Genomic DNA, 56,664 nt, shown 5'->3' on the forward strand with positions numbered 1-56,664 from the left:
AGCACTGGGTGTTGTATGGAAACCAATTTGACAATAAATTTCATATAATAAAAAAAATAAAATAAACTCTTTGAAACGACAACAACACAGCACACTTTTAGAAATGAAAACTATGTAGTGTGCGATGAAAACCACACTGAAAGATTCTAATGACAGAAACTCAGCAGAAGAGATTAGTGGACTTGAAGATACGACAATAGAAACTATCAAACATGAAACATGAAGAGGAAATAACTTTATTTTTTTAAATTTATTTAAAATTATTTAAAAAAAATTTAAATTTATTTAAAAAAAAAGGTGAAGCAGAAAAAATATTTGAAGAAATAATAGCTAGGTAGCTTAAATTTTGCCAAGCTTGGTCAAAAAGCAGAAAGAATTCCTGACAGGCAGACCTTCTCCATAGGAAATGATAAAGGAAATTCTTGAGCACAAATTAAAATATCACATGATGATAATGTGAATCTAGAAAAAAAGAAAGAGCATCAGAAATAGGAAGTATATGGGTAAGTATGCAGATTTTTAAGTATTTAAATGACTTGAAAAGATAATTTACTCTTTAAGCAAAAAGAATAACTATGTGGGGCACCTGGGTGGCTCTGCTGGTTAAGCATCTGACTCTTGATTTTGGCTCAGGTCATGATCTCCCAGTGTTCGTGAGATCGAGCCCCACATCGGACTCGTGCTGGTAGTGTGGAGCCTGCTTGGGATTCTCTCCTTCTTGTCTCTCTGCCCCTCCCCTCACTAACACTCTCTCTCTCTCTCTCAAAATAAATAAATAAACTTAAAAAAATAACTATGTATTTTGGTGTTTACAATATATATGTGTAAATAAAATGTATGGTAACATTAGCATGATGTCTGGGAGAAGAGAAATGAAAGTATATAGCAGTAACTTTCTTTTCCTTTACATGAAATTGTATAATATCACTTCAAGGTGATTTTTTTTTTTTTTTGCTTTTAGAAGTGTTTATTTCTTTTTTAAGTGAGCAAAAAAAAAAAACAAAAAAAACAAAAAACAAAAACAAAAACAAAAAAAACCACCAATGGCAAAGGGGCAAAAGCAGACATGTTTTTTCAAACTAGCTGTGTCAGCAGATTGCAGTCGTTTTTATTTGTAGTTCCCGATCAACTTAAAAAAAGTTTTTCAAATTTGCATCTGGGTCATCCAAGATGATAACAACTTGATCTAGTTTAGGAACATGAAAAGGAAGAGTATCATTGACTAAGTATGGTTCACTAAAACAGTTCCTTTTTGAGTAGGTGGGCCAGCTTGAAAGCAGCTCTTATAATGCTCTTCCCCCACTCGCTGGCCTCCCCCAATGTCTTGTATAGATCCGTAAAAAGCAAAGTTGCCAAAACAACTGAAAGGAAAATAATTCTGAACCCTTAGTAGCGTGAATTCCCTAAAGGGAAATGAAGACGACCCATGGGAAAGGCATAAGTTATGATGTGTATTATAAATCCTGCAAGAACTATAAAAGTAACAAAATCAAGAGAAATAGCTGATAAGCCAACAGGGAAGATAAAATGAGATAGTTAATTAACACAAAAGGAGGCAGGAAAAGAAAAAAAGGAACAAAGGTATTGCGACAAATCGAAAACAAATATCAAAAATATTTATATCTAATTATATCAAAATCACATTAAATGTAAACGGTTTAAATGCCCAAAAGACCGAAATTGTCAAATCATATAAAATAGCAAGACTCAACTATATGTTACATAAAAGAAACACATTCTAAGTATAAAAATATATATGCTAAATGTGAAAGGATTGAAAAGGATATATGTTAACATTACTCAGAGACAACCAGGAGTGACTATATGGTTATATTAATTTCAGACAAATGGATACATAGCAAACATTATTAACAGAGATTAAAAAAGTGCATTTCATACTAATGTAGGGTTAATTTTTCAAGAGGGAATAACAATCCACAATTTTTGTTTTAATTTTTTTTTAAACGTTTATTTACTTCTGAGACAGAGAGAGACAGAGCATGAACAGGGGAGGGGCAGAGAGAGAGAGGGACACAGAATCTGAAACAGGCTCCAGGCTCTGAGGTGTCAGCACAGAGCCCGACGCGGGGCTCGAACTCACGGACCGCGAGATCATGACCTGAGCCGAAGTCGGACGCTTAACCGACCGAGCCACCCAGGCGCCCCAACAATCCACAATTTTTATGCCTCTATTATATGAAGCAGAAACTGATGGAACTATAAGAGAAGCAGACAAAACTATAATTACCATCAGAATTTTAGATATTTCTCTTTCAATAATTGATAGCCTAATAGACTCCCCCAAAATCATCAAGGATATAGTAGGCTTGAACCAACTTATCGATCACTTTCATCTGATGTACATTTTTGGAACCTTCCATTTAACAACAGCAGAATACCGATTCTCCATGGGGGTGCCTGGCTGGCTCAGTTAGAGGAGCATGTGACTTATGCTCTTGGGGTCGTGAGTTCAAGCCCCACTTTGGGTGTAGAGATTACTTAAATAAAATTTTAAAAAATATGCATTCTCCTTAAGTATTCGTGAAAAATTTAAGTCTCAATAAAATCAAAACAGCAAGTGACAAAAAGTCTTTTCTCTGCTCACAGTGGAATTAAATTGAAAACCTATAGCCCAATGATCTCTGCAAAATCCCCAAATATTCAGTTTCAGTAGCAAACTGAATAACACGCTTCTACATCACCAATAGATCAAGGAAGAAGTTGTTGGGCAAGGTTACTGAAAAAAAAGGAACTGCCAATTGGCCTGTGAGCTAACCCCTGGGAGGCTCCTCACCCCTTCCTCTGTTTTCAGAATGTGGGTTCCTCCTGCCTTTCCCACTCCCAAAGGTTGCTCCAAGGACAAAGTCTTGAGATAGTGATGTGGTGTTGAGAACACCTGCATAGCGTAGGTGACTGAACCTGGTGAAAGCGTCTACGTACATTTCCAAATAGGTGGGTGTGGGAATTCACTGTCTTTGGGCCACCCAAGTCACATTTCGCATCTAAGTTCCCTTTGCTTCTTAAACCTGCCACCTACCGATCTGGAAAGGCCTGCCTCTTTCCTTCATCCATATCTGCCCTCCCCTGTGAGTGTGGGGCTGGTTACACCCAGGAAACTGCCGGGAGGTTTGTGAACCAACCTCTGGCAAGCCAGCCAAGAGACTGAAGAAACTAGCCATGGGAAAGAGGGATCCTCAGGAGAAATCCCACCTTGGCCGTTGACTTCTATGTGGGGAGGGGTGGTCCACATAAGCCTCTTAAGTTAGGAAAAGCGGATCCTTGAGGGAAATCCTGAGTTGGTTATTAACCTCTCTGTGGGGAGGAGTGGCCCACGTGTTAGATGCTTGTGGACCACCGCATGACTCCAGGGACACCCCAAAAACACAGGTTGCTATAATGCACTTGGTGAAGCCGCACAGGGCACACTGTGAGGGAGGAGGGAAGCACGTCGTTGCCGCGGTGGGCTGGCCTCTACTGTGGGCAACTCACTGGCTCCCAGGCCCGACCAGAGGCCGAAGCTCGGCTTAGAAGGTGAGAAGAGCTGAGGTTAGAGAGGGATGTGGGGGTGTCCACTAGTCTGTTACTTTCAGGGCTGGCAGACAGGGGTGGGAGAGCAGGATAGTCAGTTGGAGACCCTAGGGTGCTGGGTGCAAAGCTAGGAGGGTGCAAGCTGCCACTGATTAAGATCCAGGCATTTGTGGCAATGCCTGATTAAGAGGTGGAATCCCTGGAGGGCACCTTGGTGGCTCAGTCCTTTAAGCCTCTGACTCTTGATTTCGGCTCAGGTCATGATCTCATGGTCCTGAGATAGAGGCCCTCATAAGCATAAGGCCCATGCAGCCTGCTTGGGATTCTCTCTCTCCCTCTCTCTCTCTCTCTCTCTCTGCCCCTTCCTGACTTGCACATGCTCTCTCTGTCTCTGTCTCTCTCAAAATAAATAAACTTAAAAAAAAAAAAATACACAATGGGGCGCCTGAGTGGCTCAGTCGGTTAAGCGTCTATCTTTGGCTCAGGTCATGATCTCACAGTCTGTGAATTCAAGCCCAGCCGTTGGATTCTGACCTGACGGCTCAGAGCCTGAAGCCTGCTTCTGATTCTGCGTCTCTCTCTCTGTGCCCGTCCCCTGCTCACACCTTGTCTCTCTCTCAAAAAAGAAATAAACATTAAATAAATTAATAAGTTAAGTAATTAATTTAAAAAATTAAAAAATTTAGAAAATAATACACCATGCTGTAGACATGACCTTGCCCCAAATCTAGTCTACGATCTCCAAAAGATCCCAAGTATCAGTGAAAACTTTAGCCATGGCAGTGGGTACCTGATTCATGGCTGGAGTTTTGGAATGAAACCTGAATGGTTATAGAAAGTTCCAAAGGTTTGTGGAAGAGGAATGTTGAGAAAAGAATTTTACTTATAGTCAAGCTAAGATTGGAAAGGATTTATGTGAGGGTTTTTTTTTTTTTTAAAGGAGAGTTTTGATATCAAAAGTACACTGTAATAAAATGAAAATTTAGTTTTCTCTCCATTATGAGGACAAAGTTTCCTTAGATTATTAGCTTTATCTTAATAATAAATTGTAAACAAAGGTTTTCCTTTATGTTTATTGTAATTTGCCTAGAAAATAAAGATTCTGTGTTTTGTCTTTACTAGGTTTTTTATTACTTAAGAAACTGAGTCTTCTCTATTAAAAGAGACAAGTTTTGTTTTTGTTTTTTTTTTTTTACAACTATATGACTTTTTGTCTATGTTAAATTTCATGAGAAACACCATCAAATAAGAAGCTATGCTAAACTTTCTTTAGGATATATTTACATAACATTCCTAATATCTGATAATGTCCGGGCATAATGTTACCAATCACAGTTGTAAAATGTATGTCATAGAAATAACCAAATTGCCTTGTCAATTTCACTATGATATACTCCCATCAAATCTTGAGCCATGGCCATTTTTAAGTCTTTTGTCATTTGCAGATAGTTATTAGTTGTTGCTTATTGTTTTACTCTGATGCTTTGGCCAAAAAAAAAAAAAAATCCCTTAAAAATGTTTTATCCTCAAGGAGATTTATGGAAAAGTCTTTGACGAGCACAGGTATCTGATAACTAAGGTAAATGTGCCTACGTGTAAGAGGGACAGTGATGACCCTTTCAAGTACTTCCCCAAGGTCACTGACATAGCCCCACCATATGTCATGGGATGGTAGCTGCGACCTGTCCCTGTTCTCCTTCCCCACATCAGTATAATGGGCCCATTACATGGATGATGTAATGTTAACATGGGGAGACTTGTCTCTGCCCCAGGGTGCCCTGCTGGCTTTGCTGGAACATCTGTAATGGAGAAGAAGATGGGTAATGGATCTACAGAAAATCCAAGGCCTAGGCCCTACTGTAAGGTTTTGGGTGTTGCCTGGTTGGGTGAAACCCATGTTATCCCAAAAGCTGTGCTTTTTAGGGTACAAGCCTTTCTATGGATTATGGGATTCTGGGGGACTTTTGTTCTCCACCTGATACCGTGCCGCCATTCCTTATACTGCCTGGTACAGAAAGAGTGTGTATGGGACTGGGGATCAGAGCAGCATGAAAGGCAAAATTTCTAGTTGAACAAATGAAAGCTTTGGGCAGCTCTCAAGCAGGGCTACCATTCGAGTTTCATGTGTGCATGACTCCAGAAGGGACGGATTGAGCACTGTGGAAGAGACACGACAGAAGGGAAGAGGCCTCTAGGATCTTGGTCCCAGCTCTGGAGCCTCTCACACAGCAGCCAGTATAGCAGCCAGTGGGCTAAGTTCAAAGCAGTCTGTCTTAGTGATCACTCATGAGTCCTGGGCATTAACCCTTTGCTCTGACAGTTGGGCTGTTCTAGAGGGATTAACCCCTATGTCTTGGACAACGGGAAGCCAAGGGGCGGCTGGTCATAAATAAGCCCTTGCAAGGAGAGGATATGCAGAGAGACATCTGGGTCCTTCTGCAAGAGCCTGAAGCAGTCCTCACTGCCTTCTACACACTGTCTCCTACGACCCAGCTCATAATGCCTAACCCTCCCTGGCAGTCAGAAAGCTGAAGCTCTAGCCTAGTTACAAGCCCTATCTACTGACCTTTCAATAGATGACAGCTGATTGGGTGGGTAGAAACAGGGAGCACCATAGTGCCTGGGGGGATAGCATATCTCCAAGGACGCTGGACTGCCCTTGAAGTACAGTGACTTGGTTAAATGCTGTAATAGTATGTCCTGTGTGTTCTAAGCAATGCCCAAGACAACTGCCAAAAGAATCTGGGACCATCCACTGAAGTTCCCAACCAGTAATGGATTGGCAAATTGATTATATTGGCTCCTTTTCTCTGAATGAGGGTTCTAAATATGCCATGGTTTGTGTGGACCCTGCGTCTGACCTAACCCAAACTTTCCCGTGTCACTGTGCAAACCAGGCTGCCACCATTAAGGTTTGAGAGAAGCTGAGCACCATAGACAGTGGTGAGGGGTCACAAGTCAAAGGTCATGATGTATAAGACTGGGCAAAAGAACTGACATTGGGTGTCCCATCGCCTCTATAAACGGATAAGCAGCAAATTAAATTATTAAGAGGTAAAACCACCTTGACTGGGTCGACTAAAGTACTATCCCAGGCTTTGATACATTTGAATGATCAACCTCAAGGGCCCATTGCTCACATGCCAGACTGAGGACCCCTGCTGAGGCACAAATCCTCCCTGCTGGAGGTCTTGGGAAGCAGCCATGACCTGACTCTCACTGAGGATCAATGTTCCATGCTGCTGAGAGCACAAAGCTCCTGATCGTTACTGGGGGAAAAAAAATGATCTACTGGAATTTGCAATGGGACATTCCCCCAAGATGGATGGGTTAGTTTGCACTGTCTGGGTGAGGGGAAACTATTCAATCTCCACTGAAATTCTGTTGTCTTGCTGCAAGATGGACCTGTTGAAATGCACTATACATGGAATGGAATGTGCACCATCGGAAGAGAGAAGATATGGGTTCTGTCCCCAGTCCTTCTCCTCAGGTCTGACAGCACTGCCTTCCCCAGTGAACATACATGATATGTACAACCAGGTCAAGTTCCTAAAACCGCCAACCTCCCTCTCCTCAAGGCCAGGTGGGCACATTCTGTTTTCCATTGGTTCAACGTTTGGCTGCTGTCTTTGTTCCCCCATTGTTTTAGAGGATGTTATAGCGAATATAGAACCCCTTGCTAAACTCACCCAACAAGACTCTAATGAGAAGAGCTATCTTCCAAAATAGAATGGCCTTAGACATTATTACTGCCTCTCACGGAGGCACCTACACCATTATCCAAACAGAATGCTATGTGTCCATACCTAATAAATCTGCTAATGTATCATCTTTATTAAGTCACAAAACAACACAAGTAAATAACCTGAGTGATCTCTCCCCCCAGCTCAGGGGACTTAATAAATCAATGGTTTGGATCGTGAGCCTCTTGGTAGAAAAATGTGTCACTGGTTTTTGAAAGCATTGTTTTGTTTTTAAGATTTTTTAAATGTTTTTATTTATTTTGAGATAGAGAGCGAGCGTGAGTGGGGCAGGGGAAGAGAGGGAAAGAGAGAATCCCAAGCAGGCTCCACGCTGTCGGTGCAGACCCTGATGAGGGGCTCGATCTCACAAACCATGGGATCATGACCTGAGCTGAAATCAAGAATCGGGTGCCTAACCGACTGAGCCACCCAAGCACCCTGGAATCATTGTCTTAATCTATGTTTTCTCTTACACATACCTGGATTATTGCTATAGCATCTGCCTCCAATGCAGCCAGCTGGCCACCAAAGGAGCTGCCTCTATACTGGTGAAACTCTTTGTTGACTGCTCAGGGCACATTGTGGAAGAGAGGGGCACATGAGATTGTAAGAGCCAGTCATGAAGGGTGGAGTTTTGGGGAATGTCATCAAAAAGACATGACCTCCAATTGGCCCTGTGAGCTGGATTGGCAATCAGAGTTTCCTCATTCCTTCCCCAGTCCTTCAAATGTACGTTCTGCTTGGCTTTCCTGCTCCCAAGAGCTGCCCCAAGGACATAGCCTTGAGATAGTGATGTGGTGATGAAAACACCTACACTATGTACATGATTGAGCCTATTTAAGTCCCCTGCATAAATTTTTAACGTTGGGAGGGTGGGTGGGGAATTAACCAGTCTTGCTGCCACCCGAGACAAGCCTTGTATATAAGTTTCCTTTGCTTATCGAACCTGCCACCTATTGACCTAGAATGGCCTGCCTCTTTCTTTGGTCTCCCCTTGCCCTCTGACAGGTGTGGGGGCAACTTCAGATTTCATCCAGGAGGCTCCCAAGAAGGGTACGAGACAACAGAAATTAAAGGGAAATTAGGAAGCATTTTGAACTGAGAGAATACGGGGGGGGGGGGGGGGGGGGGGGGGGGGGAGGGGGGGATCAGAATTTGTTGCATACCAATAAAGCAGTGCTTAAGGGGAAATGCGTAGCACCACACGCCTATATTTAAAAAGAAAAAAAAGATCCGAAATCAATGAACTGACATTTCATCTTCAACTAGAAAAAGAAGGACAAATTGAAATGTAATTAAGCAGAAGAAAGGAAAAAAAAATCAGTTGAAGTAGAAGTTAATAAAATATAAAACAAAAAAGTAATAGACTTTTTACCAAAAAAACAACCAAATTCAATGAAAAAAAAACATATTTTCAGCAAGAAGAAAAATGAACTTTTTCTTCTAAACCAAACTTATTCTAAAAAATGGACAAAAAATTAAGAATTTCAGGAATGAGATTGCATTAATATACATTCTAGAGATATTAAAAAAGGATAGCGTGGGTGGCTCAGTTAGTTAAGCATCTGATTCTTGACTCTTTATTTCAGCTCAGGTCATGATCTCACAGTTCGTGAGATCAAGCCCGTATGGGACTCGTGCTGACAGCACAAAGCCTGCTTGAGAGTCTCTCTTTCCCCCCTCTCTTTCTGCCCCTTCCCACTTGTGCACACATGTGTGCAGGCTCTCTCCCTCTCTCAAAGTAAATAAACATTAAAAAATAAAATAAAATGATAAGAAGAAAATATAAAGAAAAATGTTAGACCAAAAAATTAAACATTTAGATACAATGGACAAATTCCTTGAAAGACACTAACCAACAAACCACCCTCAAGAAAGAATCATTTGGATGGGATTACATCCATTAAAGAAACTGAATCTATAGTTAAAAAACTATAAAAAAAAAAAAAAAAAGAAAACCCATGCCCAGATGACCTCAGTGATGATAAACTGTACCAAACACGTAATGAACAAATAGTACCAATTCCACACAAAACCTTCCAGAAAATTAACACAGGGGAAGAATTCTCTGAAACTAAACCAGACAAAGCCTTTACACAAAAAGCAAATTACATAACAATATCTTTCATACACGTAGTTGCAAAATTCCTAAGCCAAATTTTAGCAGAATTAATCTGCCACGTATTAAAATGATAATAAATCCCAACAAACCAAGGTTGGTTTAACCTTTTATTCCTATTCAATGTAAGTCATCATATTAAAAAACTAAAAAGAAAAAAAATTGAAATATACGATCATCTTTATAGATGTAGAGAAAGTAGATGTAGGTGAATCAATACCCATTCCTGATAAAATCTCTCAGCATTCTACAAATAAAAAGAAACCGGTTCGAGCCCCTCGTCGGGCTCTGTGCTGACCTCTCGGAGCCTGGAGCCTGCTCCGGATGCTGTGTCTCCTTCTCTCTCTGCCCCTCCCCCACTTGTGCTCTGTCTCCCTCTATCAAAAATAAATAAAGGTAAAAAAAAAATAATAAATAAACACAAGGGAACGTGTTCAAACGAATAAAGAACATCTGTGCAAAATATACAGTTAACACCCTATGTAATGGTACTAACACTGTATGATTTCTTCCAAATCAGGAACAAAATAAGGACGCTCATTCTCACCACTTTCATTCAGTGCTGTACTAGAGGTCTAGTCTACGAAATCTAGCAAGGGAAAGAAATGAAAACCATCTAGAAAGGTAGAAATAAAAGTGTTTTCATTTGCAGACGACGTGATTATCTATGTAAAACTCCGATGGAATCCACAAACAAAACTACTAGAAAAAATAAATGTTTCAGGTCAGGATTTAAGGTTAACATAAAAAAGTTTATTATAATTCTATATACTAGCAAAAGACATTTGGAAATTAAAATTACAAATGACAACAATACCATTTCAAGTAGCATCAAAAATATGAAATATATGATGACAGTCTAAGAAAATATGTGGGACATCTATACAGAGAAAGTTACAAAACATTGCTTGGAGAAATTAAGGAACACATAAAGAAATGGAGAGATATACCTTGTTTATGATTCAAACACATAAGTATTTTTAAAATTTCAATTGCCCCTAAATGTAGCTAATAGATTCAATGCAATCACATTCAAAATTTCAATAGGGTTTGCTTGGTTTTTTTTAGAAATTGACAAGCCAATTCAAAAGTTAACATGGAAATACAAAGACATAGATTAGCCAAAACAACGTTGGAAAAGAACGACATTGAACGACCACTACAAGATTTCAAGAAACTGCAATATTCATGGTGGTGTTGTAAAAATATATAAGCAGACCAAGGGAACATAACAGAGAGCCAGAAATAGACCCATGCACATATGGGTAACTGTGGACAAAAGTGCAAAGGCAATGTAGTGAAAAAAGAACAGTCTTTTCAACAAATGTTGCTAAGACAAGCGAACATCCTTATGAAAAAAGAAAAATAAGACAGAAAGAGAAAGTGCTTTAGTACCTGGTTCACAAATTAACTCAAAATAAATTACAGGTTTCTGTGTAAAGCCTGAAACTATAAAATGTCTAGAAGAAAACAGCAGAAAGTTTTGTGACCTTGAGTTTGGCAACAAGTTCTTAGAGACAGCAGTAGAAACGTGAAAATGGACTTCATCAAAAATTAAAATTTTCTGCTTTTCCAGAGACTGAGAAGTCATAAACTGAAAAAAAAATCACCAAAACGACATCTGATAAAGGACTTTTACCCAGCATGTACAAAGGGCTCTCAAAATGTAACAGTATAAAAACAAAGAACTCAAAACTTCTCAGAAGATCGGTACAGCGCTTTATCAAAGAAAGTATGTAGACAGTAAATAAGCACAATAAGTAAATAAAAAGATCTCAAGATTATTTTTCATTTAGGAAATGCAAATTAAACCAGAGTAATATACAACCATACGCCTATCAGAATGGGTAAAGTGACAAGACTGACCATACCAAGCATCAGCAAGGATGAGGTGGAATTGGAACATTCATACACTGCTGGTGGGAATACCAAATGGTACAAGTTTGGGGCGAAACGTTTGGCAATTTCTCAGCTAGCTGAACATACACCTACTGAATGGTTCTGACATTAAACTCTTACGCATTTACTCAAGAGAAGAGAAATGCTATGTGCATACAAAGGCTTGTACACAAATGTTTATAGCACCTTATTTTGTGATAGACAAACACCGAAAACAACTCAAAAGATCATCAACAGGTAATTTATCCACAAATTGGGGTATACTCATGCAAGGGAATCACATTGAATATTTTAAAAGGGGGAAAAATTGATGCAAACAACAAGGCAGATGAATATCTGTCTTCCTAGGAATGGTCCAGCTTTTCTTTTTTGGATACAGTTGGTGCTACATTCTGTGCAACGAAATGGAAAGGCTTCCTTTAAAGTAGGAAAACCTGGGAGGGGAGGTAGCCGGGGACTAGAAACACTGAAAATAGAAGGAATACTTCCAATTCCGTCTGTTTCTGTTCAGCAATGTTTCCGCGGCTGGCTCAGTTTGCTCCTTAACTGAGTGTCTTCACTGGTTGGCCTGGTATGTTTCCACATTAGCACAGCATAACAGAGTTGAGAAGAGGTCATCTACAAATGGTGTGTACTTTAGGGAGAAAAAAAAAAACACAAAAACTATTTTTGCCCCCAGCACCATGATTCTAACAAATACTCTCCTGAAGGAGTAAAGCTATATTAAGCTGTCCTTTGATAGAGAAAGGATGAAGAAGTCAGAACAGATTCAGAGACCAATAAGGAATTGTATTTGGTTCACTGAAAAGATGATTCTATTTATAGTTACCTCCCGGAACATCTCAATCACACCAAAATGTGATGTTCTGGGTGTGTGTGTGTGTGTGTGTGTGTGTGTGTGTGTGTTGGGTGTGTGTGTGTGTGTGTGTGTGTGTTTTGGGTGTGCACGTGCGTAAGTGGTGGAGTGTGAAGACAGATCGCAACTTAAAAGACGAACAAGTGGCAGCTTTTAAGGTCGAGAACTCAAGTTCCTTGATTCCATTATGGGCTTTTCCTCTTTTCTGTTTCTTCACCGGCTCTGTTCCCATGCAGATTTCCCCTTTTTCGCCTTCTGCTTGCAGGGGGTCAAGTTCTCCATTTTCCATTTTCTATGCGGTTTAGGAGGGTGAGGGGGCAGATGGCACTGAGGTAGAGGACTGAGTACAGAGGGCTGCCAAGACTTGAAGAGGAGTAAAACTTTAAAACATAAAAAGGGGAGAAGGTTTGAAGGCTGGCAGAGGGATTGGGGAAACCAGGCGAAAAACAGAAAGAGACACAGAATCAACATTTTGGATGTCTCCAGCCAGGCATCTGCAGACCTAGTCTCTCCTAAGGAATTCTGCAGTCAGCTAATAACAGGCAGTTCGCAGGGCTCTCTCGGTTCACGCGTAAATGATTAAGTACAGCTTCAATTCCAGAAGAAAATTCTTCTCCTTTGCTTCCAGAGCCTTCAAATTCACCGTGCTCTCACTAGATTCGCCTTCTTCTGACATATAGTAAATGCAGTTAAAATGCAGTTGTCAGCAAAAACAGCTCCCCTTTGTATATAGGCACAAGTGCCTGAAGGATACCTCTGGGAAAGAGATCCCTGGAATCGAAAACTGCAGATCGGGAAGAAAGAACAAAAAAAGTAGATTTACTGCCACCTTGTGGTCATAAATTTAACCTTTTTTTTTTTTTTTTAATTTATTTATTTTGAAAGAGAGTGAGAGCGAGCAGGAGTGGGGAATGGGTGGAGAGAGAGAGAGAGAGAGAGAGAGAGAGAGAGAGAGAGAGAGAACGCCAAACAGGCTTTACACTGTCAGCACGGAACCCAATGCGGGGCTTGAACTCACTACCTGAACTGAGATCAAGAGTCGGATGCGTAACCAGCTCAGCCACCCAGGTGCCCCTAACCTTGCCTTGAAGCAAAATGCGGGAAGGAAAACTCAAGAGAAGGTCGGAATGATTAAATGGGTAAGTCTCTGTCTGGCAGAGGTGGGGAAGGAGGGGTTCAGAAATTCCCCCAGCTTCTCCCTGGCAAGAAGAAGACAGTGTATGGAATGTGGAAGCCGCTTCACTCACAGGGTCAGCAAAGAACAGGAAACTTACAAGTGGGGCATCAAAGGAGAGCCATCCTCCCAGAGCCATGAGCTGCTCGGCTTCCTCAGAGACAACCCCATCCAGAACGGGAAACTGGAATGGGCGCTTGCTCGCTGGATGAATTCCTGTGGGGAGTGATAGTGATCGAAATTGCTGATAAAGTCAGTGTGGTCGTTTTAGATTAGAGTCACAAAACTGCAGAACCAAAAGAGATCTTTGACGTCCTTACTGTAGTTTTACAGGAATGTTTGGGAAGCTGAAGATACTATGTAACCTCTCTATCCCGGGTCATGTGTGTACTTAGTGGCCAGATGAGGCCAGAAAATAAGTATTCTGATACTCAAACAAGTGCTCCTCCACCAAGGGTGTAAACCAGGTTTGTTTCCCATGAGGCAATACTCCAGCCCAACATACAACCATAAAAACTCACCAGATCATCTGTGCTGTTAATTTTCAGCATGTGGGCATCCAAAGACAAGCAATGGTTCTGGCTTTTTTCCCAATTAAATGGGCCAGAGGAGTATAGGTAACAGTTTGCTTCATGCCAGATCCAGTCTTGGGGACAAGGAGCTAGGAAGATAGCACATCTAATCAGTGAGTGATGCCTGAGTAAAAATATGTCTACAATTCTTAAATCAAGTCTTCCCTCAGGACAGTCACATGTATATCATTTCCTCCTCCTCTTCTTCTTCTTCTCTTAAGTTTTACTTATTTCTTTTGAGAGAGAGAGGGAGGGGAGGCAGAGAGAGACAGAGAGAGAGAATCTCATGCAGGTTGCGCACTGTCAGCACAGAGCCTGACACAGGGCTCGAACTCACAAACCACGAGATCATGATCTGAGCCGAAATCAAGAGTTGGATGCTTAACCAACTGAGCCATCCAGGCACACCACCTATCATCTCTTCTTAATTAGAATTATACCCAGACTCTGCAAATCCCTCAAGAGACTCAGAGTCGTTATTTCTCTTAAAGTATTCTGATTTTAGTACACTAAATTAAAAGCAAGGCTGTCGAAAAGCAAAATTGAGCTGACATGTAACTTGAGAATCTGATCTATTTTTTTTTAATATTTTTTTTTACGTTTATTTATTTTTGAGACAGAGAGAGACAGAGCATGAACAGGGGAGGGGCAGAGAGAGAGGGAGACACAGAACCCAAAGCAGGATCCAGTCTCTGAGCTGTCAGCACAGAGCCTGACGCGGGGCTTGAACTCACGGACCGCGAGATTATGACCTGAGCCGAAGTCGGTCTCCCAACCGACTGAGCCACCCAGGTGCCCCTCTGATCTATTTTTTAAAGTTCTGTTTGGAGTAATGGAAGTAAAAGTTTGGGGAATGGATACATAATAGCAATTCTGCTATTAAAAAGATACACTGGGGGCACCACGCTGGCTCAGTTGGTAGAAGGCATAACTCCTGATCTCAGGGTTGTGGGTTTGAACCCCAGGCTGATCGTAGAGATAATCTAGAAATAAAATCTTTATTAAAAAAAAGTATGCTTATGTATTTAAAAACTTCGGTTTTTCAAATAATGAATTTAGGCTTCAATACTGTGCTTACTGGGGGCATCAGTCAGTTAAGCGTCCGACTGATTTCGGCTTAGGTCATGATCTCACAGTCATGATCTCACCTTTGTGTGATTGAGCCCCTCCATGTTCAGCATGGAGCCTGCTCGGGATTCTTTCTTTCCTTCTCTCTCTTCCCCTCCCCCAACTCTTCGCACACGGGGTGCCTGTGCATTCTCTCCCTCAAAATAAATAAACGTGAAAAAAATTACTGAGCTTCCTGTTTCTAGACACGTGCTGTTCAATACATAGCCATATGTGGCATTCGAACCACCTGTATTTCTTTTATTTTTTTTAAAGTAAATCCTACCTCCAAGGTGGGACTTCAGCTCACAACTCCAAGGTCAAGAGTCACACGCTCCACCACCTGAGCCAGCCAAGCACCCCTCGTTTAATTAAAAAAAGCTTTTTGTTTTATTTAACAAAGGAATATCACTATGGGCCCCAAAATGTTGGCAGTTCTTTCCACATGTTAACTCGTTTCATCCTCATGACAACATGGCCAAATAGGTTTCATTCCTGTTCTTCGTTGGGCACACGGAGGAAATGGGAATGTATGGGAATGGGAAACTTGGCAGGTCCCTCGAGGAACCGCGTGTTGAATCGCTACATGGCACTACCTCTCAAACTCCTGAGTTTGAATCAATTGAAGAAATATTTCTTGGTGCCCTTCGAGACATTTTGATACAGAATCTTGGGGTAAACGTGGAAATGGCCATTTCTTAAGAGCTACTGGAGTGACAATGTTGCACACCAAAGGTTGACAGCCACCGCTAATTTCATACTCAAAACTTGTCTCAAACTTGAGAAAGCTGGTTGGTTGTTTGCATGTGGTATTTTACTATTAATGTTTTTGAGAATCTTCTGCTTGGTGAAAAGCGGTACTTTATCTGCCATCTCTACTAATTGGCCTTTATCTGACGCGGTCAAGGAATGGAATGTTTTACCTGGGCTATCTACCAGTGAAAAACACATTGCTTATTATTTTTGATTGGTTGCCCATGCCTGGAATCTCTGGGAGATGGTTCCGGATGGCCGTGATGTAGATTTAATCTCACACAACTGATTAAAAAAAATGGTTTCACAGCCCCACCTGGGGAATAAATCATTTGGTTGGTATGTGGCTATGTCTGCTTATGTAAACATTCCTGTCCTTGATATATTAGTCTCCTTCCTTACACCTTATTAGAGATGATGTAGTCTTTCGTTTCCTCAATAGCTCCCTTTTCAATAAAGAGTTGAGGGGCGCCTGGGTGGCTCGGATGGTTAAACGTCTGACTCGACTTCAGCTCAGGTCATGATCTCACGGTTCGTGGGTTCGAGCCCCGCATTGGGCTTGGGATTCTGTCTCCCTCTCTCTCTGTTCCTCCTCTGCTTGCTCTCTAGCTCTCTCTCAAATGAAAATAAACTTTAAAAAATTACTTAAAAAAACAAAAAGATGAGATAACATGTCTGACACTTGCTAAAGATCAATTTATCTAAAAATCTGTCTTCTTTTGGAAAGTTAAATAACCCTCTACATATTGAAGGGCTTTATTAACTCCAAAACTTTATAAAAAACTGTGTATCATTATTATCATTTAACTCATCTGGCTATCAATTTTTCTCATCCTTAAACCAAAGCGATCTGTGGGTATTTGCGAACTGTTATCACATAATCCTTTTTCAAATAAATTACATCGTTGAGATCCAAGGACATGTGCAAGCAAGAAACTGGAGAAATCTTTGTTTATTAGTGGCAGTTAGTTACTAATGCTGAGAATAGGGCACTCCTTCATACACCTTCAAGGAAGCAATGCATCTCTGAAAGGATCTCCGTCTCACGTCCCTTAAATCTCCCTATGATGAAAAGCATATGCCTGATTTAATTGCGTGTTGTAGAAAGACTAAATGACACAGATAACTCTGTAATAACAGCAGAATTCACATCATCATCCCCTTCTTATAGATGCTGTTTTCACCTGCCTCCTAGATTCTGAGATTAAATCAATTCTTCTCAGATAAACTGACTTTCTGGGCCCTTCGTATTTTTTTTTTTTTTTCTTATCTAAAGTACCTACCCAACACTTCAGGTCAGCCTGCCTCCGATGATTTAATTTAAACAGATGTAGCATATTTTAAGAAATAGTGTTATAGCATAAAGTTAATGTAGAGCTACCCAGGGACAAAGGAAACCCCATAGGAAAAGAAATCAATGATTAAGATACATTAGAATGGAAAGAAGTAAGAATCTGTGGCAAAGGGTAGGGGTGGGAGCATTCTTCCAGAGAAGTCTCAAAACTAGAATTTTAAAAATTGAGAAGAGTTCGGGGCACCTGGGTGGCTCAATCGGTTGAGCACCTGACTTGGGCTCAGGTCATGATCTCCCGGGTTCCTGAGCGGGAGCCCCACAGTGGGCTCACTGTTGCAGCCTGTCAGCACAGAGTCGGCTTCAGATCCTCTAACCCTCTCTCTGCCCCTCCCCTGCTTGCGCTTTCCCAAAAATAAATACTTTAAAAAAAATTTTTTTTTAAGTAAAGAAGAGATCCCTCTCCCCCCTCCATACCTGAAAAGTTTGCTGCTTTCCTCAAAGCTTCTTGGAGATTCAGGTTCTGGTGATGAAGTTCCATCTGTTTCTTTGATTTTTCATCCAGCTTCTGTGTAAGGTTTTTTATCATCTCCTTGAGTTCCTTTTCTGACTCCTGGGAAGCTTTTTCTGCCTGCCGCTGTGCTAAAATCTGTCCCTCCAGTATAATTTCCTGGTGGGTAAGGTTTGCTTGATGTTGCTTTAGGAGACCAGACACCTGTGATACTAAATCAGAGCTGAAATAAGAACTCCATTACCAATCTCCAGTAAAAATCCCTCCACTGGATTTTGAGGAAACCAAAGAATCAAATCAAATGATCTATTTTGACAGCAGAGAAACTGCTGGAAAATGACCCAAATTTACTCAGAAATTATGGATTAAAAAGTTATTAGGTATTTCTGCAACATTTTGTCTAAATATCAGGAACTATCACAAGCACTTTTGATCAAACAAAACAAAATAGGATTTTACTTATTATTGATGGTTACCGACAAGTTTAAAGGCTGTAATGATCTAGATTCTAGATAGATGAAATAACCCAGATCTACAACTTAAATACACAAGTTTAAAGGTTTAAAAGCAATCATAAGATAAGTGGTATATCGGGGCGCCTGGGTGGCGCAGTCGGTTAAGCGTCCGACTTCAGCCAGGTCACGATCTCGCGGTCCGTGAGTTCGAGCCCCGCGTCAGGCTCCGGGCTGATGGCTCGGAGCCTGGAGCCTGTTTCCGATTCTGTGTCTCCCTCTCTCTCTGCCCCTCCCCCGTTCATGCTCTGTCTCTCTCTGTCCCAAAAATAATAAATAAAAAAACGTTGAAAAAAAAAATTAAAAAAAAAAAAAAGATAAGTGGTATATCAGTGACATAAATAAAATACAGTCTGAAATAGATGCTAACCAGACACATTATCAAGAGCAATTGTCATTAATGATCTACTCTGTTTGTTTCTTTATTCTTCTGCTAACTCACTACCCTTTTGAACTTCCTAATTTTATTTAAAAACTGTGACACCCTTTTATTGGAGACACAGATTTTAAGTTGCTATGTCAAAACAGTTTCAAACATTTTTTCTTAGGATTTTTTTTTTTTTTTTTTGCCTTTTCTTCAGCACATTTTAGGAAGGGTGAGGAGAGCATAAAGTTTGTGAAGTCTAACAGGCAACTAATATTAAGGGTCAAATGTCTCAGTTCTGGAAGCTTGATGGTTCGGTACAAAACAGACCCCTTGGCTTGAAGGCCAGATCTGACTCTGTTGTAAAGTGATTCTTCTCACAGGAAGACTCATCCAGTCACCACCACTGAGTCAAGGGCACTTCTTCTAGTCGTTAGGGAAGGCCTTAAGTGTTAACAGATCGAAAAAAATAGTTTGTGATCTTAACCAACAACTGAGAGACAAATAGCACTTAAAGGCTGTAATGATCTAGATTCTAGATAGATGAAATAACCTAGATCTGCAACTTAAATACACAGGCAGATAAGGCAGGTGATCTGTACCATTTTTCCTTCTTGGGCATTCTCATTCTTCTTATCCCTTCTTTTCCTGTCAACATCTTCTTTTCTGAATGGCCATATTATAAATACGAATTACATTTATTTTAAGTGTTTCATTTATTAAGAGGGTGTTTCTGATTCTTAAATTTATTTTTTTAACCTTATTTATTTATTTTTGAGAGAGAGAGAGAGAGAGAGAGAGAGAGAGAGAGAGAGAATGACTCACGAAGCCGATGCAGAGTTCAAACTCACAAACCAATCATGAGATCATGACCTGAGCCGAAATCAAGAGACAGATGTGTAACTGACTGAGCCACCCAGATGCCCCTCTGATTCTTAACTTTAAATTGGTATTTAATCACCTCTATTAAAACTCAGTGTGAACTGTATGACATTTCTTTTCCTTCTGGGTCTCTTAGGGGATCTCGTGGCTTAATTGCTTCCAATTATTTTCTTTCTCATCATTCCAGGATTTAAACAGACTTTACCCATGAAGTTATAAAAACAAAACAAAACAAAAACCCACCATTCATAATCTTCATTCCACGTCCCAGTCAACTTGAGGGATAAGCACAATACACTTACTCATCTTCCAGCTTATTCTAAAAACAGTTTGCCTAAAACGCATCCAAATCAAGGATGTTTGTAGTTGTTATGAAACCAATGAATTAACCACGTTTGCAAGTTCTCACTTTGTCCTCCATCACTTCCCTGTGCTAGTACTTACCTTGCATTATCAGCATGATAAGAGTCACCAGTAATCCCAAGCAAAGGACCCCTAGAAGCACAGCGGCAGGGCACCACCACCGAGAAGAAAGAAAATAAAGACCTAGAATGATAGAGGATTGAATCAGAAGGACATAAACGATGGAAGCAAGACGTCAAGCAATTCTTTGCAAACAGTCTGTACCTGGTACTTTGCACTCCTTACCTCTAGTCCTCCCAAGGGCTCTGCCAATAGTTCATTACCCATATTTATAGATGAAAAATACAGATAATATAAGTAATTTACCCATGGTCACACATTTGACGCTGTTTAAGAGCCAGGATTCAACACCAGGTATGTGATGTTAGGTATCCGATTCTAAAGCTTATACTCATCTATTCTCCCTACAATGACTTTCCAAGAAACCCTCAGTCCAACTTTGTTCGATCAACTTTATATTTTTAATATAGATTGTGTGTGCGCATGTACACACACACACACACACACACACACACACCTCACATACAGTGTGTTTTATAAGTAGCATACCATAAAAGAAGGTCAGATACCAAGCAAATAAGCTTTAGTCAGTTAATCAACAGACTGCCTCAAAGAATTGTTTTTGTGCTTTCAATTTTTATTCTACTGAAATTACATCTTGGAACTGAGGTATTGACCAAACAAAAATAGGAATGAAACTTCAATACTACCCTGACTCATATTAATGTCATGTCCTATACTCACACCAGCTGTGGCCCTGTAGTTACAAGAGGAAAGTTCATCATTATTATAGATAAAAATAAATCATGTAGCTCCCAGGTATATGAATGCCTAATTATGTGTTCCATCACTAAAAAAAGCACAGATATTTTGGTTCAGCAGGAAAATATCTCACATAACGCATCTGGACTTCTCACCCTGTACAATACACAAATAAGGCACTGGTCATGTTATCCTTTATATGTAGACAAGGAAACCCAAAGTTTCAGTGAATTGTACAAGATCACACAGATGTTAAGATCCAAACATAGGCCTTTAATCTGTTAGCCGCTATGCAGCATAGAACACTGCATCACAAATTTCCAGTGTGAATGTGCAATGATCCAAATCAATTAATGGTCGAATATATTCACAGAGTTCTCATTATGTCAAAAGCACTTCTGTTAGACTTTAGAGATGAGACAGACACAATAGAAATTGTAACAGGAAGAAATACAGTTCATTCACTGGTTCAAAAGTTGTTAAGCTCCTAGAGTGTATATGGCAAATTGGCAGAGAAGTAGGAGATAGTTGTGTCTCTTGCAAATAATTGCCTAATCCTAGCTTGGGGGTAGATATCTGTGTAAATCTTTCAACCAATATTTCCCTTTGGTCCGTATTCATTCTATACTATAGAAGACCAAATATGTCTACCACTCTTGAGCGATGAAACTCCCGAATTTTTAGAAGAAATCACAGGATCCACACCTGTGTGGGGAAGGCACATACTCCCATTTTCTACAGGTCACCCTTTGTCCCATTTCCTGGGTAGGTAGAGACCATTAACCCAATCTCAGCTCCCGGTAGTGATTTTCTGATCAGAAAGCAATTGGATTCTTTGTAGTAGGTGATTGATCTAATCAGGTTCTGAGAGAAGATTTAGCTTCATAATGGTAATAAAATTCAGGCCTATTTACTACATGAAGAATGAGTGAATGAATGAATGAATGAACAAATGACTATTGTTGACTTGTAGGTTTACCTGTAAATGACAGCACTGTTTTCATACCAGGTTAAGTTCAGCAACTCAAACATTCAATCATTCCATGTTCAAACTTATTTTCCCTGTTGAGGGAAATTTCTATCTTGTTTATGGGAACATGACTTGGAATGTCTTTATCCAAATTCCTGACAACACTTGTATTGTACAAATACAACTTCCCCTATTTGTATTTTATTCCTTTCTCTGGGAATGGGTATAAGATAAAAGGCAGTTTACTCAGACTGTCTGTGGAATTGGGATTATGAATTAATTTACATTTAAGGAGTTTAACTTACCGTATATATCAAAAAATTACAATTTTCAAGGCAGTGGTACACAATAAGACGTGATTTGCGCTCAACTATACTGAATACCATTTCATCTGCTTTGGATAATTCATAAAAAGATATCCTGTTTTTGCAATGCTCAAGAAGACTTATTATAAAAAGTATCATTGTATACACTGGGTGAATTCAACATTTCCTTAACCTTCTGATGGATTGGATTCTTGATAAAGGGGAGGTTGTGATACAATTCTTCTAGCTGCCTGAAGATGAGTGGTTTTGTTAATTCCCCTGATCCCCAATTAGTCCTCTGTAAAAGGGGGATTACAATAGTCCTAATTTCAAGATGTAAAGATTCAGAGAAGTAATGTACGTAGAGAGGATATCAGAGAACACAGCCTATGATAAATGTTCCATAAAAATTATTAGTATCTGCTACATCATCATTCAAAGCAAGTTAGTTCATTCACATCTAATTTTTCTTTCTTTTAAGTAAGTGTTACTAATTCTACACTGTTTTTCCACACTCTGGTGTTTAAGCTGTCTAATCCTCTATTCAGTTCCTTTACATGTTGAGCTAATCCTGGGATTCTGTCCCTATGTACATTCACCCACCCCTAGTACCTTTAGCTTTCTCTCCATTTGGCTTCTGGTCGGGTTGATCTTTCATAGTCGTACTCTTAAGGTCATCAAAAATCATTTCCAAATTCACTCCAAGAATGAGAGAGTGAAGCAGTCAAGGACTTCTGCATAAAGTAAAAATTGGTGAGCTCCTGCTGGAGTGCTTAAATAGCTACTACTATCTAATTGAAGAATGACTCAATCATTGGTAGGAGGAAGAAGAGGCTTTGCTTCACACTGGGAAGTCGGCTGACGCAAATTCTTGGGTTATGTCTATTGCAAGTGGGGAAAGTGGTGATTCTGCTAAGTATTTCAGGATGTTTCACTAGGTAATTTATGAAAGGGAAAACTGTATTTTCCGTGAGCATTAGAGGAGAGCCAGTTTCCTCGGTCCATAATTCCAGTGTCCCTATTTGTTTATTTCACTGTAGCAGACTTTCTCTATATTGTAACTTTCATAAATCTCTTTTAATCCTGACTGTTTCAATCAGCAATAGATCAGAAATTTTTGAGGGAATCACAGGATTCATCTCTAGCCATGATGACCATGATAATTTTAGAACTTAATTCGAAGCACTATTTCATACAGTGGCAGTGTAACATCGCACCAGTGAGAACACTGGAGCCAGAGGGAGCTAGTTTCAAATCTTTCCTTTGCTAAGCCCTTAATCTATAATCTTGGAGAATTACTTAACATTCTGAACCTATGTGGTTTTTTTTTTTTTGTTTTTGTTTTTTTTGTTTTTTAGAGAATTGTCTTTTTTCTTCTTCTTTTTAATGTTTATTTATTTTTTTTCCAAAGGAGAGAGAGACAGGCAGAGTGTGAGCCAGGGAAGGGCAGAGAGAGAGAGGGAGACACAGAATCTGAATCCGGCTCCAGGCTCTGAGCTGTCAGCACAGAGCCCGAGGCGGGGCTTGAACTCTTGAACCATGAGATCTTGATCTGAGCCGAAGTCAGACACTTAAGTGACTCAGCCAACCAGGAGCCCCTGGATCTATGTCTTTGTCTATAAATTGGGACATTGGAATGTCCACTGGATAATGTTGATAATGTTGCTATAAGGATTCATGTGAAATATTGGCTGAAAATGCTAAGTACTGTACTTCAAACATAAGAACTCAATAAATTATAGTTATAATATTAGTAGTAGTAATATTTAGCATAGTTGAATTACCCAGAAAAGAATACATTTTACACATAATTGGAGTCACAAGACTCTTCATTGATCTCGCTGTAAGGATGACTATATGAATTCATTGATAGAATTCTCACCTATTTTTTCTTTACAACCTCCTAACCAGAGAAGAAATGTCTTACTGCAGTTATGCATACTTTTAAAAACATTTTTCATTTTTGAGAGAGAGAGAGCATGAATGAGGGAGGGGCAAAGAGAGAGGGGGACAGAGGATCGAAGTGGGCTCTGAGATGACAGTCGCGAGCCTGACGTGGGGCTTGAACTCATGAGATCATGACCTGAACTGAAGTCGGACGCTCAACTGACTGAGCCAACCAGATGCCTCTACATGCTTTTTTAAAAGTTCTTATTTACTAGAGATATTTTCTGAAGTATTTATGGGCAGAATGATGGGATATCTGGAATTTGCCTTAAACTATGCCAGGGAAAAAAATAAAAGGAGGGGATACATAAAAGAACATTGAAAAAATATGCATACATAAATAAAATACCTAGGAAACTATGAAGAAAAATCACTGATATTGACAGCCTAATTAGGATTCCTTTTCCCTCCTCCTTCCTGGATTTTTTATTTTCCCTTTTTCTGTGCCAGGTATCTGACACCAAACTGAACATAGTTCATCTGTCACTTAAAGTTTTGCTCTGTGATACAGTTCACCAGAAAAGCTCAGCATGTAGCAAATATATCCTGGTCAAATCAGCTTGTAACAAATCAATGCTACTTACCTTTATCACTCAAGCGCTACCCAACGTCCTTTGACTGTAAGTGCCAGAAAGCAAGATTGCTGCCTGAATTCACCATGGCGACTTTCGCATAAATAGAATCTCAGGAAAGTGTTTTTGATAATGAATTAATAAATGCTGAAATTACATCTCAAGGAAGAGGGCACTTTATCATTCCCCACAGTGACTCAATTATTTTGTACGCCATCAATATTCTAGTGGATTAAGATGAGATACAGATGTATACTTGTTGACATGGCACATTTTTCCTTTTTTAATGTTTATTTATTTTTGAGGGGGGGAGGGGCAGAGAGAGAGGGAGACACAGAATCTGAGGCAGGCTCCAGGCTCTGAGCTGTCAGCCCAGAGCCCGATGCGGGCTTCGAACCCACAGATTGTGAGATCATGACCTAGACGGAAGTCGGACGCTTAATGAACTAAGCCACCCAGGCATCTGGACATAGCACATTTTTCTTGTGAGCTAGTTACCTTTTATGGATTGTCCTAGGAAGAAGTGTCTTGGAAAGACATATGTGTCCATGTAGCTAAAACACCCAAAGATACACCCAGGACTAGAAAGAACAACATTCTTTGAAGGAGGCCTAAGATTGAGCTAGATTTCTCAGACTTCAGATGTTCACCTTCACATCCCACCCACGAAACCAAGGACCAAATAATCATCCATTGTGCTTGGGGTCAATACTCATAAGATGCTCCCTAAGCAGTCTGGGACCTGGTGATGAGCTCTACAAATCCTGTACTCCCTTCAAGTACATTTTATTTTCTTAAAAAATCCTCTGCACTTAATATCTATAGGTAGGATTGCCATCACTGTGGTAGAGTCCCCTTCCTAAGGAAAGAAAACAAAAACAAAAACCTCAAGGCAACCGGGCTATATATGACAACATCCTTTTGATCTTGTAACATAAGACCACTTAATCAGACTACATATTTGTGTGTTACCGTTTATGGGAGACAAGGAAGTAGAAAATATATTTTAAAAACTATACCACGTGGTGTTCGGGGCTCGGTTCTTCGGGTGCAAACCCAACTGAGGGGTGCCCACAGGAATAAAATTGCTTCCTGGAAAGAAAAGCCTCTGTGTCACGATTCTCTGTGCAAGAATCCTGCTACATCATCAGTTTCCCACCCCCTCATTTTATATACTCTAATAGAGCACTCTATTGATTTTCCATTCCATTAAAGTTATTCCCTCTCTCCAACAAATTACAAGCTCTTTATGAGTAAAGTTGGATCCCCTTCTATTAAGAAAAGCTTATTCTTTCCTATCGCCCTGGAATACCATATAGGTTATAATATTCTGCAAACAGTAGGCAGTTAATACTTGAGATTCTTAGCTACTAAAACATCACCAGCATAAGCTGGATTTTAAAAATACAAAGGCATTTAAGGAAAATATGTCTTCATTCTTTATTTTGAGAAAGTGGAGCTAATGCCCAGAAAATGTAAGAGATTTACTAAACGTCTCTTTTCTACCTGAAGCCAGACAAGAACTCAGCTCACTATTCTTCTTCTCCAACTTAATACTCTGTAATTTTCATTTTTTTAATTTTAAAAAATTTTGTTTAAGTTTATTTATTTATTTTGAGAGAGAGAGAGAGAGTGAGAGCAGGGGAGGAACAGAGAGAGAAGGAGAGAGAATCCCAAGCAGGCTGTGTGCTGACAGATGCGAGGCTCAAACTCACAAACTATATGAGATCATGACCTGAGCCGAAGTCAGACACTTAACCGACTGAGTCACCCAGGTGCCCCGAAACTCTGTAATTTTACTTTTTTCTTTCATTTTTTAATGTTTATTTATTTTTTAAAGAGAGAAGAGTGTGAGTGGGGGAGGGCAGAGAGAGAGAGAGGAAGACACAGAATCCAGGCTCCAGGCTCCGAGCTGTCAGCACAGAGCCTGAGATCATAGAGCCCATGTCAGACGCTTAACCCTTGACCAACTGAGCCACCCAGGTGCCCCAAACTCTGTAATCTTCGAACAGTGACTCCAGTGATGGTGAGTGATATGTGTCAACTTGTCTGGGCCACAGGGTGCCAAGATATCTGGTCAAACATTTTTCTGAGCTTCCCTGAGAATGTTTTTGGATGAGATTCCCATTTTAGTCAATGGGGTAAAGATTTCCCTCCTTAATGTGCATGGCCTCGTTCAATCTGTTGAAGGCCTGCATAGAACAAAGACACTAATCTTCCTCCAAATAAGAAAATATTCTCCAGCAGCCAGCCTTTGGGTTGGAACTTCACCTTGGCTCTCTTGGGTCTCAAGCCTGCTGCTCCACATTACAGATTTGGGCTTGCCGGTCTCCATAATTGCATGAGTCAGTTTCTTACCATACATCTTTCTCTATAAATATGCACCCTCTTATTGGTCCTGTTTCTCTAGAGGACCGTGACTAACATAACTCCTCATTTCTTCCTTCTCCCGGTTCCTGGAAACCACCATTCTATTTTCTCTTTCTATGAACTTGACTACTCCAGGTACCTCATATAAGTGGAAACATACAATATCTGTCCTTTTGTGTCTGGCTTATTTCACTTAGATTAGGGCTTCACGATCTGTCCGTGCTGTAGTACGTTTCAGAAGTTTCTTTTTATTTTTTCTAATGTTCATTTATTTTTGAGAGACAGAGACACAGAGCACCAGCAGAGGAGGGCCAGAGAGAGAGAGGGAGACACAGAATCCGAAGCAGGCTCCAGGCTCTGAGCTGTCAGCACAGAGCCCGACGTGGGGCTGGAACCCACGAGCTGTGAGTTCATGACCTGAGCCGAAGTTGGATGCTTTACCGACCGAGCAACCCAGGCGCCCCATGAATTTTCTTTAAGGCTGAATAATATCCCATTGTATGTATATACCACATTTTGTTTATCCGTTCATCCATTGATGGACGTTTGGGTTTCAAAACCTGTGGGATAATTTCTACAATCCTTTCGTGGCAGATAGCTGGACGAAATTCACAGACTTTAACTAGTTCTCATTTCCTGCCCCCTGATGTTGTTCATGCCCTTGTGTAATCTTCTCCCCTTCAGTGTGGGTGGTATCCATGGTTTGGATGTGCCAAAGTGATAGAATGTATATGATTATGTATTTGTGATTACATAAGTTATAGTGTTTATTTTGCTAAAGTTTCTCTCCCTCCTCTTGGCCAGATTTAAAGAAGCAAGCTTACAGAAATCCTATAACCACAAAGAAATGAATTCCTGGGGTGCCTGGGTGGTTCAGTCAGTTAAGCATCTGACTCTTGATTTTGGCTCAGGTCAGGATCTCAGTTTGTGAGTTTGAGCCCCACATCGAGCTCAGCGCCCTCTGTACTGGCAGCAAGGAGCCTGCCTGGGATTCTCTCTCTCTCTCCTTCTCTCTCTGCCCCTCCCATTCTTTCTCTCTCCCCTTTTCAAAACAAATACATGAAACATTAAAAAACAAAGAAATGAATTCCCGCCTGAGGTAGCTTGGAAGCATATCCTTCCCCAGTTGAGTCTTCTGATGAGAATACAACCCAGAAGACATCTTGACCTCAGCCTGTGAGACCCTAAGTAGAAGACCCAACCAATCTGTGCTCATACTTCTGATCCACAGGCACTGTGATATATATATATATATATATATATATATATATATATATATAATGTGTGCTCATAAAATTTGTGGTAATGTGTTTTATGGTATATAAAACTAATAATACTTTGATAAACTTAATCCCTTCTATTTTGTTAAATTTCCTTAAATCGAATCCTGAGTGTCAATGCCTCTGAGGTTGTCACTCAATGCTTACATTGCAATCTTGATTCATAAGATAGAGCACTTCCTGGTGGAGTCGTTGCAAGATGAAACTGATGTCTTCTGCTTTATTATCTATTTTTGAAGCTATGGGTGCGGCCCAACTCACTGCTCAACACTTTATAACTCGTGCTTGGTGACTCACAGTAAAGATAGTCCTGGACTCTATTTCACTGAGGCACAGAAAGGAAGGGAATTCATGGTTGGTCATCTGACATAGGCAAGGTCAAAAGGAGAATAATCAAAGGGGCCAGAAACAAGTAATTTTTTAGCTCCACTTGTTACAAGTTTTGTATAACAATTTCCTTAGGCATAAGTGAAAGACCTCTATGTACATGTACCCTCCATTGGTTCCACTCCAAGTCTTTAACAACCTGGTCAAAAGCTAATGATTCACAAACTTAATAGAACTACAAAATTGTGTAGGATTGAAATGAGGTCGTTCCCCTCCATCTCAGCCACCTTCCCTTCCAGTCTGTACCCTGTTTCGTCTTCCTACATGGATCCTCTCTCCTCTCTCAACATTCGGGATGTAGAGGTTTTGACAGGGACAGAACTGGGGGTTAAAATTGCCACAAGGCATAATCACTCTCATTAGGATAAACAAGAAGTTCTACTTCTCTGAAGAATAATCCAGTGAGGAAAAAAAAATGCAGTAGTTATTCTAAGAAAGAATATTAACAAGGAGGTCATTAAAAGAATCGTGTTTTGTTCAAACCTGTTAGAAAGCTGGAGGGCAAAAAGGTGATGGCAATCACATGCAGGAAAGTGCAGTGGGGGCAAAGATCATGGTAATGGGCAAACCTGTTCACTCAGGTTTGGCTGGGATGATTGGGGAAGAGATGGCCAGAACAACAAGGGGAAATATTCAAAATTGGAATACCAGGAAAGCTAAAACATGGCCATGGTAATAATATACTGACAGGACATCAGTTATTCAGCATACTGAAGGTGAAGGTCACTGGTAAAACTGAATGGAAATCAAGAGAATCCTAGTTAACACTTCTAAAATACTCGTTACATCAGGACAATTATGTGCATTTCACACACATTACCTTATTGAATCTCTGTAAGTCTATGAAGTAACATTATTATTATTACCCCACTTTGGATAGAATGAAGCTGACCCAACAGGGATATAATAACTTGCCCAAGATCACACAGCTATTAAGTGAGACAGCAGGTATTTAATCCCAGATAACCTAGCTAGGCTCTTAGCCATGATACTCTATTGCATCTCTGACAAGAGAGAGAGAAGGGAAAGATTAGTGATGTTATCATGTGCAGGACACTCTAAATAGAAATAGAAATATTCTAATAAAAATCCTTCATGTCTTTGGTGGTATTTTCTCTATGAAACAACAAGTCAAGTGAGCATTCCTCTCCTGTTTTGTAAAAGGGAAAATTAAGGCTTGGAGAAACGACATAATAATTTAGTAGAGAGCCAGGGATTTTCTGGTCTCCCGGTCCTATGAAATACTTCCCACCTTGCCAAGTTTTCTGCTGAGATTTGAAAAATACTCTTCATCTTAGCTCCATCTTCCTTACTTTTTAGAAAATAAAGCAATGATCATTTAGTTTTGGAACTTAATGTTATCTAATCACCAGGCTTTTCTGTCACTATTTGATTTCCTTAGCTAAGAGAGAAAGAGGAAAAAAAAAGTTATGTTCTCCATGCTCATTTAATGCTGTGTGGGGACTCTTTGAATCAATCCCACCCCACAGTTGCCCTCAACAATCACTCAGTAAAATTAGATATGATCTAAAAGGTGGTTTTATTCAATTCTTATGAGACAGATATATGTGTGTAAACTAATGTCTAATTTTCTTATGAAATACTTTGCATATTGAAGTTTTTTTGAAATACTTTATGAAGTAAATGATTTCTGACTTAAGTATAAATCACTTATACAGCATTCATTTGTTCCTATAGATATGTTTCTTTACAACTATTCCCTTGCCATGTTTGCTCATTTTTAAATTTTTTATGTTTATTTGTTTTTGAGAGAGAGAGAGACATAGAGCGTGAGCAGTGGAGGGGCAGAGAGAGAGAAGGAGACACAGAATCTGAAACAGGCTCCAGGCCTCGAGCTGACAGCACAGAGTCCGACGCAGGGCTTGAACTCACAAACTGCGAGATCATTACCTGAGCTGAAGTCAGATGCTTAACCGACTGAGCCACCCAGACGCCCCGATGTGTGCTTATTTTTATTCTGACTTTAGATTTTATTTAAGAGAGAGAGAGAGAGAGAGAGAGAGAGAGAGACAGAAACCTAAAGACCTATAGATCTTGGAACCTAGCTAAAACATTTTTTGTATGTGTCTGTCTGACTTATCTGTTTCAATGAGAACTGAAGTCAGGGTAGAGGGGAATTTTGTGGTCACCACCCAAACATTCTAATCTCCAAACCTGCTTTCCTCAAAGATGGGAGAGTTTTCCAGTCCATTTGTCAACCTCTCAGTCCTACTGCAATGGTTAAGAATAAATGACCCAGAACCAGGAGAGTTGATTATCAACATAGTAAAGGGGAGGGTTTCAGAGAGCAGGAGAGGAGGGCTAATCACATGGAGAAGGGGAGTGAATGGAGGTTGGCAATTATTCAACAGTCGCCCTGAAATGTGCTGGTGAAGGACCAAGAATATTACTCTTTTTCTGATGGAGACGAGAACTTATTTGATCACCAGCAATCTGCCTTTGAGCCTCCTAAAGTTAAGTTTCTCACCACTGCCTAGAGAAATACGTAATTCTGAGGACTGATGTGTCCTCCTTGAATGTCTTCTTTTTGGGGACAGTGGGAGAAAGTCAAAGACCTACAGAAAGGATTACTAATAGGGAAAGAAGGAAGGCAGGGGGAAGCGAATGTGGATAACATAAAAACAGAGTAGAAATAGAGAAAGAAGCCAGGATGAAAGGGGAGAGAAAGACCACAGAAAATAAAAGCCCAAAGGAATAAGAGGACAGAACAAAAGAGAGTGAGAAAGAGTGCGCGCGCGAGAAGAAGAAAACTGATTTACTGCTGAGAAAAGTTTGTCTCCTTAAGTCCTCTAGGTCCAGAAGTCTGACCTAGCACAGAGCATGGAAAGGAGGCAACAGACACCCAGTCCGTGATCCTGGAGAAGCGGTTCAGCCCCCATGGTGATGCAAGCCCAGGCCGTGACAGCCTCTGCCCTGGTGTATTTCATCCAGGTGAGTGTGAAAACACAAAAGCAAACCTTTGTTTGTTTGTTTGTTTGTTTGTTTCTCAGATAAATCGACTCTCAGAAGACCCTTGGGGGAAATGGATGAGAGGAAAGACACATATTGGACCAAAGGGGTCGTGGGGAAAGAATGACTGGAATGTTTCCTTAGTGTTATAGTGTTTCGCGGTCCATGAGTGGCTAATGACATCAGTGAAATGGGGAGGGGGGGGGTGGCAGAAATTAGGGCAACCGGAGATACATGCAGGGTAGCTATGGTAATTCGGAAGGGCCACTTATCAATATTTCTTTTAGCATCGTATCACCCGTCCCTCAAAATCCCAAATGTATTATCAAAAAGAATGACACAGTTTCCCTGAATGGAGTTTCCACATCAGCACTGGTACAGTTCTAACAGCCTAGGTGCCTCCGGATCAGAAATAAGTTAACAGAGGAAAAATTCTTTTGAAATACTTTGGACTTTTTATTTCTCGCCACTAAAAATCAGAAGGCCCTAAGTAACTCATTAGCTGAGAAAAGGGTCATTAGACTGATGATCCTGGACAACTGTCAAGGGGAAGTTTGCATAGCTAGCAAGGGATGGACTGTCTGTTTTGATTTCTATGTCCTCGTTAAAATAATGTCTGCAAATCCATTTCTTTCTTCTTGTATTTTCCTTTTGCTTCCTCTTCATTTCCTTGCTTTTCCCTTTCCTTCTTGCCTCTTCTTTTTTTCTCTTCTTTTTCTTTCCTCTTCTTCTTTCCCCTTCTTTCTTCTTCTCCTTCTCCTCCTCCTTCTTCTTCCTCTTCCCCTTCTCCTTCTCCTCCTCCTCCTTCTTCTTCTCCTTCTCCTCCTCCTTTTCCTCCTCCTCCTCTTCCTCCTCCTCTTCCTTCTCCTTCTCCTCCTTCTCCTTCTTGCAATAATACCCAAACAAAGTATTTTAGCTGTTTGGCACATTAAGCTTTTCTTACCTTTAGTCAGGAAAAAGAAACACAGAACCAGGGCTGGGCTGAGAAAATACACTTTGTCACCCTTAGTGACCAACCATTTTAAAAAAAAAAAAAAAAAAAGAGAGAGAGAGAGAGAGAGATTCTCAAATGTTGTCTGCAGAAGACACCTGGTTAGTCCTTTTACAAACCCTTTTTGCCTGATGTATCGTGATAGTGTGTGTCCCCTCTCGTTTCCATAAACTCGCAATGAGCACAACTCTCTGTTCCCTGTTGAGGGCCTTTGTGGTTTTTGTTGTTGATTTCCTGGAAATATTAAGTCATTCAAGTTACTGGAAGAGAGACACAGTCTCTGAATGCAAGTTTCTCTATTTGGGGAGAAAGTCAACTGAAATACAAGGTAAAAAAGGAGTAGAAGCTTTCATTATTATTAGCAGAAGGGACTTGCTAGCAATACCGAGGAGTCGTTAGAGCAGATTTATCCCTTGTTCTATTAATTCATTCAACGCATGTATAGGATAAAGGCTGATCTGAATTCTGGCTACCTCAGTGGGAACACACAGTTGGTCATGTTAACTTAAATTCCTTTGCCTCCATCACTTAATCTTTCAAAATAAGGTTAAGTATACCCACCTACATGATTATTGCAATGAAATGTTAAGACATAGTGAAAATTCTTAGCTGACTGGCGTATCGTAGCCACTGAATAAATAAAATTGTTCCCTTCCTTTGTCCCCTTCTCTTTTTTCATATAGTGTGTTACTGATGCACTAAGGGAATAAAAAAGAAGAGTGGTCTAGAATGCAATTTGTAACTGGGAGAGAATTAGGAAGACAATAACAATATCCTGAGGGACAGATCAGGAAATTTCTAGGACAAACAAATTGATTTAAATGCTGCCTAAGGTGTAATGCTCACCCACCTCCAAAAAACAAAACAAAACCATAACCTCCCCCCCCAAAGCCAAGATATTTGTTCCTCCAGGTTCTCCCATTTCAAATATAATAATCAGCGGGCATGGGAGCAATGAAAACCAACAATCCTCAACCTGCCTGACCCTCTGACCTCGTCCTCATATTTTCCCGGCTGTCTCCATGCAGTCTAACAACGCAGAGTCATGAGGAACAGTCGATAGGCTGCTGAGCAGAGCAATGAGACATTTCCCTGTCTGAGACTATTTCCCTTCCTACAGCTTCCTCGGGCAAGATGTGAGGAGAACTGTGTGAGTCCTGAACAGTAAGTATCTGAGACCCGACTGGGAAGCAGGAGAAACAGACAAAAACATTAGTACCCAAAACAGGGTCAAAGGGTCATCAGATATCTGTGACTTCCCTTTATCTTTACTTACACGACCATCAGCCCACTAATCACAGACAGGGTTATCCAAAAATAAAGACACTCACCACGGTGTCATCCTACGTACTTAAAATCACTGACAGCATTTTTTCCCCCCATGGCCAATCTTCCCCTTAAAACATCGGAATTAACCTCCGTTTATATAGTCACAGAGATTTGCAAAAGGTTTTCTCGCTCATGCTTCTTCGTGACTCATCAAGACAGACTAGGTTCAAAAATCTCATCCTGGGCAGATAAGTTTGGGTAATTCCAAAGTAGCATCACCACCTGAGGTATGAAAAGCATTTTCCATATTTTAGGGCATATCACTATTTTTTTTTCTAGATTTTGTTTTTATTAGTTTTCTTTATTTTTGAGAGGCAGAGAGAGACAGAGTGTGTGGGGGGCAGGGGGGCAGAGAGAGAGGGAGACACAGAATCCAAAGCAGGCTCCAGGCTCTGAGCTGTCAGCCCAGAGCCCGATGCGGGCCCTGAACTCACGAACCGTGAGATCATGACCTGAGCTGAAGTTGGATGCTTAACCGACTGAGCCACCCAGGAGCCCCGGGGCATATCACTATTTAATGCACATGTCCTTTAGCTATGACTTTGAGGTCATTATCCCTTAATCTAAACCTATCACGATTAGGTCTTACATAGACACAGAGGACACACAAGGGGAAGAGATTCATTTCACTTGGAGGTAAATTACTTAAAAAAAAAAAAAAAAAAAAAAAGCAGGGCCAGTTGGAACAAAACAGTTGCTCAGAGTGAAGGAAAACACATATTTAGACATGGGAAGGGTTTCTCAATAGCTAAGTCTGTTAAACCCAGGGGAAATGGTGGTGGCCTTGACTGCTTGTCACACTGTCTGAGGTTTTAGACACCTACCAATATGGGAAGAGTCCGTTTTTGTTTTTAGCTGTTATGTTCTTTATTATTATTTTTTCCATTTTTATTTAATTTATTTTTTAAATTTGCATCCAAGTTAGTTAGCACAGAGTGCAACAACGATTTCAGGAGTAGATTCCTTAATGCCCTTTACCCATTGAGCCCATCCCCCCCCTCCCACCACCCCTCCAGTAACCCTCTGTTCTCCATATTTAAGAGTCTCTTATGTTTTGCCCCCCTCCCTGTTTTTATATGATTTTTGCTTCCCTTCCCTTATGTTCATCTGTTTTGTCTCTTGAAGTCCTCATAAGAGTGAAGTTATACAATATTTGTCTTTCTCTAACTGACTACTTTCGCTTAGCATTATACCCTCTAATTCCATCCACATAGTTGTGAATGGCAAGATTTCATTCTTTTTGATTGCCAAGTAATACTCCACTGTATGTATGTATGTGTATATATATATATATATATATAATACCACATGGCAGAATAATTTTTAACAGAGTGAGAATTGTAACACTGTAGAGCAAGAAGAGGCTTTAAATAAATGGGGAATGTGAGAAAACCTACAGGAGACACTATTTACTGAAAAAGCAAACTATATGTTACAAATGTACAACCGAAAAGAGGAGGTTGAAGTGAATTTCAACGGGCTTCAATAGCTCAGTGTATCAGAAAGTATAATTAAATTTATCTTCAAAAAAAAAAATTGTTCCTCTTCAAAGATAAATAGTTCCTCTCTTTCCCCTTTGTACTCCTGAGCTTACCCCACAATTCCTTCTCTCCCGCAATCCATATATTTTTCATCCCTAGAGAGAAAATTTATAATTGCCATTATTACTTCAGTTAATTTAATTAACTTCCGACACAGCGAAGTTGGGCTTGACAGTTTTGTCCCTTCCCGTTTGGCTTCAGTGGGTGTGCATATCAGTTTTGATCGTGGATGTGAAAGTTCAGGTTTTTTTCTTTTATGGTGAGAGTTTTTCTGGTGGCCCTTGCGACAATTGACAGCATGTAAATTACAAACTTCACTGCATTGCTTTCGTCTTATAACTAAAATTTTCTTTCTGTTTAAATTTTACTGATCGCTAATGTATCCAAACGTCAACTTTCATATCCATTTTCAAACTTGGTAAACTTACATTCCAGGCTCTTCCCTGATAATTGTCCTCGTAACAGTTTACAGTGGTCATGACTACCCTTTCTATAAACACTGTTTTCATAATCACTACTCTAGTCGGTCTTATAGTGCTTTACAAAAATATTTACACCATGACATCTGTAGTATAAAATGCTTCTTAAGGCGTCCCATTTTGTAATATGTTCCGCTGGTTATACTGAAGTCACTATAACTTGTATGTTAACTAACTGGAATTAAACACAAACTTAAAAAAAAAGTATACACACACACACACACACACACACACATATATGTTGTGATGCTTTTATTATAACAAGGTAGCATTATCGCATTGTAACTCATTTCTGATTCTGGAACTACAATAGGCATTGACTATATTTTTATTACAGAAAAAAAAAAAAAAAAAAAAAACAACTCCAAACACCTTTATTCTTTCTCCATAGTTGCCTGACCACAGATTGGGTACATCTCTGGTATATATGGTAAGTTTCAACTCTAATACCCAGAAAGACATCTCAAAGGAACTTTCTTTTTCTCAAGGGCATTTGTTTTTTTTTATCTATTTATTTTTTAGTTTTTAAATATACTGATGGCAGGGGAAAAAAAAATGTATGAGACACCCAGTGTACTTAACCTTGCATCCCACGAAGTCAAGTTTCTTTACCTCATTGTTAACTATGTGACAATATGCCAGGATTTCCTATTTCAATACCTTCTCCTCCGCCAACATCGAAAGGTTATTGTGTATTTTCTCAGCGTTAGCTCCAGAAATTTCTACAGGAAGGAGAATACTTTCTATGGTAGAAACAGACCCTCCACACCGCATTAAATCTCTTATTGTTTTAATGAACCGATTCAGTCTTGCTGACGAATAAGTATATGTGTATAAAGAAGTATTATGGTCATTCCATAAAATATTCAAACAAAGTCAGAGTGCAGACACTGAAGGCTGATTATTGCCGGGGCTGGGAAACACACCAGACCCCAGGGCGGTCACTGCCCCGTGGTCATCTTGCAGGTTGCTGGTGGTCATTGGCGGGCTGCTGCTTCTGTGTGGCCTGACTTCTGTGTGCTTCCGCTGCTGTCTGAGTCGCCAACAAAACGGGGAAGAGGAGGGCCGGCCTCCCTATGAAGTGACAGTCCTCGCTTTTGATCATGACAGCACTCTCCAGAGCACTATCACTTGTGAGTACTGTGACATTATAACACTGGACGGGGATTAAAAGAACCATCAGGACAGAGCAACGGATATAGAAACAAGGACTGAATCGTATTTTTTAGAAACTGTTTGAAATTAAAAAAAAAAAAAAAATATATATATTTATATATATATATATATATATATATATATTCGAGAGACAGAGCATGAGCCAGGGAGGGGCAGAGAGAGAGAGAGAAAAAGAGAGAGAGAGTACGAAACAGGCTCCGCACTGTCAGCACAGAGCCTGACGTAGGGCTCCAACTCACAAACTGCGAGATCATAACTTGAGCCATGAGACCCTGACCTGAGCCAAAGTCAGATGCTTAGCCGGCTGAGCCACTCAGGCACCCCTGAAGAGTACTGAAGATTCTAGAATTCAGGGTCATTCTAATTTCAGGGAGCCTGATGGTGTGGTGACCTGGGCTCATGCTGATGCTGTCTTCTCCAGTAGTAGTCGGACTCATGATAGAGTGAAGAAGTAGAACGTTGGAGAAAACATTGGGAATGTTTCATAGGAAGAGTTACCCAGTCTATAAACTTATTTTGATGAAGCAATTTTAAACCATGAGTGTATCCCTTTTTTCAAAAATGTCTTGGATTTTGTGAGAACTTGTATCTTCTATTACTAATATATATTATTTTATCTCTCTGGAGAAATTAGCCACGCGTACTTTCAACCCTTTGTTCTGTAGCGTATCTATGGATATACTTAAGGAGTAGCTTACCATTCCCTTGAGGATCATAAAACACTTTCCTTTATCTCCTTCGGTTCTCTTCTTTATATTATATTTATGTAAGAGCCGGTGGCCCAACATTGTGATATTTATTTTGAAAAAAAAATATGTTTGCTGTTCACCTTTCCTGCTTTTCTTATGGTCATTTTAGAGAAGAGAGAAATAAGACAGAAATAAATATTTCTAAGGAGTCTGCATTATCAGTGCATTGGTGTAAAGTCTATAAAAGGGAAAAGACGGGGCTGTGAGATATGGGAACACAATTTAGATGAGCCGAGGACCCCAGAGAAGACAGGCTCTCCTAGCAGAGTGAAGTTGGTTTCTAAACAGCCCTCGCGGGATTTTCATAACATCTGTGGCCGAGAGTGACAATGAGTTTGGACACTTGCTAAAAACGAAGGGAAATTAAGTGTGTTGTAAGTCCCTGATTTCTGAGGATGCCGCATTTTCTTTAGCTCTATTCCTTCTTTTCTCACTAGCCTTGCAGTCGGTATTTGGCCCTGCAGCTCGAAGAATCCTGGCTGTGGCTCACTCCCACAGCCCCCTGGGCCAACTGCCTCCCTCTTTGGACACCCTCCCAGGGTATGAAGAAGCTCTTCACATGAGTCGCTTCACCGTTGCAAGGTGTTGGCCAAAAACACCTGACCTACCCCCAGTGCCAGAAGAAAAGCAGCTGTCTCCAGTGGACGAGTCTCCTCGGGCAGGACCCTCTTCCAACTGATGGGAATTCTGATTTTATAAATGGGGTGGGGGGATCCCCAGCATAGCCACAGACAGACAAATGGGACATTTTTTCCCCCTAACTTTTAGAAGATTTAGGATGACGACTATACACTATTCAGTGGAAAGGATGGCTTCCCACTCTTTGTTTCCAGCCACATGTATTTTCTAACACGGAATGCTCTAACTGGGAACTCTAATTCTTTATCCAGTGGCCAGAATTTGCAACTAACCTCTAGCAATGCTGACTACTCCTGAACCAAGAAAGCATCAAAAGTACCTTGAATGCCTATAGCTATTGAGTTCCTTTGCCTATGGGATACTGCAGGTGGTTTTTCTTTCTGCCAGCTGTAACGCAAGAGTAGATTGTGGTACATTTGAGGAGAAAGACAAGAGTGTAGGCACAGCCATAGACATGAATGCACTGAAGCCGTGAATTCTTCCTCTTGAGAGAACATTCACTTTTCTACTGAATGCCAGTGACACTCTTGGCATCATAATACCTAATACCTAAGTGGACCCAGGTAATCGTAATACCTAAGTGGACATTCAGGATCCAGGGGTAGGATTGCAGACACGGGCTAAGGGAACAGAGTACATACGGTACCCAAGTGCCGAATATCAAGGTCTTTCCTTCACCCTGGTCCTACTCTCTAGCAATATGAGAAACTTCATGGAGTGCAGTAACACTTTCTATTAATTTCTCAGTGTTTCTGCCTTGCAAACACATGCACGCACACGCGCGCGCGCGTGCACGCCTGCACAGACACACGCAGTCTTTTCTCAAAGAATGGCATTGTTTGGCTTCTTTTCTCTTTCTGGCCGACCCCTTAAAGCCAGGTTATCTGTAGTGACCCACACTAGTCTCTAGGAGTGGCCTTCACTGCCACCTCGTGGCCATGGTAGAAAATGTCGTCTCCTATTTGAGCCGATCTGCACCCCTCTCCAGTTCTTGGAGTAACTAACTGAACTCAGCCCGGATGGCATCCTGCCGTGTCGTGCTAAGCTGTCCGCCTGAAATACTACTGGACAATTGGGGATATGATGTATTGTTACTGGACAGCTGAGAAAGTAAAGTGTATTGGGGAAAAATTACTTGCCAGTGACCTTAGATAAATCATTGAAAATCTTTAAAGGAGTTTCCTTACCTGTAAAATAGGGGATAATAACACCTCCAAGGATTGTTGCGAGGCTCAAATAAGCTAGATACAAATGACAAGATTTGTAAAGTATTATGTACATGGATTTGTCGCTCTTAATATTGACATCTAATTTTCACCTGGCTACTATGATTCTGAGAATTGTGCTCTCGTTTGTTCTTTGGCCACCCAGCTTGTTAGGTTACCGCTAAGTCACGCTGGAAGTCACTTTTATTCGTCAATAAATATCTGTCGATTGAGGTTAACGACCAATGATATGTGATTCCTTTTAAAATAGTCTGTGTAGAGGGAAGGGATGTTTGAGAAAACTCATTTATTTGGCAATTAGTTTCATCACTGGGGGGAAGTCATAACCAGGGAAGAGCTGATTAGGATAGCACCTCATTAAATACACCCTTGGAATGTTCACTCAGCCCAAGGGGAAAACTGTTCTAATTGAGTATAACCTGCTGGAGATCTGAATTTATCCTGAGTCATTTATCACATTGCCTCTGGAAATTGTTAAAATGCATGAATTGTTAATAGACCCCTAGGTGGCCTTGTTTTGCTACTGCCAAAGGCATCACTTCATTATCACACATTCCATAAAATATTCTAGGCTCCTTCGTCCTTCAAGATACCAGTCTTGAAGAAATTAAAATATCATCCGGTAGAAAAAAATCTTGGCAGAAATCCTGCCTATAAGTATCTTATTCTAAAGAGATCTCTCAGCCCTACCTCTCCCCTCTCCCTCTTCCCTCTCCCTCTCCCCTCTCCCCTCTCCTCAGACAGGCGGAATCTTCCATTCCTGTAACCCTCCCATTTTGTCAGAATATTAACACCCGCTTGGCTCTACTTCCTTCTCTACTCGATCTACCTGTTGATCAGTGTAATCACTGATTCTCAGTTTTGTTTAAACCCCTTCTTACTTTTCTCGCACCTATCCTTCAAACTTTAAACATTGGTTCAAGGAAGGGAGCGGATTTCTTCCCAAAACCCACACTGCCGAGCAGTGCTGCAGAAAACTCAACACTAGTGAGAGAGGTCATGATAAGGTCATGGTCTCCAACACCACTTGAGTCATCTACCGTTTCTTCTAGAGTTTCTTTATTTCTTTATTTTTATTTTTTTAATGTGAAATTTGTTGTCAAATCGGTTTCCATACAACACCCAGTGCTCATCCCAACAGGTGACCTCCTCAATGCCCATCACCCACCTTCCCCTCCCTTGACTGAAGCTTGAATCTGACCTTGACTCTGACTTGACTTAAGCTCACAGAGCTTAAGAAAAAGTCAAAAATACAATGGTAGCAAGCAAGAATAGTGCAGAGAACCTGCATGAAAAGGCAGAATGAGGGAAGAACATTTTCAAAGATGGTGAAAAGTTTGATACGTGTGAGGAACTGAAAAAAGAGTAACTGATTATAGTAAGCAGAAAACGGAGTCTGAGAGGGAAAAGGAGTCTTGGGGGCAAGGAGTCTAGACTGTATTTTGCATGCATTGAGAAACCATTGAAAATTTTAAACAGTGAGTCACTTGATGCAATTTGAATTTTAAGACAATGACTCTTGTTGCTATAGGAGAATGGACTGGAGGAGGACAAGTATGAAAGTGTGAAGACTAGATGGGAGGTATTGAAGAAGAGTAGACAAGATGTGACTGTGGCTAGGGATTGTGATTGTGGATAGTCCATGACTGTGGACTAACATGGTGATGTTGGAGGTGGAAATAGAGATAAACGTAGGGATTTGAAAGACATGTTGGAGATAAGATCATCAATACTTGCTGGTGGATTGAATAGGGAAATGTAGTAAGGGAAAAGAGTGAAAAATAATTCCTAGATCATTGACCTGAGCCAATACATGGAAGGTGTAGCTGTTTATTAGGATGGGAAAGATTGGGCAAAACCAGGTTTAGGGGAAAACTCAAGTTAGTGATTTCTAAAATGGGGAAGAGGCATTTTATTGACAAAATATATCCCAAGTTAATCTAAGGCAATGCCTACTTCACTAAAGCAGCAAAAAAGCACAGATGTGCCAATGAGAAAAATCAAAAGTTTTCCTTGAGATTGACTGAGGAAAGTCTTAATTTGTAAAACAAGAAGAGAAAAAGAAATTCCATATGAGGCCTTTATAATTTGCAGTATTTGTAAGATAATCCACTGTAAACGGCAGAGATTTTTGGATATGCCTATCTGGGACAGAGGGGTCTGAATAGGAAGATAAAAGTTCAGAACCCATCCAGTTAAAATGTCTATTTATATTGTGGAAATAATTCCAAATGGAATCGGTAAGTCTTGGAAGGGGAGCTCTCCTGCGTGTACCCCTCATTGTAGCCTACATAACCAGCAGGAAAAAGGAAGATGAGGATTATTTTAACAAATAGGACATTATAGCTCCTGATTTTTAGAAAAAGAAGGGAGACCCCTGCCTACCCCTGCAAGAAACAAACAAACAAAAACCCACTAACCATCGCTTGCAGATGAGAAACTGCTACAACCTCAAACTCTTATCCTCCCAATAAACTTTTGTTCCAACAACCATTCCCAGTCTCCTCCTAAAATCTAATAAAAGCTGACCTTCCTTTTGTCTCTTTGGATTTACCTGTGATTCACCATAGCTTCCTGTTCTGAACTGCAATTCCTCCTCTGTACCCAAATAAACTCAGTTTTTTACTTAAATAAAATTCTCTCTGCTATGTTTAAAGTTAATAATATATGGTTGACCCTTAAACCCCAACTGGAGTTGTGTGGATCCACTTATACACGGATTTGTTTCAATACAATACAATACAATACAATACAATACAATACAATACAATGAATGTATTTTGCTTCCTTATGATTTCCTCAATAACATTTTTTTCTCTAGCGTGCTTTATTGTAGAAATAAAGTATATATATATAACATATATAGCATATATATAATATATATATGTAGCATGGGAAATATGTGTTAATCAACTGTTTATGTTACTGATAAGGCTTCCAGTCAATAGTAGGCTATCAGTAATTACATTTCGGGCAAATGAAAAGTTATGTGTGGATTTTTGACTGCGTGGGGGTCAGCACCGCTAACCCCTCCCCCACCCCCCACACTGTTCAAGGGTCTACTGTATATGGGTATAAATGAGATAATTAACTCCCCCTTCGTACTGTCTTCCTTCTTCTTCCTCTTTCTTGGTCTTACTTTTTACTGGTTTCTTTCCTTCATTGTAATACTTGAATATGAATCATACATTTTAAAATGAGGAGGGCCTAGGTTTGAAGAAAAATGTCACAGGGTTAAGGCTTACACTAAGTAATTCAGATACTGAACTTGAAGACAATGAGGGTTACTTAATGTTTTATTAGCAGGAGAGTTCCATAATGTGATCAACATTTAGAAACATATCTCAGTGAAAGTTTGAGGTCTTAGCTGAAACATAAGCAAGTCAGGTCTTCATTTCAGCCAGGAACGTATTATAAAAATCCCAGTGAAAGGTGGTCAGAGTCTGAAAAGGAACACTGGGGGTGGTGATGAAAGGGACTATAGTTTTATCTTCTTGTCAGCAGAATTCCAGGTTCTTTCGGTCTTTCTTTAGATCGTCCTTCTGACTTCAAACAGTAGAGATTCTCTCCCACCCCCTTTTTAGCCCAAATGACACAAGATTTATAAACCTTCTACACCCTGCAATAAAGCTGCAACTGTCCGTCCGCTACAGCTTACTTTAGGTTTCTTGGAGTGATTACACTCCGCAACCCCTCCCCTCTCCAACTTTTTCCATCCCTTTTCACTTGCCCCAGCTGAAACTTATACAAGGGACAGTGTCTAGTGGGATATCAGTATCTGAAAGGAGGTGTCTGTCCCTACATAGTGGGAGGAGGAGTTGACTCCGACAGCGCAAAGCTCTTAATCCAAGAGGGAGACCTGAAAGGCGGACGTATATTGATTTGCACAAGGACACAAGGACCATACAGGCTCTCCTTCCTGGGGGAAGATGGGTCGGAGAAAGATTGACTGGGCAACGATGACTAGTTTTATCTGTGGTTTGGAGGCAAATAAAACAGTACAGGATGACTGTGTAGGAGAGGACAAACAATTGTCCCTTCACCTTTCTAGGTTCTTGGCTGAGACACCTCAGTATTAAAAAGAGAAATTAACGAAGGCAAAGGTAGAAACCTAATAACATGTATACCTCCTGTATACATGAAAGAGACCCAGGAAGATTGAGTAACTCCCTGAAATGGCCCAACCACCACCTTAAATATCATCTCCAGCTAAAGACAAAAGAAGACTGGGTGGGGTGGGGGGGGGGGTGGTATGAGAAGTCACCAGGAAAAGCCCAGTTAAACAAAAGTATGGTTGTTAAGCAGATTTATGTCACTGTCTTCTCCACTGATGAGAATCTCTCAAGATTTAGTCATCTGCCTCTTCCTGATACGGAAAGGGAAAAACACCGGTACACCTGTACGTTTACCTTATACATGAAAATGTCTCTTACAAAACTTTTACACAGTTTTCAGAGTTATACTGTGTCTGCTGTCTCTTAAAAGCAACCGGCTTAGGACAATCCTTATGCCAAAGAGACATATTTTGAGGTGGCAATTCTACCACCTTTCACCTGCTTCCAGTCCACATCTAGACCATGAAGTACAGTATTGAATCTTATTGAGTTGGCCTTATAGGTGTGGTCTCTAAGATCTTTATTAGAGGGTCTGATTAGCTTATACATTAAGGGTAAACTTGTATACGAGAGTATGGAAATAAAGCAAAAATGGGATTTACGTAACGAATTTAGGAGGCTGAGGAGAAAAATTGCGAAGTCTGAAAATGGCAAGTCTTATTTTCTTTTCCTTGGGTAAGCAGATTGTCTGGAAGGCAATAAGGAGGCCAGGATGGGAAGTTTGCCCTTGAGCTGGCAGACTGACTGGGAAGACAATTACAGTGATATATGGATTGCCCAAGATACACTGAGACTTCAATTATGGGAAATATTTTACATGCTGTCTCTGAATAATGTTGGCCAGTGTCCCTCTTGGCACCTTTACCTTAGTTAACCTACAATTGCGCTATTTCCCATCTCCGAATTCCTCATAATTTGAAGAGTTTGGAAAGAGTATCATGAACATGGTAACACTTGAGTTGAACTCTAAAGGATGATAGAATTTTAAATGTCAAATACACAGTATAAGAGCATTCTTTTTTCTTGTCTGTGACTTGAGAAAAGCTGAGAATATGAATCACGGAGAATGCTAAACATTCCAAGAGTGATATAATAGGAATGAATCTGGAAAGACAGGTTAGCATCTTTGCATGCGATCTTTGCAGATTGATCTTTATCCTGCATTCTATGAAAGCCACCGTAAAGTTCTGAAGAGAGAAAAGAGGTCATGTCACTTGGAAGATGCTTTGGCCGTTACCAGAGCATGAGTAAGAGGTGAGATCTGGAATACAAGGAGACCATTATTGTACTGAGCTACTCCGAAGACAATATTTCTTCCGTGTCTCTCATAAAAGCTTACTTGTCAACAAAGTTATAAAAGAAAGCCAATTTAAGTATAATGTCTCTTTTCTATATTTCAGCTTCTCGATACTTATTTTTTAATTGTTTCTGTTGCCCTTTGGTTATTGCTGTCCTTGTTTGACAAATGTTAGCAGTGTTCCAAGTGTCTAGACCTTTCTTGAGTCCCAGTTTATATGTCAGAGTTGCCTTATATAGGATCTCTCCTGTACTTTCTTCTTGCGCTGAAGTTAGAACCTGCTTTCCCCCACTCCACAATGTTAATACTAATCACCGTAGGGGGCCAAGTTGAATATTGCCCTCTCCCTCTTCCAAAAGGGCCATAAATGCAACTCAATAAATACCAAAGTGGCTCATGGAAATTCAATTCAACGGGGACAAAAGTCCCTCAGGAGTCAAAAAAGTGATAAGCAATCATAGTCATTTAATTCTCCATTAATGATCAGCTTTGGAGGCTGAACTTCAGAGAAGTTCTCTGAAGAGAATATACTCTGCAGGGAGTGAGTGACTGAGCTGGACCTTGGACTCAACTTCTTTGGGCCTCAGACTCCAACCTGAAAACGCTTTTGCTCTTATTTTTAACATTTAAGCTTTATTCCTTTTAATCAAATGTAGACTTTCATGCAGATTAAAAAGTCAAACAGCTCTGCAAGGCTCATGAAGAGAAACAGTACCTCCTTACCATGCACACTTTTTCTACTCCCTACTTGGTAGCTCATCTTTTGAAACCTACATTTCTCCAAATACTTATGCATATGTTGCTATTCTTGATTTTTATTTTCAGTTTGGTGTATCACGCACTGACTTGCCGTTAAGGAAGAGGAAAGCGTAGCTGTTTTTCATCACCACCAGCTCCACCTTGGCTACCGAAACACATTGGAACATTTCTCGTTGCCCTCCCCCATCTTCCAAATATAGGTATATCATAATTTTGATTAAATGCGTATATCGGGGAGCAGGAAAAAGACTATTAATGACTAAGAGCCTGAAATCAGGCTTTCATAGGTTAAAATTCCGGTTCTGTTCTTTACTCCCTGACCAATCTTGTTATAGTCACTTCATCATTCTATGCTTCAATTTCCTCACCTGTAAAATGATGATAAAATGAGTACATATACATTATATTATTATGTGAGGATTGTGAGGGTTAATACACACTTATATCCTATATATAAAACACGTATGTTATACATTAAGCACTTTTACTATCTTGTAGATTATCTCTCTCACGTTAAATACAGTTTCCTACATCCCACGTCTTTTCCCTTCTTGGTTTACTTCCTCCTTTGGGGAGTGCTTTCCGAAAACAGATACATAAGAAGTAAATTTTTGGAGAGCTTCTGTGTCTAAGTGATGTCTTGTGCTACCCTCATACTTAAATAGTAGTTTTACATAAAATTCTAGGAAGAAAATAATTTCCCTTAGGAATACTTATTTATTTATGTATTCATTTATTTATGAGAGAGAGAGAAAGAGTGTGTGTGTGTGTGTGTGTGTGTGTGTGTGTGTGTGTGACTGTGGGAGAGGGGCAGAGGGAGAGAGGGAGAATCTTAAGAATGGCACGGGGCTCCATCCCATGACCCTGGGATCATGACCTGAGCTGAAACCAAGAGTACGGCACTCAACTGATTGAGCCACCCAGGCACCCCTCCCTTAGGATTTTAAAGGCATAACTAGCTTTAAATAAAATCTGACCTCCCTCCCACATTTTCTGTATTCTCTGAGTCTCCTAGTTTTGAATGTTGGACCTCTAATTTACCTATCCTGGCCCCCTTCCTCATCTTTTTGTCCTGTTACTTTACTTTCTAAAAAAATCTCAACTGTCTTCTAAATTTTACCTTTCTCATTCTCTCTCTCTCTCTCTCTCTCTCTCTCTCTCGCTCTCTCTCTCTCTGTCTAAATATATGTATTTGGGCCTGAATATTCTTTGGTTGTAACTATTTTTGTTTCATGGACGCAATATTTTCTCTTGTTTCTGAGGATATTAATGATACTTTTTTGAGGTTCTAATCTCCCTAAGTAGTCTTTTTTTTTTCTTGAAGTAGTTGTTCATTGTTTGTTTCATATCAGATTTTCCTTTCAAATCCTGACTCCTTACTGTCTGCTCCTGTTTAAGAACAGAGCACTAAAAGGCTCATTTGCATTCTGTATGCATGCAAACCCAGCTGGGCTACCAGAATTCTGGGCACAGATTTAGGAGGAAAAAGGTTGGGGATTCAAGAGACTGTGTGTAAATTCTCAATCTCCCTGTTCTCAATGTGTCATCTTTGACTGAACCTGCTTCCTCTATCTGCCACAGTTCATAGACCTTGTCTATCCCATACAAGGGATGAATCTCCTCTCTGTACAAGAATGGGGAGAGACAATCGCATGGCTGTTTGGGGCAAAGGAGGTACACTGGGGGCAAAAATGCCTGAACCTTTCTCTCCAAGTTCTATAATGAATAATGGGCCACTTTAGATTTTCCCTTCTGTCAGTTCAGGAATCTCTTTCTCAAGTCTCCCCTGTCAGTTATTTGTCATTTGTCATCTCTTCTTTTTAGACTTCTTTTCAGTTTTCTGTTTTCTCTCCTTCTTCTTCTTCTTCTTCTTCTTCTTCTTCTTCTTCTTCTTCTGACTTTGTGAGTTTCTTGACTTCCTTTTTTTCTTTTACAGTCTGTGTTTGTTTCCTTGGGCTGTAGGATTCAGACACCTGTTCTCACACATGGATTTTTTTTTCCCCACACCAAGCAATTCTCTGACACCAACTGGGCATCCTGCAGTTCAACTCAATTCTGACATTATTGTCATCTGAGAAGAGAGGCAAGACAGGAAAAGAACAAAGGCCCTTTTTTTTTCTTAATGTTTATTTTTGAGAAAGAGAGAGAGAGACAGAATGAGAGGTGGGGTGGGGGGGTAGGGATGAGGACTGGGGGGAGTGCAGAGAGTGAGAGAGACACAGAACCTGAAGCAGGCTCCAGGCTCTGAGCTGTTAGCACAGAGCCTAACACGGGGCTTGAACTCACTAACCGTGAGATCATGCATGACCTGAGCTGAAGTTGGACGCTCAACCAACTGAGATACCCAGGCGCCCCAAGAACAAAAGCCTTCATTTGGAGTCTCAAAATTGCAATTTGGAGAGCACAGATTCAGATAGAAACCCAAATAGTGTCCCACTCATGGGGTGAAAGTGTCACCAGCTCCATCCCAAGATCTGACTTTCAATGACCTTTGTCTTCCATTTTTCCTTGAGCTCCTCTTTCTGGCTTATCGCCTAACTCAGGTGAATGAAACTGGAAACCACCCCTCAGGTGATGTCAACTACCCCAACAAGACTTTTCTCAGCCCAGACCACCAGACCTTTCGGGCTAAATCTGACTCCCCCCTGTGCAGATGGATGATGGAGTAATCCTTGGAATGACTGACAATTACCTTGACCTGATTATACTATTACTACCACTGCCACTAATAATAATAATAATAATAATAATAACATAAGATAAAAAATGAAAAAAATAAAATAAAATCTCCACCCAAAGAGGAGCCTCAGCCTCATGTACATAGCATACAATGTATGTGTAAGTATTTTTTCCTTACGGCACCTGCACAAACTTATGCCTTCTACAAAAGGTGACAAGGCTTCCCCATCTAAATATTCATCCTAACCTTCAATAAAAGGAACCCATTCACCTTTCCTTAGGGAGTCATGACTTTGGAAGTTATTGCTTGGGATCTCCTTATTTGCTGCAAATAAAGCTTACTCTATGCAACAACTCATCTGGCGGATCTGTGGCTCACCAAGAAGGAAACTCACGTTAGTCTGGTTACAAAAGCAAGGGGGGTTTATGAGAAAGACGAAAGGGAACAATTATATGACCTGGGTAAAAAAAGAAAAAGAAAAGTCAAATTGTACTAATAGGCTGAGCTGCTTTTGGTTACACAACGATTGACTATTCTACTGGTGTTAACAAAAGCAATTATTCCTGGTATGCATTAGCTAAGTAGCTTCTCTTCAGAAAGTCTAGAATCAAGTCTTATGATCAAGATACCTCTTGTCCTGTTGACTTCTGAGAAAGATTGCTTGTAAAAGAATTGTTGCTTCTGGCCCAGTTCAAGAGTCTTTTTGCCCAGTTCAAGAGTTCATTAGCCATTTGTTTTAGAGAGGGGAATGGAGCTTTTTCTCAAAATGGAGTGTCTCATGTCCCCAAGTTTCATACAAGTTTCTTTTCTCTACCTGGAGATGATGTCGGATCCCACAGGTTAAGAGCTCAGTTCTACAGGATTGCTCTCCCACCCCCTACTTCAGATGACAATTACAAATCCAGATTGTCACCAGTGCCCCTGGGTGGCTCTGTTGATTAAGCCTCCAACTCTTGATCTCGGCTCAGGTCATGATCTCACGGTTCCTGAGATCTAGCCCCACATCGGACTCTGTGCTGATAGTGCAGATCCTGCTTGGGATTCCCTCTCTCTCCCTGTCTATAAACAAACAAACTAACTAACTTAAAAAAAAAAAAAACAGATTGTCATTTGAGCTTCTATAGTTCAGACGTTCTGAAGACCTCCTTGGGTGGTTAATTTGCTCCACTGGCTCCTACAGCTCAGAGAAACATTTTACTTGTAGAATTGATGCATAGGGCAAAATATATATGGGAAGGGACGCAGAGCTTCTGTGCCCTTTCCAAACATACCACTCATCCAGAACCTCCAGAAGCTCTATCAGTCCAGAGGCTCTGAGAATCCCGTCGTTTTAGGTTTTTATGGAATCTTCATTACATAAGCATGACTGATGAAGTCATTGGCCACTGGTGACTGAACTCAGTTTCCAGCCCCGTTCCCCTCCTTGGAAGTCGAGGGTAGGGTGGAACAAAAAGTTCCAATTCTCTAACAACTTGATTGTCTCCTCTGGTGACCAGCCCCCATCCTTAGGTTACGTTGGGGCATTCCAAAAGTCACTTATTAGCACAACAAAATATACCTTTATTGTTTTCATCACTTAGGAAGTTCCAAGGCTTTTAGGAGCTCTGCCAGGAACTGGTTAAAAGACCAAACATATACTTATCATGATAAATCACAATATCACAGACTGCCATAACTAAGTACCATAGACTGGATGGCTTAAGCAACAGAAAGGTATTGTCCCTCAGTTCTGGAGGCCAGACATCTGAAATCAAGGTATTGACACAGTTGGTTCCTTTCGAGGGCTGTATGAGAAAATGTTGCATGCCTCTCTCCTACCTTCTGGTAGTTTCCTGCATTTTGGCTTGCAGGTGGCATTATTTCTGTGACTTCACATACTTTTTCCTTGATGCATGTCTGTCCCTATATTCAAATTTCTCTCTTTTTAGGACACCAGTCATATTGGAGTAAGGCCCATCCTAATGGCCTCATCTTAATTTGGTCATCCACAAAGACCCTATTTCCAAAGTTACATTCACGGATACTGTGGGTTAGAAATTCAACACCTTTTGGGAGGATACAATTCAATCTATGACACAGTCGTTTTAGTGGAAAACAAATACATCTTCTTTTAATCTACCAACTTAAGTTTAAAAATCCCTTTGTTCTTTTGACTATGACAAATGCGCATGTCTATGACTATGACATACTGCGTATTTTTTGGTCATTATTTTGTATCCAAGCACTCAGGACATAACCATAAGTAATGTTAGAGTAAGCAGTTTGGTTCTAACCGAGTACCTAGAGGCCAGCATAGTGGAAGCCATGGCCAGCTATCAGGAAAGTGAGAGGCCTGTCCTGGCAGCACTCCACAAGAAGGCAGATCAAACTAGACAGGCCCAAGAGAGTGGATGCCGTGACAGGGAACCTGTTTTATAACCCAAGAGGTTGGGGAGTATGTGCGGGGAGGCCATCCTGGAGGAAAAGTCTTGCGAATCCCCAAAGCAGATAAAGCAGATGTTACGCCCCCGGGATGTCCTTAAGAGTGTGGTTAAACAAAAAGGAAGAAGGAGGGGGCAGGTTCAAGAAGGCTGCAGATCGCAGAACATCATCATGACAGATTTGTCCAAGATAGCTTTAGTCTAGTTCATACACGTCCCCTAAAGGAAAGTGACTTGGCCACAAACAATCCACTGGTGGCTAGTAACTTTTTTGCCCCTTCCCCTTCCGCCTTCTGTCTTCCATTTTGTCCAGCCTTTCAGAGTGCCTTTACATCTGTTAGGTGCCCAATTCATAGAGCATTGAATAAAGGCAATAAGATCTTTAAATGTACTCGGTTGAGTTTTGTTTTTTAATAAAACTAAACTAAGATAGTGACAGTTGGGACAGAGCAGAGTGGGCACATTCAAACTATTACGAAGGAAGATCTACCAATGCACGGTCCCGGGGCAAGGAAGATTCCTGGTCCTAGAGTCTGTCAGTCTCATCCTCCTGGTAGTTGGCATATTTGAATCAACTAACTCCTTTGTTTAAATCTCAAGCTTATCAAGTGAGTTTAGCAAATGGCTGTAAGTAGCTGAACCTCATTGATACATTTCTCACTGGAGATCAATACATTGATATTCTGGTTTTACACATTATTTTTTATTAAATTATAGTTGACATACAATGTTCTATTAATTTCAGGTGTTCAACATAGTGATTTGACAATTCTTTCCATTATGCTATACTCGTCACAGTAGGTATAGTCACCACCTGTCACCACACAGCATTATTACGATATTTTTGCCCATATTCCCTATGCTATACTTCTCATCCCTGTGACTTAGTTATTTTACAACTGGAAGTTTGTACCTCTTAATCCCTTTCACGTGTTTTGTCCATGCCCCTGATCTTTCCCCTCTGACAACTGCTAGTTTGTTCTCTGTATTTATAATTCTGTTTCTGTTCTTATTTGTTTGTTTGTTTGTTTTATTTTTTAGATTCCATATATAAGTGCAATAACACGATATTTGTCTTTCTCTGCCTGACTTAATCCATTTAGCATAATACTTTCTGGGTCTACCCACGTCATCCTAAATGGCAAAATCTCATTCTTTCTTACGACCGAGTAGCATTCCATTGTATGTATATGTGTATATGTATGTATACTTAAGCAACGCTTAAGTTGCTTCCATTACTTGTCTATTGTAAATAATGCTGCAAAAAATAGTGGGGTGTATATATCTTTTTGAATTATTGTTTTCATTTTCTTGGGGTAGATAGCCAGTAGTTGAATTATCGGATCATATGGTATTGCTATATTTCATTTTTGGAGAAAACTCAATACTGTTTTCCACAGTGGCTGCACCAATTGACATTCCCACCAGTGATGCACGAGGGTCCCTTTTCTCCACATCCTCACGAGCACTTGTTATTTCTTGTCTTTTGGTTACTAGCCCTTCTGACAGGTGTAAGATGCCATGTCACTGTGGTTTTGATTTGCATTTCCCTGATGATGAGTGATGTTGAGAATCTTTTCATGTGTTTGTTGTTACATATTAATTCGAATGTGATAACATAAAAATATCCTGAATAAAAAAGAAGCCAGACCTGTCTATATGGTCAATTACAGCTGTTTTCCTATTTTAATGATTGACTGGGGGGGGAGACTTATAAAAGGTACTTTAAAAGCAATTGAGAAAATATGCGTATTAACTCTACATTAGATAATGTTGAAAATATGGGTAATTTTTTAGGTGAAATAGCAGTATCATGATTATGTAGGAGCATGTTGTTATTCTCAGCAGGGGTATATGGAGTATTTGGGGGTGAAGTGTCATGATGTTTGGATTTACTTTCCTTTTTTAATGTTTATTTTTTTTATTTCAAGGGGGAGAGCGTGAACTGGGGAGGGGCAGAGAGATCTAGCCACCCAGACACCCCTGTATTTACTTCCAAATGAAAGAAATCCAGGTGGTGGGTATATACATGTTCATCATACTATTTTTTGAAATTTTTTACATATTTGAAAATGTTCACAACAGATTGAAAACATTCTAACCCTTGAGAACATAAAAAAAATTAGAAGATTACAAGAAAATTTTGAAATGTATATTTTAGAAAACGTAAGCCTTTTTCTTTTTTTTCTTAAGACATTATTTTGGGGGCAGTTTTAGGTACAGAGATTTCCCATACACCTACTGCCCTCCACATATGCATAGCCTCCACCATTATCAGTATTCCCCACCAGAGTGGTACATTTGTGACAACTGGGGAACCTTATACTGACACATCATAATCATCAGGAATCCATAGTTTACGTTAGGGTTCAGTTTCGGTGTGATACAGTTTACTGGTTTGGACAAATGTTTACTGGTATGTATCCATCATTATACTATCATACAGAGAATTTTCACTCTCCTCCACCTAGTTACTCCCCCCCCCCCCCAAACCCTGGCAACCACCAAATTTTTACTGTCTCCATAGTTTTGCCTTTTTTTTTGTCATATCCTATACAGTTGGGATCATATGGTGTTTAGCCTTTTAGATTGGCTTCTTTCACTTACTAATATGCATTTAAGGTATTTTTATGGCTTGACAGCTCATTTCCTTTTAGCACTGACCATATTCTATTGTCTGGATGAACCACAATTTATCCATTGGCCTACGAAAAGACATCTTGATTGCTTCCAAGTTTTGGCAATTACGAATAAAGCTGCTATAAACATCCATGTGCAGGTTTTTATGTGGACAGACTTTCAAAGATTCTTTGGGTAAATACGAAGGAGGATGATTGTTGGATCATATTGTAAGAATATGTTTAGTTTTCTAAGAAACCACCAATCTGTCTTCCAAAGTGGCTAGGCCAATTTCCATTCCCCTCAGTAATGCATGAGAATTCCCGAAATGTGAGCTTTTTAATATAGTATTTTGTCTTTGGCAACAAAATGAATTTTGGGGGCACCTGGGTGGCTCAGTTGGTTAAGAGTTCAACTCTTGCTTTCAGCTCAGGTCATGATCTCGTGGTACATGGGTCCCAATCCCATGTTGGGCTCTGTACTGACATTGTGGAGTCTGCTTGGGATTCTCTGTCTCCCTGTCTCTGCCCTTCTCCCACCTGCATTTCCTCTCTCTCTCTCTCTCTCTCTCTCTCTCACACACACACACACACACACACACACACACAAATAAGCAAACATTGAAAAAAATTTTTTGGATATTTTATCTGATTAAATGTGTTAATTTACAAAATTACCCTCTGCATAATATTTTAAATGTTATGCTGAGAATAAAGGTAGAGAGTAAATTTTGGAACACGACAGATTGTGGATTTTATAAAAGGCTTGAGGTAGAAATATTAACCTGAGATTTTATCTTCAGATTTTTTTTATATATAAATTGCCACTATGCTTAGGTATTTTTAAAATAAAAGTTAAAATCAGCATTTTAACTAGCTATGATGTGATCAGGCAACAACCCTCTTAAAATATTAATCTCCATCATGATTACTTTTCTCAACTGGTTGTAAAGTACTTCCTTTCAGAGATCTTAGCTATATTGGGTCAAAGCTAAAATGAGCTAAAAATTTCATTTTCAAAATAAAGACTGAAAATTATAAACATGTAATGTGATAAAATAATTCCTGGAGATTTATACAAAGGACTGAAGGATGCCATGGAGAAAAATAATTAATACCAAGAAGTAAGACTATGTTCTTCATTTTCCTTTTTTCAACAATGAAACTTAATTTCTTTTATTTTGTGGGGTTTTTTAAACCAAAGACACTGAGACCTTAATAAAAGATAGGCGACACGGACTGCCCTTGTATATGTCAGAGCTCCCTGGGCTTGGTCACAGCAAAGCAGCCCTTCCTGTCTCTTATGCATCTTTCACCATTTTCGCTGCCCTCCCCATACAGGTCCCTGAAATCACTGCCCTTAGATGAGGTTGGAAAGGCTCCCCCCCCCCCCCCCCCCGCCACCCGCCGCCGCCCCCGTCCTTTGATTCTTAGTGGGGAAAGGGCAGGGGCACAGGGGCGCGCAATGGCACCTGGTCCACCAGTCTTCCACCTGCCTATTCGGGTGGCACTTTCTTTTCACCTTAGGGACGCTTAACAAGCGGCACTATCCTCTGGTGAATTTTTGCCGAGTAAAAAAAGAAATGTTTGAGAAATACTGAGTTAATCACCTGACTTGCTCCGTATTTTCTTTTCCAGAAGTCAGGCCCAACTTCTGAGTTAATAGGAGAAAGCGAATCATTTCTATATTGGAACATGAATGAAGCCCCTTAGCAGTCATGACTGACATCACTTCTCTGGACCTTGATTACATCTCATGCCCTTCACCTTATACATCTCCTCAAATTCCTGAGTCATGCTCTGTTTATGCCGCTGCTCTAGGAGCAAATTGCGGCAAGGACCCAAACAAAATGAATGACGCCAGCGTGGTGAAGGAGGGGTCACGGTCGGAGGGAGCCAGCCTAGCCCGCGGAGCAGCTGAAGGCGCAAAGGGCAACATGCAAGATCGCGCACTTCTGCAGTGGCCAAAGGAACCCAGGAGCCCCGTTCTTCCTTTCCCTAGACTCCAGATCCCGGATCAGGTGGAAAAAGCTGGATTTTTGCCCTCTGTGTTTGTTTTTGGACCAAACCAAGAAACAGCGACAAAGAGGGAAGAACGGATCTCTAGAACATTTTTCCCCCCTTCAAGCCATTCTTAATGTCACAATCCCAATAAAATTCGAAGTACAGGATTTTCATGGTTGCAAAGAACTGCTCAGGAGAGTCTGGCTTGGAAAGAACACTGGGCAATCTGCCGCGTTTCTCCCTCCACCCTCCCCTTCCCCGCGCGGTCCGAACGCCGGGGGGGCGGGGCGGGGAGGCGGGACGTCATGACGTCACAATACCAAAGCGCTGCCGAGTTGTTTTTGTGTTCCCAGCTCTCGGGAAAAGCGGCTGGGATTTCTCTACCTGGCCGGCCCCTACCTGCGTCCGAGGGGACCCGACATCCCTTCTGAAAGCTCTGCCAAGCTGCGCAGCGACGGGAGCTGACATTTCTGAGGCAGTTCTGATATCTATCGGAGTTGGGCAGAGGGAAGCGCGACCGGAGGGACGCAACCATCAGCGACGGCGGCAGGCCCCGTCCGGGGATCTTGGAAACACTGCGGTCCATCATGAAGTTCCAATATAAGGAGGACCATCCCTTTGAGTATCGGAAAAAGGAAGGGGAAAAGATCCGGAAGAAATATCCGGACAGGGTCCCTGTGAGTGTAATGGGAACGGGGAGGGGGAGGGGAAGGCGATTAGCGGGGATCGTGGGGACGAGGGAGTGTGATGGCAGCCCTCAGGCACAGAAGAAGGGTGGCCCCTACGGTTACTGAGCCCTGAACGCCCTTCACTGCAAGGAGAGCCGGTGGAATGGACCTGGTTGCGGAGCTTTTGAAACCCATCTCCCCGGGGCCCGTCATCTTTAGAGCTGACCGCATCTTTAGAGCGGAGCTTACGTTTGAGTGACTCAGCAGGATTCAGAGATGTTCAGATTGGGATGTGTTCAAAATGCGGCCCTTTTGTGAGAGAAGGATCGGGTTGGGACCACACATCTCCCTTTGAGATCGCAGGGAAGTCGTTCTGGAAATCATTTGATGCAGTGAGGTCTGCGCCCCTCGATTTCTAGCCTTAGATGCTTCTCCCTTAACTTGGCTTTGGCCCTCATAACATTGGGTTTGGGAGGGAAAGGTTCGGAAGCCAGTGGATTCTTCCTTTTATTCCGTAAGAATTAGAAAGCGGCGGGGGGTGGGGTGCGCACCACAAGACAGGCCTGGCCCAGAAAACAAGGTCACGTTCTCTGCGCCACGGCCCGATTGCCTCATAGTTCTTGGCTCCAGGGGCATGTGTGGGGGCAGCCAGCCTCCCCCCCCCCCCCCCCCCCCC

At 40.7% G+C, this 56,664-nt stretch overlaps 3 protein-coding genes across 5 annotated transcripts in view; 2 read left to right on the forward strand and 1 right to left on the reverse strand.

Annotated features, from left to right (window-relative positions):
• Positions 1 to 10,660: 10,660 nt before the first annotated feature.
• Positions 10,661 to 22,582, reverse strand: OLR1 (oxidized low density lipoprotein receptor 1). The gene is made up of 6 exons (XM_049627107.1): positions 22,384 to 22,582; positions 19,756 to 19,857; positions 17,520 to 17,765; positions 13,841 to 13,980; positions 13,420 to 13,535; positions 10,661 to 12,929 (listed from the first exon to the last, which is right to left on the reverse strand). Exons 1-6 carry the CDS (start codon positions 22,457 to 22,459, stop codon positions 12,785 to 12,787), a joined length of 825 nt encoding a protein of 274 aa, XP_049483064.1. The 5' UTR covers positions 22,460 to 22,582; the 3' UTR covers positions 10,661 to 12,784.
• On the forward strand, positions 12,923 to 39,441 carry TMEM52B (transmembrane protein 52B). 3 transcript variants are annotated; one of them, XM_049627121.1, is made up of 7 exons: positions 12,923 to 13,284; positions 26,131 to 26,316; positions 31,134 to 31,279; positions 33,409 to 33,452; positions 36,029 to 36,067; positions 36,604 to 36,770; positions 38,000 to 39,441. In XM_049627121.1, the coding sequence occupies exons 3-7, from the start codon at positions 31,226 to 31,228 to the stop codon at positions 38,239 to 38,241; spliced, it is 546 nt and encodes a 181-aa protein (XP_049483078.1). In that variant the 5' UTR covers positions 12,923 to 13,284; positions 26,131 to 26,316; positions 31,134 to 31,225; the 3' UTR covers positions 38,242 to 39,441. The 3 variants fall into 3 exon arrangements, with proteins under 3 accessions (XP_049483078.1, XP_049483077.1, XP_049483079.1); XM_049627120.1 differs by lacking the exon at positions 26,131 to 26,316; XM_049627122.1 differs by lacking the exons at positions 26,131 to 26,316; positions 36,029 to 36,067.
• Positions 39,442 to 55,605: 16,164 nt separating this feature from the next.
• GABARAPL1 (GABA type A receptor associated protein like 1) overlaps positions 55,606 to 56,664 on the forward strand; it is an 8,625-nt gene continuing 7,566 nt past the window's right edge. Inside the window, exon 1 of the mRNA XM_049627125.1 lies at positions 55,606 to 55,997. Coding sequence (XP_049483082.1) covers positions 55,908 to 55,997 — 90 coding nt within the window. The 5' untranslated portion in view covers positions 55,606 to 55,907. The remainder of the gene's footprint in view (positions 55,998 to 56,664) is intronic.

Source organism: Panthera uncia, chromosome B4 (assembly GCF_023721935.1).
Source record: "Panthera uncia isolate 11264 chromosome B4, Puncia_PCG_1.0, whole genome shotgun sequence".
Lineage (NCBI taxonomy): Eukaryota > Metazoa > Chordata > Mammalia > Carnivora > Felidae > Panthera > Panthera uncia.

Bases quoted from the DNA above. Each gene is read 5' to 3' on its own strand.
- TMEM52B (XM_049627121.1), top strand. From the start codon at position 31,226: ATGGTGATGCAAGCCCAGGCCGTGACAGCCTCTGCCCTGGTGTATTTC. The intron at 33,453-36,028 runs GTAAGTATCTGA...CTTTCTCCATAG, and splicing joins AACTGTGTGAGTCCTGAACA to TTGCCTGACCACAGATTGGG. The intron at 36,068-36,603 runs GTAAGTTTCAAC...GTCATCTTGCAG, and splicing joins GTACATCTCTGGTATATATG to GTTGCTGGTGGTCATTGGCG.
- OLR1 (XM_049627107.1), bottom strand. From the start codon at position 22,459: ATGATTTTTGATGACCTTAAGAGTACGACTATGAAAGATCAACCCGAC. The intron at 13,981-17,519 runs GTATGGAGGGGG...CTATCTTCCTAG, and splicing joins GAAAGCAGCAAACTTTTCAG to CTCCTTGTCCCCAAGACTGG. The intron at 13,536-13,840 runs GTGAGTTTTTAT...CACTCCCCACAG, and splicing joins TTAACAGCACAGATGATCTG to GAATTCATCCAGCGAGCAAG.